The sequence below is a fragment of the Phascolarctos cinereus genome, unplaced genomic scaffold (assembly GCF_003287225.1).
Source record: "Phascolarctos cinereus isolate Bilbo 61053 unplaced genomic scaffold, phaCin_HiC Scaffold_4;HRSCAF=312, whole genome shotgun sequence".
Classification (NCBI taxonomy): domain Eukaryota; kingdom Metazoa; phylum Chordata; class Mammalia; order Diprotodontia; family Phascolarctidae; genus Phascolarctos; species Phascolarctos cinereus.
Window position 1 is genome coordinate 420,191,401 of NW_027555847.1, and position 72,089 is coordinate 420,263,489.

Genomic DNA, 72,089 nt, shown 5'->3' on the forward strand with positions numbered 1-72,089 from the left:
CCCCTTGCTTATACCTCTTGATTCTGTTAATAATTTTTGCTTTCACTAATAGCACAATCACAACCCCTGCTCTTTTGGATATTCCTTATGGGTGGTAAATTTTGTACCAGTTTCCAATTTTAATTCTGTATCTTTTTAGATGTCATATTTTGATCTAATTTATCATTTGTTTTAATTTTTTTAGATTATGTAGTCCATAAACATTTAAATTTGTGATTGTTTGGCTTCTGTCTTCTTCTATTGGTTTCTTTCATATCGATTTTTATCCACTTACTCTTTTAGGTCAGTACTTTCCCCCCTGTGATTAGTTTTGTTTACACTATTTTTATGTAAATTTATTCCCATAAGCTCTCCTTACTACCACCTCCTACTTCCACTTGCTTGCCCTATCCAAAATTATTTAAATGTACTTGAATTGCTTATTTATCTTCCCTTGTTTTTATTCACTTGAATATTTTTGGACCATTTCCTTGGCTAGCTAAGTGTGTGATTCAATGTCTTCCTCCTTCCCTAGAACTCTATGTAAGTAACATCTTTTTCTGTTACTCTTTTTTTAAAAATAATATTTCATTTATCAGGCCTTCCTCATTATTTATATCCTGTTTTAGTCTATTCAATTCAATAAATATTTATCAAATGCTTCCTATTTGCCAGTTACTATGCAAATCACTGGGGACAAAACAAAATAAAGATACTCCATGGTCTCATGGAGCTTATAATATAATGTAGAAGATGACACACAAAAGAATGGGATGCCCATGATGGAGTATTTAAATTCCAGTTTGCTCTGACCTGTAACATTTTTGTTATACTAGCACAGGCCTCTATATTTCAGAGAGCCATAAAAAGAGGGATATGGTGTAGTTTGAGGAAGAGGAGGTATTCAATTACTAGTTATGTAGAGGACAAGAGAGGTCCTAGTCTAACTATCTAGCTTACACCACATTTAGAGTATTTTATTTAGTTTTGGCCATCACACTTTAATAGTATATTGGTGAGCTGCATCTGGATAATGGTAACCATTGAGGATGAAGGTAATTGAAAATGGAACATTGTTGCTTTGAAGGGACTGGGTGGAGCTTTGCCTTTGGGGTACATAAACCTTGGGAAAAATATGGTGGCTATTGATAAATATTTAAAGGATTTCCACTGAAAAACACAAGAAAGCTGATGATTTATGTTTTTAGGGTGAGCATAACTTCTAAAGGGAAACTGATTCATGACAATTGATCATTTATTTTAACTGGTGAAAAAAATGACCCAATAGTATATGGTTGAGCTCAATATTTAAAAAAGAATAATGTAAACAATAGGGAGGACTGCTGTTTTTCCTGAGACAGATATCTGGGATGATAGTGATTGATTACTGGGACTTGCAAGCTATTATTTTAAAAGCAACTTTAAAGACTGATGATTTCATCAAGATAAGTCCTAACCCAACTGACAAAGTTTGTCAATTTGGAAGAGATGGTCTTAATTAATTACTGAATTCTCGTTGACAACAGACAGTATCTATCACCAGATCCATTTTTGAGTCTTATTCACTATTCTGGCTTGTCCTTTGCTATCCTGATCTCACAGAAGTCAAGGTTTTATATGTACATGCCAAGAATCTGAACAACATTTCAGCTGTTAAAAATTTTTGAAAATTACTAGACTTTTCTGATATACCATTAAATACTTTATCATGTAGGGTCCCCCTTTTCCCTTGGGTCAACAAAAATAGGTTTAATTTAATTATATAAATAGAGTTATAGTATATTAGGTGTGGATGAGCATGTAGTTCAAAATCTATATTATATAAAAGAGGAAATTAAGTCCCAAATTGTTTTAAGTAACTTTCTCAATTTCATAGAGTAAAATAAAAAAACTATAATTTTGTTTTGCTTTGTTTTAAGTTGATATGGTAGTGATAGTTTTTGGTAGGAAATGAGTGGTGGTGATGATTAAGGAGCTAGAAATTCTTTTCATTGATTCATTGATTGAAGCCATGTTTAATAGTTCTTAGCTCACATCTTTTTTTTTTAACTCTACAAACACTTGCTTCTAGATAAAAAAAAGTTTATGAGAATAACTAGTTGAAATTCTTTAACAATTTGAGCAAAGCAACGGATGAATTAATAAATCATCTGAAACAGTCTATTCATTTTAATTAAATTTATATGGCTTGAGACATGGTATATTCTCATTGTAGTTGATCTAATTTGAATAAATTATAAAGGTTATTTAAATATGAATAAACATAAATGGTCACTAAGGGCTTTTAAGTAGAAAAGTATGTCCCCATGTGTATTCCCACAAGTCCTACTGCATTAACTTCTAAATGTTTTCAACTCTGAAAATGAAATGAGTATGCAAACATTTGGGTTACATTTTATGTTATTCTAACACATATGAGCAAACATATGATAAAATGATATCATGAAACTAATTTGAAAATATAGAAAGGTTTTAAAAAATATACTCCTCCACATATATTTTCCCTTATGAACAGGTTTTTTACATAAACGAGCTCAATAATTGCCTCAATTTTCTTGTAGTTTTGCTGATCTATTGAATGAACAAGAGAAATGAAGTGATGTTCAGAGACTTCTCCAATATAAATAGTATTTCTACAAAATCAAGACAATTTAGCAATGCTATTTTGTAGGCATGAAAATTCAGATTGTTTCTATAGATTCAACATTGATGGAAGAACTGAATAATCAACCAAATTGTTCCTCTCTGCCACTTCTAAAAATTATTTTTTTCCTACAATTCAATCACTCTGTTTTATCCAGACTGAAACTCTAAGGGCTACTCACAAACCAAATCCCACTCTGACTGGCATATAACTTCTTTCTATTCTGTTTATGAAATGGGCTGATTCAACCCTCCTTATCCTTCCCTGGAGGGATAAGAAAATATCAAGAATAAAATTCTGAAGAAGAAAACGGAAACTATTCCAGTGATAAAGAAAAGAAGAAGCTGTCTAAAGAGATAGATTTGAATATACAGGGAACTCTTTAATCAACTTACATCTTAAAGACAAGAATTAAAATAGAAGGAAAGTAGATAATGAGAGATGCATACAAAAATGTTCCATGGTACTATGAGAATAGTATCAATAATGTTAAATTTCAGAATGAGATGATATTGGCAATGAATCCTAAGGATATATTTTGCGTATTTCACTTTGACATATTGTGAGGGGGTAAAAAATATCAAAAAAATTCTAAGTTATGATGTGTGGGGTTATATTAATGAATGACAAAAGATAGAATAACACAAATATTGTTTTGGTTCTGTTCCCTCTGGCCAGGGTGGTCTTTGATCTATTTTTGTAATGAAGAGCATATCCAGATTATTCCTAATTTCAGGGAGGCGAGGACAAAACCTGAACAGTTGTTAAAACAAATTCCTATTTTGCTTCTTATATTCTGAACAACTGAAACCAAAGGAACTGGCACATTCCTACAAGCCATTCAATGGTCTTTAGTATAATTCTAGCCTTCCAGCTTCCTGAATTATTAATCCCATAAAATTATTTCTATTCTGAAATAAAGCTAAATTAAGATGCATAGTTTTGTTGAATAAGATGATGGATGTAAATGCAAGGAAATTAGAATGTTAGATCTCAAGTGACTGCTTCTGCATATTTCTTCCACACTTGTGCTTTAGTTGTCTGAGAGCAATAAAATATGGCAATGTGAGAATAATCTGCTTTGATGCTGAACCACTGAAATGAACACATGACAGAACATAGTACAAGGGACCAGAAGTGATAGTTCAAGAGGGAAGAAACAATTACATTCATTTGTTTTATATTCTTCTAAATTGGCTATAAAACTAGGAAGTTGTGAGAAGGGTTAGAGGGAAAGTTTTATTTGAATTAATTAAAATTATAGTAGGGGTTTAGAATGAGATTGGTGATGTCTGCCTGAAAAAGAAAGAAGGGAATTATGGTAATTTATATGACTATCTGAAGAGAGTGAAGATGGAATAGTAAAAGAATAAGGAAGGCTGATTTGATCATTCAATTAATCTACTATTGACAAGATCAATCACTATTTCTGAGAGAAGTGTGATATAAGGTAATGCAAGCTATCAACTTTCACTCAGAAAACTAACAAAAGTCTAAACCTATGGTTGTGGAATTGCCTAAATATTGCTTCAATTTTATGAACTTGGGTTCTAGTATAATATGCCAGGAGAGCATAAGTTCTGGAAGACTCTATTAAGCATAATATTTTAGTGGAAACGTGGCATAGAGGATTGAGTGGGGCATAGAGTCAAGGGGGGCAGCTAGGTGGCATAGCAGATAGAACACTGGGCTTTGAATCTGGAACACTCATCTTCATGAATTCAAATCTGGCCTAAGACACTTACTAGTTGTGTGATCCTGGGCAAGTCACTTGACCTTGTTTGCCTCAGTTTCTCATCTATAAAATGAGCTGGAGAAGAAAATGGTGAATCATTCCACTTATCTTTGCAAAAAACACCCCAAATGGGGTCACAAAGAGTTGGACATGACAGAAAAATGAGTGGACAAAAACAAAGTCATAATCAAGTAGAGCTTGTTGTAAATCCCACCTCTAAAGTGAACTAAAGCACTCAGGCTCTCTTAATCTGTTTCTTTTGTTTTGTACATTAAAGATAATGATTTTACTTCCTATTTAAAAGTGTAAGTGAGTGTATGCAAATGACTTTGCAGTCTTTAAAGTGCCTTATAAAGTGCTAATTACATGCATTTACTTGTTTGTCCATTTGTTCATTATGGACCCAGTGATGGAACATATCTAAGGACCAGTGTGTTTAAAATCAGAGATACTTAGAGAAATGCAAATTAAAACAACTCTGAGGTATCACCTCAAACCTATCAAATTGGCTAATATGACAAAAAAGAAATGTGATAAATGTTGGAGAGGTTGTGGGAAAATTGGGACACCAATTCATTGTTGGTGGAGTTATGAACTGATCATACAATTCTGGAAAGCTATTTGGAACTATGCCTAGAGGGCTATAAAACTGGGCATACTCTTTGATCCAACAATACCACTGCTATATCCCAAAGACATCCAAAAGGGGGGGGGGACCTATTTGTACAAAAATATTTATAGCTACTCTTTTTGTAGTGGCTAAGAATTGGGAATTGAAGGAATGCCTGTCAATTGGGAAATGGCTAAATAAGCTGTGGCATATAATTGTGATGGAATATTATTGTACTTGCAGGAGGACATCGTATACAGCAACAGCAATAATTTTTGTTGAAGAATTGTGAATGACTTAGCTATTCTCAGTAATACAATGATCCAAAACAATCCCAAAGTACTAACAATAAAGCATTCTATCCACCTCCAAAGAAAGAACTGCTGCTGTCTGAATACAGACTGAATTATGCTATTTTCACTTTCTTTCTTTCTTTTTTCATACTTTTTTGTTGGAATCTTCTTATGAAAAATGGCTAATATGGAAATGTTTCGCATGATTGCACATGTATAACCTATTTCAGATTGCTTACCATCTCAGGGAGTGTGAAGGGAAAGATAAAAAGGATGGCATTGTCTTTAGTGAATTTTCCAGAGCATCCTAACAATACCTGCTGTTACTTAGAAGGGTCCAGCATATGTAGTTTCCAAAGGGAAAAAAACAAAACAAAACAAAACAGAACAATGAAGAATGATCAATTTCTAGACTATGCAGTTGTATAGAAAGTTCATTTGTACAAATGCCATGGACAGATCACTGGAGTCAAAACCAAAGAGAATTGACAGAATCTTTCTTTGTTGCACTTGAGAACCTGTGCAGTACTTTTAATTAGCCTAATTTTCTCCTTGAAACAAAGGCACATCTATTAAACAGTAATATTCTTCTCATAATGGGATGTGGTTATGAGCTAATGACTACCATAATCTCTGATGAATTGAAGTTTTAGCTCAGACTAAAAGCATTGGAAAGGTACATACTGAGTGTAAATAAAATGCAGCATTTTACCCATCAATAAATGGGATGATGAAGCAACATGAACAATATCACTAGAAAGATGTAAGAGTAGAAAAAGAATGTGGGCCAATCATGTAGTGAGAGTCAGGAATAATCCAATTGATAGTCCAAAACTCCATGTGTATCCATGCAATGTTTAGGTGTCTAGAGAGAGTGTCCAAGCACGTTGGATGGATCCCTTCTGTAAGATTTTTAAGAGGATGACAAGTGATAAGTATAAACTTCTTCTAATGTGCTACTCTAAAACACTATCCTGGTATATAAATGAACTTGAGTTCTTAAACATTATTCTGGGGGAAGTGGGAGAGAGAAAATTCTGAAAGGTGCTACCTAAATGGAAAAAAGTCTTCAAATAATAGCCCAGTCATGAACTAGATTTCTGTTGCCTGAGACAAGGTTCAAAAAGGCATTTATCATATTGACTCTAAAGCAAAGCATGTTTTGTGAGTCATGAACTGCTTGGTCTGGGGGACCTCATCTAAAAAATAATGTTTTTAAATACATAAAATAAATATGATAATATATTACATAGTATATACGTATGGTTAAAGATTAAGTCAATTATATCATTATATCATAACATAATTATCAAAATATTTTTTTAAAGTTTCTACTGCCCTGATATTCTAAAACCATAGGGTAAAATAGAAATTTTAAGAATCCACTGATCACTTCCTGAAAGAGATCAGAAAAGGAAAACTCCTATGAATATTATAGCCAAGTTCCAGAGTTCCCAGGTCAAGGAGAAGATATTGCAAACAGCTAGAAAGAAATAATTCAAGTATTGTGGAAACAAAGTCAGGACAACACAAGATTTTGCAGCTTCTACATTAAGGGATCAGAGGGCTTAGAATATATTCCACAGGTCAAAGTAGTTGAGATCAAAACCAAGAATCACTCATCGAGCAAAACAGTATAATCTATGAGGGGAAAAAATGATATTCAATGTGATAGAGGAATTTAATGTATTCTTGAGAAGCCACAGCTGAATAGAAAAACTGACTTTCAAATACAAGTCTCAAGAGAAACACGAAAAGGTAAACAGGAAAGAGAAATCATAAGGGACTTATTAAAGGTAAATTGTTTACATTTCTATATGGGAAGATGATATTTGCAACTCATGATACTTTTCTCAGTATTAGAGTAGTTGGAGGGAATATATATATAGACAGAGGGCCCAAGATGAGTTGAAAATGAAGGGATGATATCTAAAAAATAAAATTAAAGGGTGAAAGAGGAATGTACTGGGAGAAAGAGAAAGGTAGAGGTAGAATGGAGTAAATTATCTCACATAAAAGAGGCAAGAAAACACTTTTACAGTGAAGGGGAAAAGGGAGGAGAGAGGGAATGAGTGAATCTTACTCTCATCAGATTTGGCTTAAGGAGGGAATAACATACACACTGAATTGGTTATGGAAATCTATATTATCCTACAGGAAAGCAGGGGGGAAGTGGATAAGAGGGAGGTATGATAGAAGGGAGGGGAAATTGAGGTAGGGGGTGAATAGAAACAAACACTTTTGAGGAGGGACAGGGTCAAAGGAGAGAATAGAATAAATGGTGGGGAGGAATAGGATGGAGGGAAATATAGTTATTCTTTCACAACATGACTGTTATGGAAGTTTTTTGTGTGACTGCACACGTATAACCTATATTGAATTGCTTGCCTCATCAATGAGAGTGGGTAAGGAGGGAGGAAGGGAGAGAATTTGAAACTCAAAGTTTTAAAAACAAATGTTAAAAATTGTTTTTACATGCAATTGGGAAATAAGGCAATGGGGTATAGAAATCTATCTTATACTACAGGAATATAGAAGGGGTAGGGCATAAGAGAAGAGGGGATGTGATAGAAAGGAGGGAAGATTGGGGGAAGGGTTAATCAGAATGCATACCATCATGGGGTAGAGGGGGAGGGGAGAGATGTACAAAACTTGGAACTCAAAATCTTGTGGAAGTGAATGTTGAAAACTAAAAATAAATAAATTGAAAAAAAAGAAAAAAGTTTCTAGACCCTAAGCTAAGAAAATATAATCTAAAGTGATACATTTTTCAGCCCTAGAAACCATTGAATTTAAATCAACAATGATTTATTAAGCCTCTATTATACAAGGCACCATCTACTGTGTTATAGAAGGACCCTATGTGGAGGCAAAATGTACACCAATAAATACACAGGTCTTTCATATACTGAAGTGGCCAAAGACAGATGAAGTCTCCATTTGAACAAAGGAGAGAAATTATGTCAACTGTTTCCTTACACAAAAAGAAATTAAAATTCACATAGGCATTTATTTATATTTTAGTTGTAGAAGAAATTCAAGTATATATGCAGGTCTTGTCAATGTAAAATCAATAGTCCACAGCCAAAAGGTAAGTACAATTGAAAACAAAGTTGGACAAAGAGAGAATTTCAGTTTGTGCAAATAGTTCACCATAATTTTGTATTAAGATAACGTTAAGGGCATTATGGGTGAGGTGATGCTGAGCATGGGGCAGGCGATTTATTACTCACAGACATGAAACTTTCCCTTCATAACAATATCAATGGTAGCTCAGGCCTACAGTAGGCTGTGTACCTTGATACATAGCTCATATATCCTAGGTCTCTGGCTTCATATATGATTGTTGCCAGGCAGATTCACAGGGACTGACTGGAGAGAGAGTTAAGTAGCAATCAGCCGACTGTGAATCCCTTTATCAACCACAAAGACACTATGATTAGTAAAGTTTGATAACCATAGACATGACTAGATGGATTATCTAATTGCTAAGTTTGCTGACCTTGAATTTCAAAATATAAATTTAGCTAACTAACCCAGTTGTTGAGTAGACATGAACCTCTCAGTAGATAGGCAGGCCAATCATTGGTGAAACATGAAGTTTCTTTTGTCAGCTAGGGCCTAACAATAGCTCAATCCTCACATGAATTTAAATAGGAATTTCTGTGGCCCCTTAATTCATTACACGTGAAATAAGTTCCATCCATGCTATATCTCTAATGGGTTACTGTAATGGGAGGTTCCCAATGACACTCATATCCCCCTGAATGGAAAGCAAGTGTGATATTAAGGCAGAAAACAATGTGAGAAAAGAAAACTCTTCTAGAGAAGGGGGATTTCTTACAGCCCAGAAAGGCAAGCTACCAGGAGATGACAATGTGCCCCCAGGAAAAGTAACTGGAGCTCCTTACAGTAGAATGCAAGTTGACTGAAGAAAACAACTATCTCATCATTCTTATTTATATTCCCACCTCCAAGCAAAGTAGCTAAAACAATGCTTATTGATTTGTTGATTTTCTGAGAGTGAAGCTCTGAGGTGATCCCTGTCTCTATTGTCAAGAGGAATTACTAGGGAGAGATAAAGTACTCTCTCATATGTAGGAAAGAGAGAATCAAATTATACTGGGTTATTTCAGAGTACAGATCTATCACATTTGTTAGAAGTTACTTGGAGATAGACTGGGGCTCACATTAAAAAAAAAGGCCCTGTAAATTATCAGAGTTATACAAAAATGTAAGTGGACTTGTTAAAAGAATCCCCCATAGTTGAACATTTTCAACAATAGACTTTCTGTCTTTGGACATGGATGTCGGAAAGTATTCATGCATTGGTGAGTAGATTAGAATAAATGATATTGAAAGTCTCTCCAACACTAATATTCACTGAGTTTGTGCTCCTAGAAATTAAAAACTTGGAAGAAAGTTGATACTTTTCTTGATAATTTGTAATAAAAATAATAGCTAGTATTTATAGAATGCTTTAGGTTTTGCTAAGCATGTTTACCTACATTATCTCATTTTATTCTCAAAACAACTCTGGAAGGTAGGTGCTATTATTACTCTCATTTTACAGATGAAACAACTGAGGTAGGCAGAGGTTAAATGACCTTCCCAGGGTCATATAGCTAGTCAGTGTCTGTGGCTAGATTTGAACTCTGGTCTTCTTACTTTGTCCTGTCATATGCTAAAACTACTTAACCTGATCCTGTTCTTATCACACAAAAGCTCATTGAAAGAAACTTTTCAATCTCATGTTAAATGCTAATTTTGCTAGGTTCTTCTTTTAAGGGACTACATATATTCCTCCAAAACTTGTTTTTGGAGATAAAAGTCAGCTTGCCATCCAAAGCGGTTCCATATTTTTACAGTTACCAAATGTCTTGTCTTGTCTAAGCCAAACTGTTCACCAGCTTAGGCTATTCAAACTAGGTAGAAGTAGAAGTGTAAAAACAAAAACAAAAACCATATATAGATAGTGACTACTACATGCCGGACCCCGTGCTCCACTGTTCACAAATACTATCTCACCTGATCTTTACAACAACCTAGAGATGTACCTGCTGTGACTATCCCCATTTTAAAGATAAGGAAATTGAGGCAAACAAATTAAGCGACTTGTCCAGCATCACACAGCTGGTAAATGTCTGTGGCCATATTTGAACTCAGGTCTTCCTGACTCCAGGCCCAGTGCTCTATCAATTGTACTGCCAGCTGTCTCTAGCAAATTGAAAATGAAATGATGAGCTGCCATTGGACTCCTCTCATCTTTTGTGTCAGTGCTTCTTTTTTGGACTCACATTATCATTGAAATCTGTGGCCAATCCACACCTGAAAAGAATTTCTTGTAGCTCACAAGTTGTCAACCACCCTTTTTACTTGAATGTGATGGCTAATTCATGTCAATTATCTATTGCGGCAACCCATTTGACTTTTGGATAACTATAGTTGTTAGGAAGCTGTCATTTTCCTCTGAACCCCTACCCCTTACAAGAATCCTAAATTTGTTTCTTTCAATTCACTGTTTTTAATTCTGTATTCTTGAACACAGTTGTCACCACCTCCCCCTTCATTTCCCTCCTAAGTCTTCCTTTTTCTAGCCTTAGCAATATTTCTAGTCACTCCAAACAATCTTCCCACAGCATGATCTCAAGGCTTTTCAGGCTCCTAAGAGTTTTTCTGGATGTTCTCTGGCATATCAATGTCTTTGCTAAAGTATGACACCTAGAACTGAATACAATGATTGTATTACATTTAAAATATATATATATATATATATATATATAAAATGTGTTTAATACATGTATGTATTATGTAATATGTAATACAATCATTGTGTGTCTGTGTGTGTGTGTGTGTGTGTGTATATATATATTGATTGTATTACATGTATATACATTATAGATGGATGGCTGGGAGGCAGGGAAGAGAATATGTATCCTACATGCCTACATCCTGAATTTCAAAGGATAAAAATTACAACCATATAATTATTGATTCCCTCTACCTAAAAAACAAAACAAAAAGGAACAAAAAACAAATATCATATCTCTCACTAGTTAAAATTAAATAATTTTCCACTACCTTCTTAAAGAAGCTTTTTTGCTCCCAAAAATAATCAGGATTGTTTTTGCTGTGTTAGGTGTTATTTGAACTTACATAAATGACACATCATAGTTGGTGATCAACTCTACTAACTGATATGCTTTTCAGATTTTCTTTAAAATGTTTTCCACATATAAATCCAAGGTTATAAAACAATATTTTAAAAATAATAATACACATGTACAAAATACAATACAGAAAGGACATTTCAAGTCAGTTTTACAAAATATGGAAAAGTAGTAAGAGTAAATTATTAAAAATATGTAATTGCATTTTTTACTGATTTAGACCAACTTCCTCCCTCTCTTTCAAGTCCAGTCTTTCCAAAATAAAGGTAGCTTTGCTTTGAACAACATAAGCATAGCAGTAGACTTATTTTTTTCTCTTGCTGTCTGTAAAACAGATGTCAGTTGAGACATAAAAGGTTTTTAAAGCAGAATTTACTAAGTTGTCAAATGCTAATTCAATTGATGTAAAGTTGTTTTGCACTGGTAGATTGACTTTTAACATGATTACACAATTACAATTCAGAAACAGATTTAATCTGTTAAAATCACATTCCTGGAAATACATCCAATTTAATATTGATTCAAAACAATTCAGATTCATTAATGTACAATGCAAAGTCATTATGCTTGAGATGCTAGCTTAAACTAACAACTTCCTTTTGCAGCTTTGATTAGAAGAGGAAAAGAGAATTTCTTTTACAGCAAACAGCTTAAAATACAATTGCTGATTCCTTGTTATGTTTAAAAGGTGAATGGGATTTATTTTCATTTAATTGCTGAATGACAACTGGTTATTACTGGGTATTACGAAGATAGATATAGAAGGTGTTGCAGAAATAATTGTGACAAGAACTTGATTAATGAAAGTTATTCAAATTTGTATTTTTGATACTCCATAGTTTGGGAGCTTATCTTTACCTGAGATATTTTCAATGATTAAATATTAAAAAACAAAATAATAGTCAAATTTAATCTCAATAAAATATTTTTTGGTGTAACTATGGGAAAGAAAGAGAAAGACAGCAAGAAAAAGACTGACAGAATCAGAGACAGAGGAAGCTTGAAAATTAGATCCTTTAGGGCTTGACACTAAGATTTATGATCATATCATAAAACATAACAATAACATCTAATTGTAATAGTTCAGCATAAAAATTTCAAAGTAGTTATTAGAATGAAGTTTTATAATCATGGGATGTTAGTGATGTAAAGGATCTCATGGTTCACCTACCTTACCCCAACATTTTGCACATGAGGAAATGAATGATTATATGGATAATTGCTTTTCCCATAGTCACATAGTAAGTTTACATCAGAACTTAGACTAAAACACACCTCCTGATTCCCAATCCAATGATCTTTCTACTAAGTCATGATTTGATCTCTGCTTGATTTACTCTCTTTTGTCTTCATGTTTCACCTTGTCTTCTGTTATTGACTTAGGAAACATTTTTACTGTTAACTCTACTTTGTTTTCCATACTAATTTTATGGGAGGTTTAACTAGATTATGAATATCAGTGAGAAGCTCTTGAAGAATTATGGATCAAGAGAATAATAAACTGTAGGTAGTTCCATAGTCATGAAACACGTATATTTTTAAAAATATCTAATACTAAGTAAAAGAGGTGATAAAATCATTTAGCAAATGTTTTTTAATTCAGCATTATAGCAAAAAAGAATGGAAAGGAAAGAGATGAAAAACAACTGACAATATTAAATCAATTAACAGAGGAGAGGGGAGCCCAAGCAATTCAGAATTTTTTTAGGAAAATAACCATAGAATATTTGTGCTTTAGTGGGTTACAATTTTCAAAATTGAAACACCCTACTATTAGTGAATTTATAAATATCAAATATATAAGGTGAATCATTTGTCACATTAATTAAAAATATACAATAGCAAAATCATGGTTTTATTTACCTTGAACTATAACTTCCTAATCAACTCTTTATTCTTTTAAGAACAGAAGCTATTCCAAACTTTCCAATTCCTCCTCAAGTTGTTTTTTCTTCTCTCAGCTGATTATCTTATTTTTCAAATTTCATTTAAAAAGGAGTATTTATTGAGAGCTCCCCTTCTTTCTCATCTAGTCACATGATTCAGTCATCCTTCCTACTATCTCTACCTTTACTTTTGTCTCTGAAAAGAGGTAACTGTTTTCCTTATTAAGATCAATCCCTTTACATACATCCTTGATCCTAACCCAATCCATCTTCTCCAGTAGATTGCTTTTATTGGCATATTCTCTCTCTCTCTCTCTCTCTCTCTCTCTCTCTCTCTCTCTCTCTCTCTCTCTGTCTCTCTCTCATCTTCAATCTTTCCCTATATGCTGGCTACTTCTTACTAGCTAAATGTGTGATCATGTATCTCAAATCATTAAAGACAAAACAATACAAAAAAATCTTACTTTACCTTACCATACCTACTAGTTATTATCATCTTATTTTGCTCCTCCCCTCTGGCTATACTTCTTGAAAATATCTTCTACATTTGTTTCCTCATCTATTCTTCTCCTCTTATAAGCCTCCTCTAGGCTGACTTCATTGTACAACTGAAATTTTTAATCAGTTCTTATCCTTCTCAATATCTCTGCAGCGTTTGATAAAGCTGATAACCCTTTTCTCCAGGATTCTCTCTCCTTTCTAAGTTTTTATAACCAAGACTATCTGTCCCTTGGTTCTTCTATTTCACTGTTGTGTCATGTTATTTCTTAGTCAATATACACTCAATCTCCCTGATACATGAAGAAATACGAAAGCCAAGGTGATCATCAGACAAGGTCATAAAATCTAAAGGATGATGATGTGAGGATTATTTGAAGTAACACCTCATAAAGCAGAAAAGAATGAAGTGCTATGAAGAAATTAACATAAGGCCAGTTCATTAAGCCAGTTCATCCCAAGATTATTTATGAATGAAACTAGAAGAAAGCTAATGAACAAATATGGAAAGGATCTGTGAATATCTCTATTACAAACTACTCTCTCCATCAATGGTATGAGAGTAGAGCTGTCCCATTGAAACTCTACCACAATCCTTAAAATATAAGAAGAAATAGAAATCACTCTAGATGAGAAGAAACAAAGATAGGAACAGACCAGGATTAGACAAGGTATGTATAGAGGAGATGCATACTAATGGTAATATGATTTTTTAAGGTAATTGATAGGTTGATTAAGATATTTAAAAGAAAAGGGGAAAAGCAAAATGATTGGAAAAATCTGCTTCATAACTAGTCAATAGTCAGTAAAAAAGAATCTACTAGAGAGGTTTACCAAAACAAGAGGCAGGTTGGCTACATAATGAGAATAAAAACCTTGGAAATACAGGTATGAGTGTAGCTACAGTTAGTGCTTCTCATTAAAAGATGATCAGCCAATATTTCAGTCAAGCACATGGAAGCTTGGAATAGGCCTGCTTCCAGGTATGCATGATGAGGTTACTGTTTCATCAAAGCACAAAATCCTCACAGTATTTACATTTAAGTGATTGTTGTGAGAATCAAATAAGAAAGCATGCAAAAGGTATTCAAAATTGTACAATACCTAATAAATGTTGTCATTGAAAGTACAAGGGCTAGAGAAAACCTGTTGATAAAATGAAAAAAGAAGGCCTATAAAATGAACATGGATGATTCAAAGTAAACAAAGCATAAATACCTTGTGACACCAGCCAACGAGCCCATAATTCTCTTAAGGTGAATCAGGATGTGGAAGAGGATCAGGTATAGGGATCAGGCAGAAGGATTCACTTTAGCAACAAATAGGGGAAGCACTTCCGTTAATATATGTGGGAAGAAGAAGATATTGAATAAGGATACAGTTACATTTTGAGTAGAGGAAGGAAGATGGGGAAGCTCCTTTCAAAGGGTTTCACCTGTGAGAGTGGAGTCTGGATAGGTCCTTAAGGAGAGAAGAAAAGATTTTGAGTAGGTACAGCTGGGAATGATTTAAGGAATTTTTAAAAAAAGAGGAATAAAGTCCTAAATAGCACTCAGGGCCTGAGTCTAAACTTAAACTCAGAGTTCAACCACTATGTGCAAAAATATTGTGATTGAGATAAACAAATATGAGACTGTTATGTGATTCAGATGAAGAAATATGACAATTCTGTCTCCTAAAGATACCTGTAATTTCACTTGGAACATATGCAGACAAAACAAAATATTTAATTTCAATAAAAATTAGTACAGAAAGTGCCTGAGAAAACATTCTATTGGGGGATTCTTCTTACATAGTGAAAAGAATCTTTCAGGCATGCCATAGTAGAAAGAGCACTGGATTAGAATCAGAAGAAGCCTAAGTTTACATTCTGCTTCTTATACTTGATCACTTGCAAGTCTCTTAACCTCTCTGATCTTCTATTTCTTCATTGGCAAAATAGATGTAATAATACCTGTAGTGCCTACCCCTTGTTAAGAGTTTCAAAATAGATTTTACACATATATATACATACACACACACACACACATATATGTATATATGTGTATATGTATGTGTCTATATGTGTATATATATATGTATGTATATGTGTATATATGCCAATGTGTATGTATATATATATATATGTATGCATATATATGTGTATATATATATATATATATATATATATATACATATATATATGTATATGCACATTGGCATAGTAAATTCCCTTTGTCAATACATATTTACACTTCCTCTGCCACTCCTAGTGGTAAGTCACTCCAGTGACTTGCCTGGGATACTAAGAGATTAAATGACTTGCTGAAAACCACTCAGTCAATAATGGGTTAGAGGGCAGTTCTTTAGTCCAAAGCTGGTTTTCTATTCATTCCATTATGCTCTATAACATGTCAGCTATTATTATATGGTGGTCAAGGGAGGCCGCAAGAACTGGGCTTTACTGGATGCAGATTTCCTTTGCTTTTTCCATCACTACAGACCCTGATACTTTATGTCAGACTTTTCTCTCTCTTCCACAGTCTCTGTTTCTCCAGAAGACTTATTTTATCAGGAAGGTTTTCAGTGCCCATATAGACTAGGGAAGGAGAAAAGTGGAAAAAGGGGAGAGGGAAATTGTGAGAAAAGAAAAATTGCTTCCTTTTTGTTTTTGTTACAGTTCATTCATGTCACACCATTCTACATAACCTAGTCAGAAATGGAAAGAAGGAAAGAGAGGAAAGAATAAAAAGTACCATCTCTATTGCTTGCAGACCCTTGCTAGAACTCTTATGACCTAATCCACTCTATTACTTGTTTCATTTGAAGGAGAACAGTGGAGGTAAATGGGAAACTCAAAGAAGAGACTAAGCAGCAAAGAACTGAGTGGAGTTAGAGGAGATAACAGAGTAGGACAATTAAAGCTTTTATGCCACAGTGTCAAAATGTAGAGGATACTGATTAATTAGTCAAATTAAAGAAGCTACCATGGTAAATTTTTCACCAAGAGGTCACAACCCAGGTAAGATATTTCTTGACTGATTGGGCCCTCTGCTCTCCTTAGGAAAATGTCCTTGGTACAGCAGAAAACGGTAGCTTGCACACAGACTAAGAAGGTGTCCTTTAGAAGAGACAAAGATGAGAAAAATGGGAAATAGTGATGGAAGCCTCTTACCCCTCAACTGAATTTGTATTGAGGGCACATTTCATGTTACTTGCCCTGGGGGCAAGAAAATGAAGTTAAACATTAGCAGTTAGGTGGTTCAATGCTTAGAGTATTGGTCTGGAATCAGGAAGACCTAAGTTCAAATTTGGCTTTGGATACTTACTAGCTGTGTTATCTTGGGAAATCATTCAACATTTCGTTACCTCAGTTTCCTCAGCTCTTAAGTAGGGATAATAACATCACCCACCTTATAAGGCTATTGTGAAGATTCAATATGGTAAGATTTATAAAGCACTTAGCACAGGGCCTGGCACATAGTACGTGCTATATAAGTGCTTATCTTTTCTATTTCCTCCCCATTACTATTCTAATGCATATGGAGAATGAAGGGAACAGATTCAGTTATCCCATTGCTGTGGCTAAGGAAGGGAGAAATATATTTCTGACTTCTCCTTTCAGAACACTGGATACATTGCTCATTAGAGACATTGTTCTATAAATTTATTAAATTGAATCCTATAAATATTGCTATATTCTATTTGAGTATCTAGGTAGCTATCTTAGTTATATATGAAATAATTTACATACTAAATATACATTATACATATATATATACATATATATACACATATAACACATATTATACATTGCATAGTTAAGATCTCAGATGAGCCTTGTGTAGTTCTCTGTGGAATGCTCTGGGTTTGTTATTATCAGGCACAATGTTTCTATGAGAAATCTTGCAAGTTCCAAAACAGTTGATGAATAAATATAAAAGATTTTTTGCTTTTTTTTTCAACTTCTGAACAATTTTATAAATTTAAAATAGTTTATAAAATTCCCTGGAACAATATACAGGACAAAACCGGTGCTGTGTAATCCACTTTCAAATCTGAACAAGAACCATGTAAGAAGCTTGACAAGTGAAAGTGAGATGCTGAATGTTGTCTGATCAATCTTTTTGGATAGTTACATTTGAGTAGTTTTAACTAACTGAGTATTCTGACAAGTCTAAGACATGTCTCTTGGTGAAATTCCTGAGGCCCATCCCCAATGGTACTATGGTTCCTAGGTCCAGCTAATCATCTAATATAATATATAGGTACTTCCACTAATTGATCAGCAGTAATTTACAAAGCTTGAGGACACAAATTCCCTTGTAGCATACATCAAATTCTCATTTTCTTGCCCAAATACAATAAGCTTGGCATACTATCAGGAAATTGAAGATAAGAATATGGCATTTGGGAGAGGGATAAAAACTATACATACAGATTTAAGAGCCAGTGACAAAGAATGAGTTTGAGGGCAGTAGAAGGTCAGAGAATGAGACTTTTGGCATTGAGTTGGGGAGCAGAACTATCTAGAAAATATAGTTGTAGGAAAAAAAGGCAAATGGTCAAAAACTGAAATGATAACAAGAGAGCAATGGACTGATGTTTTTTTCAACATATGATGGAGAGAAGCAGGTTTAAAAAGAAAGGATAAGAACAGTGAAAAGGAAGGTTGAAGATGCTATTGAAGTAGCAAGATACTAGAGGAAAAGGGAATGGATAATGAATTGCATAGGATAATCTGTGGAGAGAAGCATGGGCCTATATTACTCTGAAAATTGAAACAAAATGAAGGGATGGATATAAATACATAGCACTAATGAGAAAGAAATGAGGGAAGATAAGATAGCACAAGCCTCTTTGTCTTCTTGATCTTTTTATTTATGTCAGAGGAGACATGATTTCTTGAATAAGGGATGCATAAATAAACCAAAAATATAACACTTAATATATCCACAGTAGAGTGCCATGGTGTTATCAGGTTCATTTAGTTGTTTGATCACTTGTTCAAAGCAGAGTTTGATGCCCTTAGGTCACTTTTCACATTTACATATTTTTAAATTAATTTATTTTAAACTTAAATACTAAAATTTAAGTAGACAATTATAAAAGAAACATATAAATTTAAATACAAAATAAGAAAAGAAAAAAAAAGCATTGCCATGTGAACATTAGAATATAAGAAAGGATTCAAAATCTACACCAACAAATTTCCATTTCAAGAAAGCCTATATAATAAATACTACACATTTTGTCCCCGGAGGTCCATCTTTTCTTTTCTTCCTTGTAAGTTTTCTTTTGTTCTTTGCTGTGCACTTTTGACTTTGTTCTTTCTACCTCCCCCATTCCTCTCCTCCTTTATAGCAAAGAAGGCTAAAATTAAGCACAGATATATACATAAATACATATACATATGTATGTATACACATATATGCATAAAGATATACACACATATATATATATACACGCATATATATAAATGCATGTATATACACATACATAAATACACTTACATATACATACATATACTTAGATATCTATAATAAAACTCATATATAGACATATGCATTCACATGCATCTATGTAAGAATGTATCACACTTGTTTGTTTTCTGTTTATCTGAGGGTAGATAATGACTTCCTTCATAAGTTCAAGTCTTTCCATATTTTTTTAAGTCCATAAACTTATCATTTCCTATACATACCTCATTTGCATAACACAATTACTTTTTTTACCTTTTCTTAGATGGTTTACTGTTTAGTATAATATCATTTTCAGCTCTACCCCAATCTCTCTCTTTAAAAAAAAATAATTTATTTTGATTTATCAACAATCACTTCCATAAGCTTTTGAGTTTTTCTAAAGTTGTGCTATTTCTTATAGCAAAATAGTATTCTATTACATTCATATACCACAACTTGTTCAGCCATCCTGTAATTGATGGGCATCCTCTCAATTTCCATTTCTTTGCCACCACAAAAAGAGATGCTATAAATATTTTTTGTACATGTGGGTGCTTTTCCCATTTGTATAATCCCTTTGGGATATAGCCCCAGAAGTGCTATTGCTGGGTCAAAGGGTATGAACATTTTTATAGCTTTTTGGATCTTTTGTTATTCCAAATTGAACATTGTTATTATTTTTTCTAGCTCTACAAAATAATTTTTGGTAGTTTGATTGGCACGGCATGGAATAAGTAAATTAGCTTAGGTAGAATTGTTATTGTATTATATTAGCTTGGCCTACCCATGAGCAACTGATGTTTCTTCCGATTATTAAGATCTGACTTCATTTGGGTGAAAAGTGTTTTGTAATTATGTTCATATAGTTCCTGGGTTTGTTTCAGTAGATAGATTCCTAAATACTTTATAATGTCTACAGTAACTTTAAATAGGATTTCTCTATCTCTTGTTGTTAGGCTTTGTTGGTAATATATAGAAATGCCGAATGTTTATGTGGGTTTGTTTGACATCCTGTAACCTTGCCAAAGCTGTTTATTATTTCAAGTCGTTTTTTACCTGATTCTCTAGGATTCTCTAAGTATATCATCATATTATCTGCAAAGAGTAATAGTTCTGTTTCTTCTTTGGCTATTCTAATACCTTCAATTTATTTTTTTCTTCTCTTATTGCTAAGGCTAACGTTCCAGTACCATATTGAAGAACAGTGGTGATAATGGACATCCCTGTTTCGCCCCTAATGTTTTTGGAAATGCTTCTAATGTGTCCTCATTACATATGATGCTTACTGAAGGTTTTAGGTACATGCTACTTATTAAGGAAGACCCCATTTATTCCTATGCTCTGTAGTTTTTTTTGATTAATTTATTTTGATTTATCAATCACTTCCATAAGCTTTTGAGTTTTAAATTTTTCTCCCCCTCCCTCCCCACCTCCCTCCCTAAGACAGTGCAATCTGATATAGGCTATACATAAACATTCATATTAAACATATTTTCACATTAGTGATGTAGTAGGAATTAGAACCAATAGGAGGAACCAACAGAAAGGGGAAACAAAACACAATAGAAGAAAAAAAATAGCAAATAGTATGCTTTGAACTGCATTCAAACCCCATGGTTCTTTCTTTGGATGTGGAGAGCATTTTCCATCATGAGGCCTTTGGAGATGTCTTAGATCCTTTTACTGCTGAGAAGGATTAAGTATATTAATACTAGTCATCGTACAACGTCTCTGTAACTACGTATAATGTTCTCCTGGTTCTGCTCACTTCACTCAGCATCAGTCCATACAAGTCTTTCCAGGTTTTCTGAAGTCTGCTTGTTCATCATTTCTTACAGCACAGTAGTATTCCATTACATTCATATATCACATTCACAGTTATGATTACTATCTGGGTCTTTCTCTCCATCCTTTCCCACCCCCATTTATGCTTTTCTTTCTCCTTTTACCTCCTCACAAGTATTTTGCTTTTAACCACTGCCTCCCTCAGTCCCACCTCCCTTCTATTAGCCCCCTTCCTTTTCTTTCTCTTTACCCTTACTACATCTTCCCTCCCTTTTATCCCACTGCCCTTTTCTTTTCCCTTTTCCCTTCTACTGCCTATAGGGCAAGGTAGATTTCTATATCCAATTGATTATGTTATTCTCTTCTTGAACCAAATCTGATGAAACTAAGGTTCAAACAATGCTCATCTCCCTCCCTTCTTTCCTTATGCTGTAATAGGTTTTTGTGCCTTTTCCTGAGATGTAATTTACCTTTGTCTGTCTCCCGCTTTCCTTTTCTCTCAGTACATTTTCTTATTTAGATCATATTAATCTACTTACTTGGATCCACTTAACCCACTTGATTAAATTTTTTTTAAATCATTACATCAAAGTCAACTTATACCCACCCCCTTTATGTATACCCCTTTAACATGGTGTAATAACAATACAGTTCTCCAGAGTTACAAGTCTCATCTTCCCTTGTAGGGGTGTAAACAGTTTGCCCTTATTAATAACATGTTGTTTCTGTCCTGTTTACCTTTTCATGTCTCTCTTGAGTCTTGTATTTGAAGATCAAATTTTCTATTGCACTCTGGTCTTTTTATCAGGAAATCCCCTTTTTTGTTGAAAATCCACCTCCTCTCCTGAAAGATTATGCTTATTTTTGCTAGGAAGCAGATCCTTGATTGTAAACCTAGCACCTTTACCTTACAGAATATCATGTTCTGCGCCCTGCAGTCTTTTAATGCAGAAGTTGCAAGGTCCTGTGTAATCCTGACTGTGGGTTCTGTGATATTTAAATTGTTTCTTTCTCGCTGCTTGCAGTATTTTCTCTTTGACCTGGTAATTTTGAATTTGGCTACTATATTCCTTAGTGTTTTCAATTTGAGATCTTTTTCAGGAGGTGATCAGTGGATTCTTTTTATGGCTATTTTACTTTCTGCTTCTAAGACCTCAAGGGAGTTTTCCTTTATGATTTCCTGAAAGATATTGTCCAGGTTCTTTTTTTATCATGATTTTCAGGTACAACAATAATTTTTAAATTGTCTCTCCTGTGTCACTTGTTTTTCCAATGAAGAATTTTATGTTGTCATCAAATATTTCATTATTTTGCTTTTCTTTAATTGATTCTTCTTCTCTCATTGAGTCATTAGTTCCCAACCCAGTTAGCCCCAGGGTTTGCTGCTTGTTTTCAGCAAAACTAGCCTGAAGGTATTTGCAATTCATAGGGACCAGACCACAGATATTCTCTGGTTGTCCCTGAAGGACCAGTGTTCTGCCCCAACTCTTGTTTATTTTTACTGCTCTACATTCCTCCTGAGGAGTTGTTTTGTCTTATTTGTGCAGGAAATCTGGAGAGATTAGAATTTTCTGACCTACTCTGCCATTTTCCCAGAATCTTCTCTCCTTTACATTCCCATATGCTAGGTGAGGACCAAGAAGGGAATATTACATTCTCATGGATGGAAGGAATAAATGGCTTATAATGAAGTAGAAAATTATTTCCTTCTCTGGGTTCATATCCCCATCATGTATGCAGCTACCCTAGGCATTCAGTGCAGATTTCTGAAAGCAAGCTTCTCATCTCTCTCTCTTTTTTTAACATTTATTAATTTATTAATTTTTAGTTTTCAACATTCACTTCCATGAGATTTTGAATTTCAAATTTTCTCCCCATCTTGACCCTCCATCCACCCCAAGATGCTGTGCATTCAGAATACCCCTTCCCCTAATCTGTCCTCCCTTCTCTGACTACCCATGTTCTCTTTTCTCCTTCCTTTATATTTTCCTGTAGAGCAGGACAGACTTCTATACCCCAATGCTTGTATATCTTATTTCCCAGTTGCATGTGAAAACAATTTTTAACACTTGTTTTTAAAACTTTGAGTTCCAAATTTTCTCCCTTCCTCCCTCCCCACCCACCCTCATTGAGAAGGCAAGCAACCCCATAAAGGTTATACATGTGTAGTCATGCAAAATACTTCCATAGTAGTCATGTTGTGAAAATCTAACTATATTTACCTTCATCCTAAACTGCCCCCTGTTTATTATATTCTATCTTTTGACCCTGACCCTCCTCAGAAGTGTTTGATTTTGATTACCCACTCCACCAAAATACCCTCCCTTCTATCATCCCCTTGCTCTCTTATCCCCTTCCCCCCTATTTTTCTGTAGGGTAAGATAGATTTACATACCCAATTGATTATGTACATTATTCCCTCCTTAAGCCAAATCTGATGAGAATAAGATTCATTCATTCCATCTCACATCCCCCACTTCCTTTCCATTGTGAAAGCTTTTTCTTGCATGTTTTATATGAGATACTTTACCCCATTCTAGCTCTCCTTTTCTCCTTCTCCTAGTATAATTGTCTCTCACCCCTGAATTTTACTTTTTAGTCATCACCCTTTCATCTTCAACTCCCTCCAACTACCCTGATACTGAAAAAGTACCATCTTTCCATGTAGGAATGTAGATAGTTCAATTTTAGTAAGTCCCTTATGATTTCTCTTTCCTGTTTACATGTTTCTTCTGAGTTTTGTATTTGAAAGTCAAATTTTCTGTTCAGCTCTGGTCTTTTCTTCAAGAATGCTTGAAAGTCCTCTATTTCACTGAATGTCCATTTTCCCCCCTGAAGGATTATATTCAGTTTTTCTGGGGAGATAATTCTTGGTTATAATCCTATCTCCTTTGACCTCCAGAATATCATATTCCAAGCCCTCTCATCCCTTAATGTAGAAGAAGCTAAATCTTGTGTTATCCTGACCTTGTTTCCACAGTACTTGAATTGTTTCTTTCTGGCTGCTTGCAATATTTTCTCCTTAACCTGGGAACTCTGGAATTTGGCTATAATATTCCTAATTTTCCATTGGGCATCTCTTTCAGGAAGTGATTGGTGGATTCTTTCGATTTCTATTTTACCCTATGGTTCTAGAATATTAGGGCAGTTTTCCTTGATAATTTCTAGCTTCGTTTTTTGATCGTGGCTTTCAGATAATACAATAATTATTAAATTGTCTCTCCTGGATCTATTTTCCAGGTCACTTGTTTTTCTAGTGAGATATTTCATATTGTTTTCTATTTTTTCATTGTTTTTGTTTTGTTTTACAATGTCTTGATTTCTCATAAAGTTACTAGCTTTCATTTGCTCCATTCTAATTTTTAGGGAAGTATTTCCTTCAGTGACCTTTTGGATCTCCTTTTCCTTTTGGCCAATTCTGTTTTTGAAGGCATTCTTCTCCTAATTGTCATTTTGGACCTCTTTTGACATTTGGGTTAGGCTATTTTTTTTTTTGGTTAGGCAATGGGGTTAAGTGATTTGCCCAGGGTTACACAGCTAGTAAGTGTTATGTGTCTGAGGCTGGATTTGAACTCAGGTCCTCCTGAATACAGGGCAGTCACTCTATCCACTGTGCCACCTAGTTGCCCCTGGGTTAGGCTATTTTTAGGGTATTATTTTCCTTCAGTATTTTTTGGGTCTCCTTTAGCAAACTGTGGACTGGTTTTTCATGATTTCTTGCATCACTCTCATTTCTCTTCCCAGTTTTTCCCTCTACTTCTCTTACTTGCTTCTTAAAATCATTTCTAAGCTCTTCCATTGCCTGGCACTGATTCATATTTGTCTTGGAGGCTTTGTATGTAGGAGCTTTGATTTTGTTGTCTTCTTCTGGATGTTCTGATCTTCTTTATCACCAAGGAAAGATTCTATGGTCTGATTTTTGTGTGTGTGTGTGCAGTTTGTTCATGTTTCCAGACAATTACTTGAGTTTTAAACTCTTTGTTAAGGTAGGGTTCTGGTTCCGGTATGGAGAATGTATAGTTCCAAGCCTTGGGGCAGGGGGGATGGGGGGTGTCTGTGTTGCTGTTTTCAGAGATACTTTTAGGAACCTATAAATTTTCAGTTCTTCCAAGGTGGTATAATTGAAGGCAAGGTTGTTTATTCCTTTCCTGACCTGTGCTCTGGTCTATGAGTGATCACAAGCAGTCCTTTCTGTCTTGAAACTGTGAAGAAGATTTCTCCTCCACAGCTGCCACTAGCCCCACCATGCCAGTGCTCCTCCTTGTCCCTGGACTGCCACTCAGAACTTCAATCCAGATCCAAGCAGGGGAAAAGGAAGAGAATTCTACCTCAGTGCCAGCAAGTAGATCCCTGGAATCCCCCTGTAATCAGCCACTCCATTCCCCCTCAGTCTGTGGGCCTAGAGCTCTAGAAGGAGCCATTGCCCTTTGAGCTGTGCTCAGACTGGGGCTTTGACAGGCTCCTCTTTCACCAAGGTCCAAGAGAGCTTTCCTACTACTTTCTAAGTTATGTTTTGTGTTTGTGGGTTGAGAAGTCTGGAGATGGCTACAGCTGCTAGTGATTCAATCCCCTGAGGACTTCTTCAGGTTCACTAAGGCCTGGTCTTTGCCTGCATCCTGTGGGCCCACAATGAACTGAGCTCCTCTCCCAGCCTGGTGCAATAGACTTTTCCAATCAACCTTCCAGGTTGTCTTGGGCTGGACATTCATTTCATTCTATCTTTTTGTGGTTCTGCTTCTCTAGAATTTGTTTAGAACAATTTTTTTACAAGTATTTGGAATGGTTTGGGGGAAAGTTCAAACAAGTCACTGCTTTTACTCTTACCATCTTGGCTCTACCCGCTTTCATATCTCTTTGGGGGCAAGAATTTAGCTAGAATTTAAACTTTTTTGGGGGGAAAATCCTTGGCCATGACCCTGAAGTGTTCATTATTTCATAAAGAGAAACTACTCCCTTATAAACAGATGCTTTCTTTGCATTATTCCCTAACCAGCATTTGTTTTGTTTTCTAGGCAATTGGTTTTTGCAATATTATCATTTCTTGCTTTCAAAGAAGAAAAAAAGCTGGAATTATTTTAGTTAACAGTACAGCACAGTTTACTTTTTTCATTACACTTTTTTACCCAGTAGTATCAGGATGTTCAGTCAGCTTTATAACAAAACTCACAATTTTTCTTCTGCATAATTAGCATACTGCCAAAATAGCAGGTTTTCTGATTTTCAATATCACTTTTACTGCCTCTATTACAAAGCATTCAAATATTGATGTATTACAAGGAACTCTTGGGAGCAAACCAATTTGTGGTGAAATTTTGTATAAATTGAAAATACACCATCAACACTAAAATATAGTCAAAAACTTCATCCTTATTTTCACTTTCTTCCAATATATTATTTGGAAAAAAAAATTCAGCTGCAAAACAATTATAGTATTTGTTTTGTAAACTTTATAACCAAATATAGTGACAGTTGGTTATTTCATTTGTTGAAATACATTTTTTAAAATAAGAGACAAATTACTTGTTTGTTTTTTAGCATAGATTTGTGTTTGTGTGAAGTCACACAGTTGAAAGCAGAATATTCAAACAACTGATTTTTATTTTTTTAAGATTCTAAAATTAGAGTGGAAAGAACACTGTACTTGGCATTAAGAAATCTGGATTCAAGTTCTAGCTCTTCTACTTGACCTTTTAAGTGGCCATATAAACTCTCTGAGTCTCCCAGTATTTTCATTTTCAAAAATTGGGAATACCGATTACTAGCTGAACTAAACTCATGAGGTTGTTGTAAAGACAACTTTTTGCAAACTGAAAAGATGAAAGATTATCATTAAAATGTCAAATAAGTGGAATGATTGGATTTCCTCTCCCAACATGTGTGCTGAATCAAGCAATTATTTGACTGAATTGATCCAATTGACCATTTATACAAGTCAAGTCAAGTCAAGTCAAGTCAAGGAGTATTTATTAAGTCCCTGATATGTGAGACTCTCAAAGTCTTAAGAACTTTGGAATCAATTGGGTGACATAGGGGACGCTGTCAAAGGATCACCCAGCATGGCGTGCCTGCATCAAAGAAGGTATTGTGCTGTATGAGTGAAGCCCAATTGCAGTAGCTCAAAAGAAATGTGAGATGCACAAAGTCAGAGACATCTCCACTCCAAATGTTCTGGTGGTCTATTTGCTTCTGACCTGTGGCAGAACCTTCTGAGCTTGTATTGGTCTGATCAGCCACAGTGAGACACATTTTACCTTCACTGTAACACAGTGGTGTTATTTTGATCCTCCTCAAGAATGAAGGATGACAACCAACCGATATGTGTCAGGCACTAAGCTAAGTGCTGGAGATATAAAGAAATGCATACACAGTTTTTACAGACAGCTATTTATAAATAAAATATACATGATAAATTGGAGACTATTTCAAAGGAAAGATGTTAATATTAAGGGAGACTTTTAATGGCTACTTGAGGAAGCTTGAATTTTGGTGATACTTGAAGGAATCCAGGAAAGCCAGGAGGTGGAGATGAGGAGGTAAACAGTGGAGAAAAATGCATGTATTCTAGAGATGGATGGAATGTCTTGTGGGAGACATATCAAGAACACCTATGTCATTGGATTGTAAAGTACATGGAAAGAAGTAAGGTGGAAGAAGACTGGAAAGACAGGAAAGGGCCAAGTTATAGCTTAAAAGTCAAGCACAGGATTTTATATATTATACTTAGGCATCGCTTAATCAAAGGCCCCTCATCAATCTATATTGGAGTGTATCCTGCTTCATCTTCAACTCATTTGATAAACTATATACTTTCTGGCTTATGGGCAAGCCATTAATGCGCACTATAGAACACTGGATTTGGAGAAAGAGGACCTGGGTTCAAATTCTGCCTCTATCACTTAACCTCTCTGAGCTTCATATAACTCATCTGTAAAAACAGAAACTGGGCCAAATGGCTTCTCAGGACATTTCTAACTATAAATCTATAATGGCAAAGCAATAAGCAATTATCCATAGCATTTGATGGGGACATTTACTCTTTCCTCATCAAGTCCTATTCCCATATTTCCATCAGCAAACATAAGACCTAAGGAACATGATAAAAGAAACTTCTTATAAAAAAAACCAATAAGGGTCCCTCATATAGATTTAGAAAATAAGTTAGGCAGACTAATGAAGAACTCATGTTCTGGAAAACTTGTGGGAGAATCTTTATAATTTAGTCGGATGACCTTAGGTTGTGTCCATTTATTTTCGGCTAAAACTGATAGATGTATGGGAAAGGTCCTATATATTTTGTATTTAAACTAAAAAAGAGTTGATAAATAGAAATATATCCCTCTTCCTATTTGTCTCATTAGTAAAAATAAAAGTATTAGACCAGAGGACCTTTAAGGACACATAGATCCTAAGTGCCTGAGAGATATAAATATGATATTCTTTCTTGTCTCAGGTATAAACATTACATTTGACCAGAAATAACCTTTGAGATTATCTCAATCAAGAAGAAAATGGATCTTTCCAATTCTACAATATATTTATTGTTTAAGTAAAACTGATACTTTGATTGCTTTGACAATATTCAGCATGGCACTTTTTATACTTCTCTGAATATGAGAGGAGTTTATATGCACATTTGTTTGTATATATGTATTTCAGCTGGGAATGTTTTGATGTCCTTACATGTGAACAGAGATTTCTGAAAGTTAAAATGGCACTTTATATTTGTTGCAGCTTGTGACTATCTTGAATCCCTTTTTTCTTTCTTTCTTTTTATTTTTTGGATGGCAACTATAGCTATCTTCAATGAAGTCCAATTTAGAGTATGGTGTATGAACAATATGCTGCCTCAGGAAAATAGAGGTGGAAAATGGGGTCCATCTCCTGGAATTTAACATTACCTGAGAAAATGAGAAAAGTTAGTGTAATTTGGAGGAAAGACATTTGGAAGCCTTCAGGGAATACTTTGAAAGTAATACAGGAATTCAGGGAGAGGACGCATGTTAATACCATTTATAAGTTATGCTTCTCGCAGAAATATAGGTACTGGAGTTTTTCAAATGCTTTACTAATATGCACCTTTACCGTTCCAATATGTTGTATTAGGTGAACTCAAGGACAGTGTGATAATAACAATAAATTTTAGCATCTCAAACAGCATTTTGTCCAGCTATTTAACATCAATATGCTTGAGAAGTTTGCTTTATAAGAAAGGCTTACTTTTTTGCAGTTGACATTTTTTCTATGCCAATCAAAGATCTTGTGGCAGATGAAATTTCTGAGCCCTTCTGCAATAATTTAAAAACCTAGTTACTGCTTAAATAAAGTATTAAAAGAACATGGAATATTTGGATCTGGTATTGTGTTACCTTTTCCTGAAGATTTACTTTCACCAATGATGCTTAAAAAGGGTATTTTAGACATTTGAAATTTAAATAGTCCAGTAGAAGGGTAAGACCCACAAATCTTGGTATTTTTTATCCTGAACCTGCCATCTGTACAATTTTAAGTCCCTTAAATTCTTTGGTCCCAAGTTTTCTCATTGGAAAAATGTGGAGGTTAGGTTAATCGATTTCTAGGATGATGATCTCTTCCACTTCTAAATCCTATGAATCAAAGGGAACAGAATTTTGGAATTCCAAAAAAAAAGTTCTATGCTATGTGCTCTGATGCAACAATAAACTTACTCCAGGAAGATTTTTGTACAAAACATGGCAAGACAAAAAAATGACTATATCACAGATTTACATCTGGAGAGATCTTAAAGGTCATTAGTCAAACCACTTCCTTTATAGAGGATGGAATTGAGTACCATGGAGGTTAAGTGACATGGCCCAGGTAACAAGGATAGTAAGTAAGTATAATAACAAATCCTGATAGAAACAGGATTTGAATTCAGATTCTATGATTCCAAATCCAATGTTCCTTTGACAATACCACACTCCCTCCATGCCCAGCTGACTTATTAGACTTCAAGTGAATGTCCCTGAACCTAGCTTTTCTTGGTGCTTTTCCCAATAACCATTGGAATAGCTATTGTGGTGAAATATTCTGGAACACTATTAGCAATTATATGTATCCTTGTTAATATATTTTGAGATGGATATGTTGATGGTAATATTTTAAAGGTCAGAGATAATGAAGAACCTAGCAGATAATATTTCTATCACAGATTTTACTCTAGAAAAGTTTAATTAAAGTCACTATTGCTAGCACATCCTTGCAAATTCTATTGGGAAAAAATATTAAAAATCAATCCTTAGAGAAAATATTCATGGTGAGCAGTCCTAGGAAAATAAATTTAAAAATACATATTAATCTCCATTGGGACTTTGAATAACCCAACTGAATGTTTCCCTAGAATCCTCAAGTGTGTTTAAAAAAATGAAATCCATAGCACCATAGAAGCCAGGCTAATCAAGGAAAGCAATGCTACAGCATATGTTGTTTTCTCTTTAGAAAAATCCAGCAGGGACTTACTGATGAGTGAGGTTGAAATTAATTTTATAGGCATTAGCATTTGTAGGTGTTATGCACATTTAAGAGACAACTTTCCCCTTGATGATAAAAGAGCACATAATCTGGAGGGTCATATTCAAAGTTACAGATAATGCTTTGTCTATTTTACCTTATTTGTTGAAATTTAACCATAATTTGATGATCTTATAACATTTCATCTAATTTCTGATTTCCACAGTGCATTCAACAAAATATTTGTATCATTTCTGTTTGTTTCCAGTTCAAAGAGAAATATGTATAGATTGCTAAAATATGTGTTTCTGAGCAAACTCATTTACTTCTAGGAGCAATTTTTTTCTTATATTAACTTATTACAGGATGAAAATTTTAATATTACTTCATATGTGAACAATGTTTGCATCAGTATATCCAACATACAGGAAAAGCCAAGATGGCAGAGTAAATTCAGGGGCTCATGTTAGCTCTCACAAATTCCTCTCCAAATCAAAGAAAACTGCCTTGATATCCCAGAATCAGAGGGTAACAAAGAAATTGAAAGAATTCATTGATTATTTCCTGCAAGAGATCCCAAAAAGAAAAATCTCATGAATATTATAGCTAAATTCCAGAGCTCCCAAGGCAAGGAGAAGATATTGCAAACAGCTAGAAAGAAACAGTTCTCCAAAGGAGAGATTTTAATAATTTTCAATAAAATTGAATTCAGTAGTTTCAATAAAATTGAAAGTGGGAAAACTATTGAACTAATAAATAAAAGTAGGATCTTTTTTGGGGGAGAAATAGAAAAACAGACAAACTATTGTTGATTTGAATAAAAATAAGAAAGAAGTAAACCAAATTACCAATATTAAAAATGAAAAGGGTGAATTCACCACCAATGAAGATTCAATGAAGACAATTATTAGGAGCTATTTTGCTCAATTATATGCAAATAAATCTAAAAATCTAGGTAAAGTGGATAAATATTTTCAAATATAAATTGCACAGATTAACAAAAGAGGAAATAGAGTACTTAAATAACATTATCTTAGAAAAATGAATTGAACATGCCACATGAGTTCCCTAATGAAAAATTCCAGGAGTTGATGGAATCACAAGTGAATTCTACCAAACATTTAAACAAAAATTAATTTCATTACTGTATAAACTATTTGCAAAAATATCCAGAGAAAGAGTTGTATATAATGAATGGGTAGGACTAGATGACCTCTAAAGTACTTTCCATTTTAGAACTGTGATCACAAGGTCAAGAGATATCTGTAATCCAATTTGCCTTTTACAACACAAATATGGTGTTGATATCTAAACCAGTAAGAGCTAAAGCAAAGAAAGAAACCTACAGATCAATTTCCGTAATGAAAATTTATGCAAAAAAATTAAAATACTAGCAAGGAGATTACAGCAATATACTTTAAAGATCATATGTTATGACCAAGTGGGATTCTTACTAGGAATGCAGAGGTGGTTAAATTGTAGGAAAATTATTATCCTAATTGACCATATAAATCACAAAAACTACAAGTATCATATGATTATCTCAATAGATTCAGAAAAAGCTTTTGACAAAATACAATACTCATTCATATTAAAAACACTAGGGAGCATAATAGTAAATGGAGCTTTCCTTAAAACAAAAAGCAATATCTCTCTGAAACCATCAAGCAAGCATTATCTGTAATCAGGATAATCTAGAAGCTTTGCCGATAATATCAACAAGCAAAGATGCTTACTATAATGAATTATTCTATATTATTATTTTATTATAGTATACTATATTATAGTATATTAATCAATTACTTATTATTATTACTCATACTATTCCAGATATAGCAATAAGAGAAGAAAAAGAAATCAAAGGAATTGGAATAGGCAATGAAGGGGAAAAAAATATCACTCTTTGCAGACAATGTGTGTATACTTAGAGAATCAATGAAAAACACTAGTTGAAACAACTTCACCAAAGCTGTAGGCTATAACCCACATAGATCATCAGTATTTCTATGTATCAGCAACAGAATTCAGCAACAAGAGATAGAAACAAAAATTCCACCTAAAATAACTGTAGACAATATATAAAACTTGGGAGTCTGCCTGCCGAAACAAACCCAGTGACTATATGAGCACAACTACAAAGCACTTTTTATCCAAATAGTCAGATCTAAACAACTGGAGAAATATGAATTAATCATGGGTAGTTTAAGCCATGTTGCAAAAGAAAACACACCAGTGGAAAAAAAAAGAAAAAACAAGTAAAAAAAAACCCATGAGAATAATAAAGATCGATGGTTTGTGTGTATGTATGTGTGTATAAATACATATGTACATATATATGTGTGTATATACATATATGCATGTACACACATATATACATACATGTATGTGTGTGTGTGTGTGTGTATGACCTGCATTCTTCTGCAGGTGGATAATTATTTTCACCTTAAGTCCTTCATGTTATTGTATCGCTTATAATAGCTAAGCCATACACAGTTGATCATTGCAAAATATTGCTGTTATTGTGTACAATGGTCTCCTGGTTATGCTCACTTAACTTTATATTAGTTCATGTAAGCCCAGGTTTTTCTGAAAGACTACTGTTCATTTCTTAAAGCACAGTAGTAAATAGTATTCCATCACAATCACATACCACAATTTATTCAACTTTTCCCCAATTGATGAGCATCCTTTCATTTTCCAGTTTCCACTCTTTGCCACCATAAAAAGAATTGCTATAAACATATTTGTACATAGAGGGGCTTTTCCTTTTCCTGTGATTTCTTTGTGCTACTAGAGAGCAATTTGCAATCATGCCCAAAGGGCTTTAAAACTGGGCATACCTTTTGACCCAGCAACACCAGTACTAGGTCTGTATCCCAAAGAGATTTTTAAAAAAGAAAAAGGAAAAAAAAAGGGGGGGGGAAGTAGGGAGAGAATTTGGAACTCAAAATTTAAAAAAAAGAATGTTAAATTGTTTTTACATGTAATTTTAAAAAATAAACTATGTTTAAAAAATACATATCTAATACAACTATGTCCAAGGAAACAACCAAATTTTCATTCACATTTGTTTCTTTTCTTCTCATTTATCTACGACAAAGAGATAGATTAATTAGAAGCAACAAAAAAATGCTGTAATAGTGGCCACCCTAAATATAGCATTCTATATAGTTGAGTCACTGAGGAACCTTTAAGTCATAGTGTTATTCTCTGACTCCTTCCCTGAATTGTGAAGTCAGCATGTTTACTTAAGTTACAACATTTTCAGCTACAGCAGGATTTGGAAAATCTATCCTACTTTCCAGAAGCCCTGGCAATATGGATAAGATGTTTGCTTTTTATTTTTGTTTTGTTTTTGTTTGTTCTCAAAAGTGGCTAGAAAAGTTAATGGCTGGCCCTAATATTCCTGATAATATATCACATCATACCTCTGAAATAAAGTGGGAACTAGAAGAAAATGCTAACAGAAAATGAGATGAGTGATACTGCTATTCTTATCAGATGTCCTAAAGCTGTAAACAGTATAAGATCTATCTCTACTTATATCCACCACCCTACAATAACTAAAGCTGATCATCCCCATGGTAATACTGAAAGGAAAGAGATAAAGATATCAGGTCCTGTCTCCTTTTCCCTAAAGGTACTACAATTATTACTCTAAACAAAGCAAAAAGAAACAGAAGACATAAAATGCTTCAAACAAGTTATATCCTCTAGCAATCAAGTGGCAAGAATAGATCAAGAAGAGAGAAAATTCTATTAAACTGAGTTGGCTGCCAATATCATGTCTATGTAATACAAAACTGCCTAATAGAGAACACAACAATTCAATCAGTTTGGGAGAGAGGGGGCAATCTATGCAACTTCGGAGAGCCAGACTGATTTTTTTTTTCATTGTATTTTTGATATGTGTTTTTGTGTCAGAAGTATCTTCATTAATTTGAATTAAAATGGTGAATCCCAAAGTCTCTCAGCTGATGTTTTTCTTCCAAAAGACAGTGTTGCCCTTCACTGTTAGTTGAGCTTTATGTAGGGACTCAAATACTGAGGTATTGATCTAAAGTTTCATTCATCTTTAGATGTTTAATAGCACTGATTTGTTCTCCTTTAACCAAAGAAAAGTAAAATGTAATCATTTGATTTGTAGGTACATTTGTAATTCCAAAATATTTTAGCTGGTTACTCCTCAAATAATTATACTTAACCAAACTAAAAAGCAAAAAATCTATTTAACAAAAAACAAACCAATAAAAAACACTAGAACAAACTATGTCCTTAAATGGCCCAGTACAATCACTGTGTTAAGTTCTATTTCCTGGAACCCTATAGTAAATAAAGCCTTTTTAGGAATTCAGGAGAAATATATGCAAATTTTCATATGCCTATCATGATCAGATGGGGCAGTGTGAATATATGTATCAAAAGGACGTTCCAAAGTGGATAACATTCAAAAAAAAAACTCTTATAAGAAGATAAACAGGAACTAAGGCAAAATGATGTCACCCACTCTATCTCATGGTGTTTTTTTTTTAAGATTTTCTCTCCTCTGCTCTTTTCTGAGGATGGGTATTAAAGCAACAGTACTGATATAGCTTCAAGAGATTTTCTTATTCTTGTTGGGCCTGGCTTGAGATTTGATTAAACATGATCTTGCAACATTCAAAGAACGAGCTCTACTCATACTGAAAATGCCCTAAAACAAAAATAATCATTTGACTCTCATGGTCTGTTGAATATGATGTGCATGCTCAGTCAACACAAAGAACCATCAGAGTTTAGGGAGATTATTTTTTTTTTATAGGTTGAGAATCAGCTACTGTATAACCCAGTAACCCAGTAACCAGCACCCAGTAATATAGATTGTGTAATCCTGTGAAAAATAGCTTCCAGGGGCTGAAAAAACTGGAAGGCTGCAAGATAGCACAGTGCCTGGCACATAGTAGGTGCTTAATAAATGTTTATTGATTTAAATAGATAATGTTTTCTTTCATCTATGGGAAGGGTCAGGGAATAAGCATTTATGTAATGACTATTATGTGATGGGCACTGTACATTACGAATAGCATCTCAATTGAACCTCATAACAGATCTCCTAGATGGGTGCTTTTATCCCCATTTTACAATTGAGGAAACTGAGGCAAACATAGCTTAAATGACTTGTTCAGGTTAACAAAGCTAGTAATAACCAAGGTCACATTTGAATGCAGACCTTACTGACTCTAAGCCCTGCACTCTGATCACTTCCCCATCTAACTGCCCCATCTAGAGAGTTTTCTAGTTGGTAGAGGTTGGGCAGAATGAAAGTTTTTTCCATACAAAGAGAAGTACAGAGAATTTTGAGGTAAAAGACTGTGGAGACTATCAGTGATGAAAGAGATTAGAGGGAACAGAACAGAATCCTTTTCCAGGTTGTTATGCTGAAATTTTCCAGATCAGGTCTATGCCATCAGCCAACAGAGCACCAGGAAATGGAGACACTGTTATATAGAGGTTACTTTTCAGAGCCTGTTAGTGACAATCAATACCAATCAAGAGGTAATGAGATGAGATGGACTAGTGAGACTATGTCCCTCCTCCATTCTCCTGGGACCAAAACCCTACTATATTATTTTATGCCTTTATCTATTTCCTCCTTTTACTCAAAATAAAAAAGAATGAAGCAAAGGAGGCAAAAGATGGGTTTATTTCCTTCTCTAGATACAGGCTCTTTAGGCAGTGTTTTGGGCTCTGTGTTATACACCTGAAAGTGTTTTTAAGACCATATAGTTATAAAATCAGTGATCAGAGCTTCTTATTTGTCTGAATGCGGGGTGATTAGAGAGGAGTTGGGGCAGCCCACAAGAAAGAACAACTAGGAATGAAAAGGAAACGAAAAGATCTGGAAACTAAGGAGATGTTCATCAGATGGCATATGACTGAACACAATGAGATATATTAATGTAATTTAATTTAATTGTGATGTAATTTTCATTATATAATTAAAAAAAGTTTTTGCAAAAATAAATTTAAAAAAATGAAGATTAAAGGGGAAACAATTAACTAAGGAAAATCTTTGCAGCAAATTCCTTTGAAGAGGTCTCGTTTCTAAGCTATATAAAAAACCAATTCAAATTTACAAGAAAAAGGGACAGTCCTCATTTGACAAATAGTCTAAGGATATGAATAGCCACCTTTTGAGGGAAGTAATCAGCAGTATTTTTAGTTATATTTAAAAAATGTCCAAATTACTACTAATGAGAGAATTCAAATTCAATCAATTCTGATATTCTACTTCGCATCCACCAGAGTAAATGATACAACAACAGCAACAAAAAGGAAAATAATAAGTGTTGGAAAGACTGTAGGAAAATAAATATTTTGATGCATTGTTGGTGTGTCCATGAATGGGTACAAACATTCAGGAAAGTAATTTGGAATTATATACAAAGTTAATAACAGTGGGTGTTCTTTAACCAAGCTATACCACTGCTAGGTCTTCTTGTTTATGAACAAAAAATATTTAAAGCACCTCCTTTGCGGCAGAAAAAGAAACAAATGGAAGTTAAGGGAATCCTCATTAATTAAGGAACAGCTGAGTAAGTTGTAGTATATGAATGAAATGAAGTGCTGTTGTGTGGTAAAATAATAATAATAATAATAACAATGATGATGATGATGATGATAATGAAAATGATGATTCAAAAAATACCTGGAAAGACACATGGACTAAAACAGAATGAAGTAAGCAGAATCATAATTTATACCATAATGTCAATATTATAAAAATAAACAATTTTGAGGACTTTAATAAACTGATTAGGAATGAAATTAGAACCAGGAAAACAATTTATACAATAACAGCAAAACCAAACAATTTTGAAAACTATCAGGACTACTGTCAATGCCATAACTGAAGGATTAGAATACAGGATGAAACACATGTAGTTTTCTATACAACAATTGAGGGAATTTGTTTTGCTTTATTATGTTTATTTATTATAATTAATATGTTTTTACTTTTCAATGATTTGAGGTTAGGGAAAATGTATTTTTTTAATAAAAAAAAGGAAGTGGGAAGTACTAAAGTTGTGAAATGTTACATGTACTTACAAAGGAGACACCATATAATTGGTTATAATAATATGACTTTTACTTTCTAATAAGAGACCTTACACAAAGGTCTCCTTTGATGATTATATGGGATTTTTCCTGCATATGACCTGTCTGTATGAATATGTTTACATGTTGTCTTCCTCACTAGACTGTGAGCTACTTAAGAGCAAGAATTATTTTACTTTTATTTGTGTCCCCTCCTTTAGCAAAGTGTCCGGTACATTTTAGGCCTGACTGACTGACTTGGTCCACTGACAAAGTGGAAGTAATTTTAAAATGTTTGTTATGTTAAATTGTGTGTGTGTGTGTGTGTATGTGTGTGTATGAAAATTTGCAACAACAAAAAAAGAATGACATGAAAAAAGAATTTCAGGTAAACTAGAAATGATAAACTGTGACAATAAAAAGAGTGGAACTTGGAAAAGAAGATGTACAATAACAACACAACAACTGAAAACAACTTTGAAAGAGCTGAGAACTCTGATCAAAGCAGTGACAAGCCAAATCTCTAGAATATCTACGATGGACCATGTCAACTATCTCCTAAAAGGCATTTGATGAACTCAAGGACTGGAGGGAAAAACCCATTTTGTAAACATAGCTACAGTACAGATTTGTTTTGATTGACAATGTTTATTTGTTATAAAGAATTTTTTTTCCTGTTTTAAATTTTAAGGATAGTGTTGGGTATGTGAAAAGAAAAAGAAAGGAAAAAAAATGAGGTCCACTGAAAGTTTTTTTTGTTCGTTTGTTTTTTATTCTACAAATGGTACAAGCAGAATTTTAAAAGGAAGGACAGACAACAAGGACATTTTTTAAAAATAATGAACATAAAAATATTTATGTGTGCGTTCTGAAAAATATTTGTAAATCATCAAAACTGCTTAATATTGGCTAAGAAATAGTGTGATGGATCAGTGGAATAGATTAGGTACACAAGATACAGTTGTCAATGACTATAGTAATCTATTATTTGATAAACCCAAAGACCCCAGCTTCTGGGATAAGAACTCATTCTTTGACAAAAGCTGCTGGAAGACCTGGAAAAGAGTATGGCAGAAATTAGGCATAGATCAAAATCTCACACCATATACCAAAATAAAGTCAAAATGGGTTCATGATTTAGACATAAAGGCTGATACTGTAAGCAAACTGGGAGAGCAAGGAATAGTTTACTGATCAGATTTATGGGGAACAGAAGAATTCATGACAAAACAGGAGATAGAGAACATTATGAAATGCAAAATGGATACTTTGATTACACTAAATTGAAAAGTTTTGCACAAACAAGCCAATGCAACCAAGATTAGAAGGAAAGAAGAAAATTGGGAAAGAATTTTTACAACCGGTCTGTGTGATAAGGGTCTCATTTCTAAAATACACAGAGAACTAAATCAAATTAAAAAGAATACAAGTCATTCCCCAATTGATAAATGGTCAAAGGATATGAACAGGCAATTCTCAGAAGAAGAAAATAAAGCCATCTATAGTCACAGGAAAAAATGCTCTAAAGCAGTATTGATTACAGAAATACAAATCCAAACACCTCTGAGGTACCATATCACACCTATCAGATTGGCCAACATGACAAAACAGGAAAATGACAGATGTTGGAGAAGATGTGGGAAAATTGGAACACTAATGCATTGTTGGTGGAGTTGTGAAATGATTCAACCATTTTGGAGAGTGATTTGGAACTATGCCCAAAGGGCTACAAAAATGTGCATACTCTTTGATCCAGCAATAGCACTTTTAGGGCTACATCCCAGAGGGATCATACAAATGGGAAAAGAACCCACATGTATGAAAATATTTATAGAAGCTCTTTTTGTGGTGGCAAAGAATTAGAAATTGAGAGGATGCCCATCAATTAGAAGCTGGCTGAAAAAGTTGTGGTATATGAATGTAATGGAATACTATTGTGCTATAAGAAATGATGAACAGGCAGACTTCAGAAAAACCTGGAAAGACTTGTATGATCTGATGCTCAGTGAAGTGAGCAGAACCAGAGGAATGTTATACATAATAACAGCCACATTGTACAATGACTAATATTGATAGACTTAACTCTTCTCAGCAATACAAGGAACTAAGACATCTCCAAAGGACTCATGAGGAAAAATGCTATCCACATCTAAAGAAAGAACTATGTAGTTTGAATGCAGATCGAAGCATACTATTTGGTTTTTTTTCTTCTGTTGTGTTTTATTTCCTCTTTCTGGTGGTTCTTCCCATTGGTTCTAATTCTTACTTACAACATCACTATTGTGAAAATAAATTAATAATAATAAAAAAAAAGAACAACAGTTGTTCTGATGCAGGCAGACTTCAGAAAAACCAGGAAAGACTTATATGAACTTACACTATGTACAGCCACATTGTGTTATGAGTAACTTTCATAGACTTGGCTCTTCTCAGCCATGCAAGGATCTAAGACATCTCTAAAAGTCTCATAATGGAAAATGCTGTCCACATCCAGAGAAAGAACTATGGAGTCTGAATGCAGATCGAAACATACTATTTGCTCTTCTTTGTCATTTTGTTTTGTTTCTTTTTTCTCGGGTTCCTCCCATTGGTTCTAATACTTCTTTACAACATTCCTAGTGTGAAAATATGTTTAATATGAATGTATATGTAGAGCCTATATCAGACTTCCCTCTGTCTTCGGGAAAGGGGAGTGAAAAGAGGGAGTGGGAGAAAATTTAAAACTCAAAAACTTATGGAATTTTGAATGCTGAAAGCTAAAAGCAAATGCATAATTAAAATAAAGAAAGAGGGGTTTGATGGAAGGGTTTTGTCAGAAGCCTGATTGTATAGCATTAAGATGAGAAAGAGAAGTGGAGACACCTATTTTAGATAGCCTTCTCATGGAGTTTAGTCACAGAAGGCAGAAGTGATATATGACAATAGCAGAGATGGAAAGATCAAGTGAAGCATTTTTTAGGATAGCAGAAACATAAGAATGCTTATAAAAGGAGTAGAGAAGCAGCCAGCTGACAGGGAAGGATCAAAGATAATTAAGAGAGTAGGGATGATTGAGGGTGTAATCTGCTAGTGTAGACAGAATGGAACAGGTTCATTTGTGCAGGTAGAGAGGTTTGCCATAGAAAGGAAGAAGGCCACTTCTTCCTTTGAGATAGGAGTGAAGAAAGAAATAGTAGCAAAAAGAATCTGTAAGATTTCAGATGAAGAGGAGGCAAGAGGGAGCTCTTAGCAAATGGCAACAATAATTTTTCAGTAAATTATGAAGTAAGAGTCTCAACTGATAGAGTGGTGAGAGAAAGAGCCATGTGAGACTTGAGGAGAGATGAAAAAATGTGGAAGAGCTACTATTGTGAGTGAGATGGTGATTTGATTAAGCAAGTATAGAAGGACTGTCTACCAGAAGTGAGGATCTAATTGAGGCTATGCAACATAAATGTTTAATTGTCCCAGTCAGAATGGTACATGATTTTCTCTTTGTTCAGCAACACACGTATAAGAGCAATGGCAGTGAATAGTGAAGATCATCCAAGGTTGAAGTTTGGCAGGGGATAATCAGTGATGTGATAAAGGTGCTAGGCTCAAGAGAAGAATATAGTGTAAAGTCAAACTGATTCACCAATGGGCTAAAATGGAAAAGAAGGAAAGTGTAGCTAGTGCAAAAGTGACATCCTGGGAGAAAACTGAGTGGCAATGCATTGGAGATTACAATGTAGATGAAGAGCAGGGTTTGGTATTGGAAGGTAAAAGGAGAGGTAGAAAGCCAATATGTTGTGATCAGATAAGGGAATTTCAGAATTCATGAAAGTAAAGTTAATTGATGATGAGATCAAGTGTATGGTCATCTTTGTGTGTGTGGCTGAGGTGGGGAGCAACTCAGTGGTTAGTGAGAGAGAGTGCTTTTTTTCCTCCTCTCTCTACACACACACACACACACACACACACACACACACACACACACACACACACACACACGTCTGTGGGCAGGAGTTGGGGAAGAGAAGAAAAAAATTCCTCTTTGAGGAATGAAGTGGAGTAGCCTGGAGGTGTAGACAAGTACCTGATCATGAGCCAATTGACCTAGATAAGGAAACAAAATGGAGCAGGTTAAAACTTTGCTGTAAAATTTTCCACTCGTTTTCTGCTTTCCTTCTAATTTTGGTTGCATTGGTTTTGTTTGTGCAACAATATTTTTTAAGCTAAAAATTGGAAAAAAGAGAAAGAATTGATATGAAGATTGTAGAATAATCATGTGTGTGTATGTGTGTGTATAATATTGTCTAATGGCAACTCTCTCTAGTACAGGGTGGGGTGAAGGTAGAAAAAGAGAAAAAGAAAAAACAAATGAAATTAACATAATTTTGTTGCTAAGCTGTTTTTTTGCCATTTTGAAGTGGCTTTTGCCGTTTTGAATTGGTTTGAAATGGTTTGGGCTGGTTTTGACCAGTTTGAACTAGTTTTGGCCAGTTCCAGTTTGGGCCAATTTGAACCAGTTGGAATTGGTTTTAACCAGTTTCAGCCAGTTTCAGCTGGTTTTAACTGATTTTGGACAGTTTGAACAGGTCTGACCAGTTTGAGCCAGTTTGAATATTTTTTGGCCAGTTTGAACTGGTTTTAGCCAGTTCTAACTGGTTTTTGCCTCTTTAAACTGTTAAATTTTTTGTGCTAGTTTGAACTCTTTTTTTGCTGTTTTAAAGTGTTTTTGCCTGTTTTGAACTGGGTGGAACTGGTGTTTGCTGTTTCAAATTATTTTTTCCTGTTTTGAACAGGTTTTTTTGTTGTTTTAATCTCTTTTTTTGGCATTTTGAACTGTTTTAGGGCTTTTGTCATTTTGAATTGGTTTCCCTGATTCAAACTGGTTTTTGTGGTTTTGAAATGGCTTTTGCCTTTTTGAATTTGTTTGAACCGATTTTGGCCAATTTGAACTTATTTCAACCAGTCTGAAGTAGGTTTAGCCAGTTGGAACTGGTTTTGGCCAGTTTGAACTGGTGTGAACCAGTTTTGGCCATTTTGAACCAGTTTTGACTTATGTGAGCCTGTTTGAACTGGTTTCAGCTGGTTTGAACCGGTTGGACCTGGTTTTAACTGGTTTCAACTAGCTTCAGCTAGTTTTAATTGGATTTGGCCAGTCTGAACTGTTTTGGGCAGTTTGAATAGGATTTGGTAGGTTTAAACTGGTTTTGTACAGTTCTAACTGATTTTTGCCTGTTTAAACTGTTAAACTTTCTCAGCTATTTTGAATTGTTTTTTGCTGTTTTAAAGTGTTTTTGCCCATCTTAAACTGGGTTGAACTGGTTTTTGCCTTTTCGAATTAGTTTTTTCTTGTTTTGAACAATTTTTTGTTGTTTTAATCTCTTTTTCTGGCATTTTGAACTGTTTTAGGGCTTTTGCCATTTTGAATCTTTTATTTCCCTCCTTTTTAAACTTGTTTTTGCCATTTTGAAACACATGTATACACACAGACAAGCAGATAGAGACAGGCAGACAGACTCATAGGAATTTAGTCTAGATCCAGAGAGAATCCTTTCACTTTAGAGAATTGCTTTGAGTAGAGAAACCTAAATTTTTTTTTTCTATTAAACTTTCCCCTTCTTTAAAATTACTTGCACAATTCAGAGGCTAAAATTTGATCATTTGGGTGGGTTACTTTGAAGGGAGTAGGCATTTCATTAATTTCTTTTACATGCTTATAATAACACTAAAGATTCAATGATTTCTGAACAACACTTTTATATTGAGTCATAGCAGCAGTATTCCACACATTCTGAAGATAGCACTCATTACTACTCCCTCCACTGATTTAGTACTTTAATGGATCTAAGAGGCCAGTTGTGATCTCTTTAGACTATTTTTATATCTGGGTAATTAACATTTCAACTATCATTACAGGTTCACCTCTGCATGATGCCCTTATTATACTAATAATTTTGTTGATTGTAAGCTTCCTACATCCTGACAGAAGCATTTGAATCTCTGGCACCTTATTAATCTATATACTAGAAATGTGACTGACTAAATCAAGCCTTGAATGCTTAATGGATTTGGAGTCAAAGTATATTGTTTCAGATTCTGGCCCTGCTACTTACTACCAGTGTGATCTTATGAAAGTCACTTAACCTTTGTGAGCCTCTGTTTTTCATCTGTAAAATGAGAGGAAAAGGCTAATGACCTATTTAGTCCTTTTGAGGTCAATGATCCTATGATATTATGAAAAGAGCTATTTATAAATAGAAGGATCATATAGTTTTATATCTGTAAAGCATCTGAAGGGTAAGTACCTGCTATCAAGGAATTTCCTTATCTGTAAAATTGGGGAAAGTGGGGTGAAGGTTGACTACCTAATCTCTGATGTACCATTGATCTTTGGTTACATGGTCCTCTGAACATGAAAACCTGGTCCATGACTTTTTGAAAGTTAAACATTGCCTTCAACCTCCTTTTCTATTTCTTCAATCTTAGTTCATTATTTTTAGGCTAAACTTTTTGCAAATAGCCCAACTGATCTATTTATCTCTTGTTTGTTTTGCCAATTTGTCTTCACATTGATGCCAAGGTAAACTTGATAAGATCTAAATTAAGAAAGCATATAATATGATACTTGGTGAACTCAATGCAATGTTGAGCCTAAGTGAGTTTGATCCAAAAAAAAATGATTTTGGAAAATATAAGTCAGGAATAAAGAAGGAAAATGTCAAAGACTTACAAACAACATAAAAGCTTTATACATCATGAATATTTTACTTTGAAAAAATAGATGTTGTATATTTAAAGCACAAAATGATACCACAGAAGTGAAATTGCTAGTATTTTAACAGACAGGGACTTGTTTCTGATATAGAAGCCAGTCCTGAATCAATTGCCTATGTAGAGTTAGGCCACCAACTTGTTAGAGCAGAGGTCAATGCTATTAATTTAAAAAAATAGAATAAAATATTAAAACAAGAAAAAAAATTGATTTCATAAAAACAAGTTCTGCTTGACCTATTTAAATAAATTACTGATACCTAATATAGAAAATGAATGGAGGTAATAATATTAATGCCAAGTAAAATAATTTCATATGGAAGTTTAACTCATATAAATCAATTCATACAATAAGACCAAAACAAACTAAAAACTAAATCAATCAGCAAAAAATTTGAGCTATATATTAAATGGAGAAATTTGGAAGCCAAAAGAAAACTATTTTGGAGTACAATGTAATTTGTAAATACTTTAGGATATGAGTAGTAAAATATTATTAGCATTAAATAGCAAGAAGAGAAAGAATGAAAATTTGGTTTAAAGAGGGCTTGCTGAGAAACCTGTGTAAGCAAAGATATAATGCCACAATATATGAATGAGGTTGGAAGTAAAACAAAAAAAATATGAAAGATAGAAAATAGATACAGTTGTCTACCAGTTTCTACAGACATTTAACAAATATAAATTGTTTTCACAATGACAAAAAAATAAAAACTGAGTGGGACTGAGACCACCTACCCAAATAAAAATTCAGAGGTTTCTCTAGGTAGAAACAGAAGTTTTATTTAGCAAATCTCACGTGAGAATTGGGCATCAGCGACCCAGGGCAGACTGGTGTAGGGAGGCAGGATACAAGCAGCAAACAAGCAGTTATATACCCCTACACAAACAATTCTAAGAAAACCCCACCATCCCACCTTTTAACCTGAATCTCTTTATCCCCATTGGTTGAGGTGAGAGACCTTACATTCTACCCTGAAACTAAGAGGTACATTTTGCCCAAAACAAGCTTGGAAGCTAGAAGATTGCCTTATTTGGCAAAGATAAGGCTGGGGTGGTGGTTACAAAACAAGGGAGGGAGGAGGCAACAGGTGTGTGACCCGATCACATGATTTACAGGAAAATGAAACTTAGGCCTGGCTAATGCTAAAGGCTTAACTAAGTTTTGAGGCATAGCTTCCATTTCATATGAGAAACTTTCAGTTGTCCCACACAAAACCTATGAAACTACCTCAGAAGGTCAACTCTTGATTTTCTTGTCAAGATGAGAAATATGGAAGCCAATGGCAAGATCACTTTAGAGCATAATAAACTCCTTGGTAGCATCTTAAAAAGAATAGTATTCAAACTTTCCTCAAGGATTTATCATATTCTCTTTTCTACCACTAGCATTTGTGAATGTTTTGTGTTGTTTTTTCCTACTACATAGAAGCTACTTTAAGAAAGAAACTATTTATCTTGGTAGCTCTCTCAACACTACTGAAGTATTAACAATGAATTGAATTTAAAATGAATAGATCACTTTTTGTTAGCAAGGTGATCCATCTAAATGAGAAAATTAATAGCATAATTGTCAAAATTTTCATATTTTAATTGCCTTATAAAAATAATTCTAAAATATTCTTGATCTTCTAAAGAGCCTCCCCTGAGGTCCATAACCTTAACCCTCTATTGTTCCCATCCATTCAAACCCCTCAGCATTCCTTTCCCACATGTCGTCCAAGACTCACATATCCTCATTGCCACTTCTACCTATTAGTTCTCCTATTCCCATCAGTATTTGCTGCTCACTGTTCCTTTGTCCAATTGTAATTGCCATCTCCACTACAGATAGGGATGCAATCTCTACTTTCTTTCTCCTCATTCTGTTCCCTCTTTTCTCTCACTTTTCTCATGTTTATTTTTACTTTAAAAATCTAACATAAACATATATGTGTGTAAATACATGTGGTATTTATACATTATATACACAGGAGTATTTATGTGTATATGTATATATGTATATTATATCAAATCATAAATGTTTATTTTACTATCATAAGTGTTTATCTTTACATATGTGGGCTTATATACATATATACGTATATGTATATACACACATGTATATCTGTATGTAGGTTTATGAAAGTATGTGCGTACATATATGTGTCATCATGTGTATGTACACATATACATACATATGCTTGGTTAATAACCTATGTCTTGATAAATTAATAAGTTACTATGAGTGTGTGTGTATGCACAGATACATACACATACATGTATGGTCTGTCATGATTGACTTTATAAATATACATATACATACACGTTAATGTGTGCATGTGTGTTCTACAATATTCAGATTATTAATTAGTTTTTATTTTTCATTTTTACTGTATATAGAGAACCTAGGAAATAAGAGCGTTATCTGGGACTATTTTCAGAAGATCATAGATGCAGAAATGAAAGCTATTTCTGAGACCATCTTGTCCAAATCCCTTTATTTCATACCTGAGGAAACTGAATCTCAGGGAGAGGAAAGAACTTGCCCAAGGTCACACAGGTAGTAGATATCAGATCTGGGATTTGAACATTTCTCTCCTTGCTCCAGAGTCAATTTTCTTTCTGCTATTTCAATTTTAGTTTCACCTGTGTGTTTGGGGGGTGGGGGAGTGGAAAGAGAAGGGGAGGAACAGTGCATAGAGGGGTATATATTTTAACCTCAATGAAATTTATACTCCTAGATTTTTTTTTTTTATATGCTTACCTTATGAAAAAAACAAACATGTTTTTATCTGCTCATTGTATACAAGTTTAAAAAACTGTCCATATTATTTAAATATTTTGTTTGTTTAGTCATTTTCAGTCTGTCTAACTCTTCATGACCCCATATGGAGTTTTCTTAGCAAAGATACTGGAGTCATTTGCAATTTCCTTGATAGATTATTTTACAGATGGGGATACTGAGGCAAACAGAGTTAAGTGACTTAGCCAGTGACTACACAACTAGTTAAGTGTCTGAGACCAGTTTTGAACCCAGGGCTTCTTGACTTCTGGCACAGCCCAGCACTCTATCCAAGGTGCCAGCTAGCTTCCCTTTAAATGTTTTGTTCGTTTCACTTTGAAAACTAAAATTATCTTTTGAATAAAATTCCCATCAATTCTGTTCATGCCACTTGTATTTTCTTTTATAAATTTTATGCTTTATGATACAGTCACTTGTAGATTTTGGCTTGAGAATTAAAAAGAATATGACTTCCCTTCTAGCAAGTCCATTTCAAAATGGCGTTTTCCATTCTTCCATATCTATACTTGTTTTGTTTGTTAGTAGCAGGGACAGCACTCTTTTGGGGTGTGTGTGTGTGTGTGTGTGTGTGTGTGTGTGTGTGTGTGTGTGTGTGTGTGTGTTTAAGAATGGCAGAAGTAATCTGCTATATGACAGGTTCTGAATGAATAGAAAATGTAGTGGACATCATGATTTATTTGCAGGGATAGAAAATATGACAGTTCTACATTTTAATTAGATCACATGCAAAAGATTTACATTTTAATTTTTACAGACTGAAATGACTAAGCCTGAGGTGCATATATTTAATTTACCAGTTTCTCTCTGCCAGATAAACATCAAAACTATTGCTTCCTGGACACCAGTAGGTCTTCAGGTATTTTGATATTTCCAAGCTGCAGGAGCGTTGGAGATGCTTTTCCTTGTGCCTTCTGCCTGAGGAGGAAAGAACATCTGAGTGGATTTGGCATCCTCTAGAGACGAGCTGACATATAAAGTTAACTGTTAGGTTCCAGCATTTAATTGGGCCTGACTCTTTTTTGTTCAATTGATTCTTATGCCTCTGGCTTTTTCTTAGTTCTTTAAAGGTGGTGGGCATTTATCTATAGGTTATGTTTGTGTTTTAACTTTTACTATGCTCCCCATGTGAGTAAAATTCGCAATATTTTTTTTTCTTTTTAACCAAGAATACTTTGTACTTTAGAATGTAAGACCAGCTTTAGGCAAAAGTGAAATAGGAGACCTTTGCATTTGGCACCCTTCTTTCCTCACTGGACCCTCAGGTTACTCTCCAGTGACCCAATACAACAGTTCCTTCTTCTTAGTAAGCTCTCACTTTTAAAAATATGTGACTTTAATCCCACCTAAGATGTTAGCAGATAACAGTTAAAAGTGTTCACCTTCCTTAGGGTATTTGTATTTTAATGGGGAACTCTAACAGACCTGGAACCTTCAGGATCCACCCTCCCTCCAATAGGCCTCTATTTATAGGCTTTCAGAGGCTGTGGGAGATAATAAAAAGGATATTTGAGGACTGAGAGGCTTCCTACTTAGTCACAAACCCTGCCCACTTATAGAATTAGAGATAGTATAGGAATACTTTAATACAATATCCCTCATCGTACAAACGAAGTGAATGGGTGAATATGACTACTTCATTTCTTAGAGAAAGAATGCGAAGCTGAGAGACTACTTTACTAATCTGTGTTTCTTCAATATTTAAAGAAGGTAAAATGTGGGATTATATGAGTAGGAAGAGGAAGTAGACCTATGATTTCATTGATATAGGAAATGACAGATAAGGAAATTCCTTCTAACAATACACATTAACACACCTTCTCTCCAAAGTATAGTATTAAGAGTTTACTAGGGCACTGAGTTAATGGGACCTTCAGGATCACACATTTACTATTTATCATTGATGACTTGAATCTTGGTTCTCCTGATTCTGAGGCCAGTTTTCTATACTTAGAAGGGATCTCTCTCAATTACAGAACTCATCTAATTAATTAGTCCCAAGTTGTTTTTACAAAGATATTTAACTAGTACAGTGGATAGAGCTCTGAACTTATGAATCGAGAAGACTAGAGTTTGAAGCCTGCCTCAGATATTTATTAGCTATGTGATCCTGGACCAGTAATTCTATCTTTTTTTAGCTACAATTTTCTCACCCACAAAAGGAGATTATAATATAACCTACCTCACAATGTTATTGAGAGGATAATAACAGATACACATGTAAAGCACTTTTCAAAATTTAAAGTACCTTATAAAAGTTGCTTGTATTATAAGATACCAGTGGCTTGATTACACAGACATATATATGTATACACACACATATATGTGTATATAGATATGTAAACACACATTAGAGATATGTATGTATGTGATACATGCAGGTGTGTATATATACCCAGATGTGTGTATGTATATACATATACACATGCGCACACATACATCCATAGTAACTGATTAAAATTTTTCTTAAGGCATATAGCAGTTGTGATCTGTGTTCCTGGGAGGGGATGTCCACAGAGATGATTTCGTTAGTCCTATATTTGTTCAAGTAATTGATACCTCCAAATTTTTGGTTTAGTTACATATACAAATGATTCTTGCCATTTTGTGGGGAGAACATGCCAAAGAAATTGTAGATGGCAAACCCAAGTACAATATTGTTTTCCCTGAAATATTAAAAGAACCACAGTATACCCTCAGTTCTTTAAGAATATCCTCTGTGAAGAATTTATCTAAAGACATTAATATCACATAAAGTAAGAAAACATATATATGTACACACATATATATATAAGCATAAACATATACATATGTGTGTATACATACATATATGTGTTTGTGTGTTGTGTGTGTACATATACACTAATCTCTGAGAGCATCCTCGGGTACAAATGTGAGAGTTTGTTTTTTTAATGATTTTTTTTTATTCTTCTTTAGAGTACATAGCCAATCAGTAACATTTTAGAGCATTTTAGGTTAGACAAATAACCTCTTTCACAGGGGATAAGGGAATAGAGAAAAAGGAAATCAGCCAAAGGAAAAAGGAGGTAAGTTCTAAGGGAATACTTGGCTTTCAACTGGCAGTGTTTATAATCAGAATGAGAAAACCTTCCTTGCTTTAGGGTAGGAAAGAAGAGGACAAGACCAAATAATTTTACAATTGCCAAAGAAGTCCATCTGATCTAAAAGATCTGGACTGAGTTAACTCTTTAAACAAAGCTGCAAGTGGCTCTTAACTAAGGACAAAAATACTTTTTAAAGCAGTAGATGAGATAATATTTTACTTTGTCCCTCACATAGTTATGTCTTATTTTTTTGTCAGATGCATATACTTATTCCCCCTTTTTTCAATTCCTCTTCTTTTGTACCTTTTTCCTGTTCCCTTTCCACTCTGCTCCCTTTGCTATAACAGGTAAGGGCCTAGACTTAGAAATATTATTAGTGACTGCTAATATCTCAGAAAGGCTAGCACATTTTTGCATCATTAGTCATTAACATCAATTCCATGTAACAGCTACAAGAGACAGTATGGGATTCAGGAAAGGTAATTTGTATTTGTTCAAGCAGGGCATATTGGAGAAAAAAATACATTAGAACTCTGAGTATCTAAAGGTGCAGGGAGAATGCAGGAGGGGTGAAGTAGAGGAGGGTGATTAGCTAGAGGACTGAAAAAAAGAGTTTGAAGAAGACTAAAAACAGAATCACAAATGTGACAACTAAAAGAGACCTGAGAAACCATTTAGTACCACCCCTTCATTTTACAGGTGAGTAATTTGAGTCTCAGAGAAATGACCCAACTGGCCCAGATTATTAACAAAACCAGAGATTGGCAGAGCCAGAACTAGAACTCAAGTCTCTTGATTCCCAGATTAAAGCTTTGCCCACTTCATTGCATTTGTCACATATTGCATGTCACGTGTTTTGACAATAGTTGGCCCTATTCCCAGAATCTCCTTTCTCTTCCTAGATGAATTTCATTAATATAAGCCTCCATGGGCCTTATTAAATCCATTTCCTCCTTGTCAAATTCTCTTATGTCAAATTCTATGAAATGAATTCCTGTGTCATGGAGATACCCCTGAAACTAAGAGACAACTATAGATTTATACAACTATTTTTCATTTCCTTTATTTGGGTATAATTTTATCTTATTTATGTAAAAGTCTTAATTCCTCTCCCTCATTAGAAGTTAAACTACTTGAGCACATGGATAATACCTTCTGAGTTTTCTTCCTATCCTCATAGCAACTACTGAGGCATATAATGCTAAATGACACATTTTTATTACTATAAATTATGGGAATGGAGTATCATCCTTACAGCAAGCTAGTGGCTTCTCCTAAGCTCATGTAACATTTAAGCTGAGCAGTTTAAAGTCTCTATTAAACCCTATACACCAGACATAGATTGTATAGAATTCTTACATTTACTGACCCAAGGAATAATAGTAACATTTAGATGAAATATAAGGTCCAGGAGATTGTGTGACTTGTTCAGTCATATGGCAAGTAGGTACTGTACTGAAGCTAGCATAGAAATTCAATTCTCCTGATACTAAATTCAACAGTTTTTCAATTATACCATACTGGGAGTGTCTAGGAAATTCAGGAAAGAGAATAATCCCTAGGTCAGTCTTACCTTAATGAACACAATGTAAAAGAAAGCTAATAATTTCTTATTATCAATGAATATATGAATTTTATTCCTTTACTTATACTATGAAGAATGCATATTCTTCATTATTATTCACATTCACTAACTTGATTATTAAATATCAATTGATAATATTTTTGAAATGAAGAGTGAGAGCAAATCCCTTCCAAATAATTGAAAGTGTATTGTTTTTGTTTATTCAGACTTGCAGCTATTTTGCATAGGATATCAATTAAAACCTCTTTGATGTTTTATCATTATTTCCATTTTTTGGTTAATTATGTAGAAAAGGATAACAACTGAATTTCATAGACCTAGGAGGTAACTTGAAAGATAATTCTAAATTTTATGACTTTGAAAACTTACATGCTCAGTTATTAGATCAAAAATTATAATTGGAGGCAAGGGCCCTTGAATTTGTAGGCATTCATGAGATGCTGTTCAAATTTAATCCGTGTTTTCCTTAAAATTTCCTTAAAAAACAGAAATTTTTCACTGTAGGGCAGGCAAACTCCTTCAAAAGCTAAATTTGATGCAATAAATCTCTATAGATTGAAAAATGATAACTTTCAGTTTTATTTTGAAAATTTATTCATAAACTTTAACAAATGTCTAAATACAAATTGAATTAGATGGAGGACTTTATTCCTCTCTTTTCCCCCCTCCCTCTATTACTTGACCACTGTTTAATGCCTGAAATTCCACCACTGGAATTCCATTCCATCTAGTTCACGTTGAAATTAAAAAAAAAAAAACAAAATACTACGAGATGTGGGTAACCATTTGAAGTATTATTTGATACTTCAAATAAATCATACCTTTTTAACTGTAGGTGTTCCTCAAACAGATGGGATTGCATAGACCTAGTTGTGTGCTCACTCTGTGCTATTCCCTTCCCCAAATACTTCATTGATTATTTACTCAGCAGACTTTCCTTTTATTTTTTTTTAATTTTAATTTAGTTAGAGTTAGAGGTGGTAGCCAGGACACTTGAGATAATTTAATCTTATCCCTTCGTTTTACTGAGGAGGAAAACAAGTTTCAGAAAAAGGAAGAGGTTCATTGAATGGCCATCATAGGTAAGAGGAGTGAGATCGATTCTTCTTAGTTTCAGAAAGCAGAATGAGAAGCATTGGATGAAGGTTACTAGAAAACACACTCTATCTGAAATAAAGAAAAGTATCCTAACTATTGGACATATAAAAAAGTAGACTAACCTTCTTCAGAAAGTAATAGGTTCAAGCAAATTATGGATCACCACTTCTTGGTTATGTTATAGGGTTAGAAAGGCATCATGGTCCATTACGTTGATCTACAAAGTTCCTACAAAGTTTCCTGGGCTCCCTTTGGGCCTACATCAAATCAATTGCTAGGTGAGAAAACAGGTTGTACTCCATCCCCTCTCAAAAAACAAAACAAAACAAAACGATGGCCTGGCTTGTCACCCCAGAAGACCATCACACTGCTCCCCTCCCTCAGCTTTGTAAGCTCCCACCTTCCATCATTCTAAGTCATCTTAAGTTATTTAAGAAAGTTGTTACCTAATTGCTCTGCCAGCATCCATGGTAGTAGTATGCAGATTACCAGTGAAAAATATTATATTCCCCTCAGAACACCCAGCCTCTCCCCTCATATCACTTCATGGCAGGAAGTACCCCTCAGAGGTCAGTAAGTGGTGAATAAAAGTCCCATTCCTCCACTTTTCATTTTGGATACAGTAGATTTAATCACACAGGATGAGGAAGCAAAACTGGGATTTGAACTGATCACAGATCTTATTATAGTGTCACAATCAGTCCTTCCAAAACCACGCATCTTTATAATTTCCTACTACTTTTGAAGCTACCCTCATCCTTCCATTTGCTAAGATTCTCTTTCTGCTTCCCCCCTTCCACCTCTTCTCCTTTTTCTTTTCTTCCTCTCCTTCCTCTTTTTTCTTTCATTTCACTTTCTTTTGTTTTATTTTCTATTCCTTTTTAAAAATAAAATTGCCTTTTCAACAATTTATAAATTTGTAATAATGCCTTCTTTCATTGAAATAACTTAAGGAAGTGTTCTAAAACACCAGACAGTTTTTCTTGAAGGATTTATAGGAAAGCATGGAAAGAAGAGGATAACATGAGATGATGTAAAGGCATTGTGACTTGTATTATGAAGTTAGCACCCAGACAAATGAATTCAAAGATCTTTCAACCTCTAAAAAAATATTGAAACGTATACTTAAAAACTTTGTCATTTCCAATATACTCAGAGAAAAAGATCTCATAGGTGGGAAGAGAAAGAGGGGATAAACCATAAAGGGCGCTCTGTAGGATGGAAAGGTAGGAAAGGAACAGCATGTAAAACCCATTTCAGGAAAATAATTTGAACTCATTTTTATAGGACTCTTTAAGATTGCAGTTCATTTTCTTCTCAATAATTCTCTAACTTTTCTCTTCTAAACCTGGCATGTATAGCAGGCAATATTTCAGACTCTATAATGCTAGTTTTGTGTTGATTCAGACTGTTTCTTGTAGAATCTGTTTTGATTGATGTGTTAGTCTTTCTTTCCCAAATTCTATCGTGAAAAATGTTTTTTCCCCCAATATCAAACTCTTCTTTCACTATTGAAAGGAACTTCAAGAGATGTCCAATCAGTTTTGTTCTGTTCAATCGTATCACAATCAAGATCACCTTTGTGAACATCTTCAACAGATAGGGAAACTAAGACTTGGGGAGGCTAAATGATTTGGCCAGAGTAACATAGCTAGTTAGTTTCATGTCTGGGATTCCCATCTAGCTTTTCTTTGTTTAAGTCTACCTTTTTTGCATTAAAATATACTTGCTTTATCTGTATCTGGATTGGATCAGGGATATATCATAGTTAGTTCAACCTTCTCTTTTATCAAGAGGCTTGTTCTAAGACAGAGATATGGCATACATTGAAAGAGGAATTTCCTCCCTCATCTTTAAGCTTGGGCATGTGATGACTGAATGTTTAGAGTTACTGTAAGGACATGTGAATGGAAGTCATAATGTGGCTCAGATTTTGCTACCCTGATTTTATGATTATATGAATATTCTCTCTCTCTCTCTCTGTCTGTCTGTCTCTCTCTCTCTCTCTCTCCCTCTCTGTCTCTCTCACCATATATATGTGTAAATTTGTATGCAGCTCCTTATTTACATATCTTTTTACATACATATGGAAAATGAGAATCATTTAATAATACATTCTGGTCAGTTCTAAAGAACACTGACTGAAGGGTCAGGAAACAAATGCTCTGCTACCATCCGTGCCACTGACTAGTTGACTGACTGTTGGCAAGTAACTAATCTTTTGAATCTGTTTTCTTATCTGGACAATGAAAGCCATTTACATGCTAAAAAATCTCAAAGATCCCTTCCAACTATAAGATTATCTAAATTGATTTTGCCTTAGAGAAAAAGTACTGAAATATTACAGAAATAAGAGTGACTACTAAATATTTTCGATCGTATATAAATTATGTTTTCCATTTCAAAGCAATAGGAAAAAATGAACATTCCGCATAGACTTCAGCCATCTAGATGCAGAAGTAAAATGAGTGTGTGAAATGCAGAGGTCACATGACACATGACACTTCACAGGATATTTTCTTTAAAAAAAGTAGGGCTCTAATTTTCATACATATTATCCAATCTAAATAGATGTGTGTGTGTGTGTGTGTGAGTGAGTATATACAATTCACCTGTGATGGAATAAAGATGCATTTGATAAATCTTTTTTGTTTGTTTGTTTCATTTTACCACAATCAGTATATCTTAGTTGTGATGTGACTGAATGTAAGGAAGCAGCATGAATCTCTGTAAAAGTCCTTTTCTTCAATAATAACAAATTTTCTTTGAGAAGGAAAAAGAAAGCTTTGTTTCAGGAAAACAAAGCAAATAAACAAAATAAAACAAAACAAAACACTGGAAAATTAGTTAAAACTGGAAGATTATTCACAAAATAATTTGGACTGATGCAAAGGCAGCACTGAGAGGAATAGACTTTGGCATGTTACAATGACCAAGGTCCTAAAATAAAAGACCACCAGATCTCACTGTAGCAGAGCAATAAATGGGAATGTATATGCTTGGGATAAAGATCATGATCTGTTCCTTGGGAAGCTGACACAAAACAATTGGGAAAGGAAAGCAGACTACAACTGATGAAGGTGAAAGACCTACTGATAATAGTTCAAGGCTGGGGAAGAAAGGGTAGAAACTTACCTCAGAATGCCATCTCATAGCTTCCTATTTTAAATAATTACTCTTGATAGCTAGCTGTTGTTTCTATGCTGCTGAAAGACTATAAACGCTGTCACTACCCTTGTAATCTGGCACCCTAGGGAAAAGCTCTGGTCTCCCTCTCTAAGTTACAGCTTTGGTGACAGAAGCAGGTTGATCATCTATAAATTATTAAATTAATATGAAAAGCATTTCAAACTGTGACTCCTTTTCCATGTAAGATGAGGCATGTAATTGAAAGAGCAGGGAAAAATCTCTACTACAGCCTTGGTTTGCTAACAGAGAACATTAGAATCTATTGTAAGATGTTTATGTTCCATAACACACATATCACATTCTTGCTCTTAACTTAATTAAACTAATTTTGTTGTAAAGGATAATGTTACTTCCTAGCAGATTCCAGGAGATTTCTCTAAGCATACACTATTCATCTAGTTTATTATACTTGCTATAAAACCGAAGCCATTCCATTCAGTCAGGTAGTCATTTATTCACACATGACATGGCACAGTGAAAAGGGCGTTAAACGGGGAGTCAGAGAAGTTGGATTGTAATCATGTGATTTCAGATTTCTGTGTGAAAGTGGAAAATAATCTCATCTCTCTGGACCGCCATTTCCTCCTTTGTGAAATGAAAGGGTACTTAAGTCAAGAAGCATTAATGAAACATTAATAATGTGCTAGGCACTGCACTAGTTGGTGGGGACCCAAAGGGGGATAATAAAAGAAACAATTCCTAATTGATCATGCTCAAGGAGCTTATATTATCCTTTTGCACTAGGTAGCCTCTAAGCTTCCTTCACACTTTAAATTCAGGATCCTAGTAACTGTATATTGCATACCTACTTTATAATGAATACCTACATGAATAGACAGTGTTGGTAACACAAATGAAACATGGTCCCTTCGCTTCAATAGCTTATATCTAATTGAGGAATAAGAAACAGAAGTAACTGTGGTACTACTATAAGATGTGTCATATAAGAGGTTCAGAGAGTAAATACTACAGTAGCAAATTCAATGAATTTCAGTGACAGAACTGATTCAACAATATTGGATGGGCAAGTAAGCACATCCCTGCTGGGATGAAGAGTGGAAGTCTGGACAAACTCTTACACCCATAAATAAACATCTTTGCTAACTAAACCATAGGTTCTTAACCTAGAGGTCTATTAGCTTTTTAAAAAAGCATCTTGATAACTTTACTGCAATTCAATTGGTTTCCTTAGTAATTCTGTGCATTTTATTTTATGAACTTAAAACACAGAAGGGTTCTAAAAGCTTCACTAGACTGACAGGATTCTGTGACATACACAGAAAGGTTAAGAACCCCTCTTCTAAGGAATCTGTTTCAGTGAATTAAGTAGAAGTTCAAATGATGAATTAGATCACATTGTATAACTATGAAAAACAAACTTGGCCTTAGAGAAGAGAACTTTGTACCTTCCTTCCTTCTTTGCAGTGGTGGGATGGCCATTGGTATGGAACGTTGCATATGCTGTCAGACTTAGTTGAAATGCTAATTAGTTATGCTAAACTTTTTTTTTTCTTTCTCTTTTTAAGATAGTTACAAGAGATAGCTCACTGAGTATGGGAGGGATGTATTCAGAAGCAGTGATGATGTAAAAACAAAAATATAAATAAAATAAGATATTGTTTTTAAGTTATCAAAACCTTTGTCTTTATACAGTCTTTATACATTTTCCTTTTTATTGTGAACACAATAAATGGAAACATTCAATTATACAATGAACAAAAATGTGGATGACATATGACACCATGAACTTCTGTTAATGCACAGTTTTATTTAAAAGAGTTCATGTTAAATTCATTTCATGTTAAATATAGTAATGTAACGAAATTGTACAATTTGTTTCTCTGTCCTTATCTGACCTTTATGTTTCTTTCTGTCCACTTTTGTGATTATTTTTTTTTCATTTTCAAGTCATAAGTATTTTTAAATTTAATTTGTTCCTCCCAGCACCATTGACCATATTAAACAACAACAAAATCCCCCAATATATCTGGCAGCTAAGTGGCACAGTGCATAGAGCACTTGGCTTGGAGTCAGGGAGACTGAATTCATATCTGGCTTCATACACTTACTAGCTGTGTGTCCCTTAGGCAAATCACTCAACTCTTTGCCTCAGTTTCCTCATCTATAAAAATGTGTTGGAGAAGGAAATGGCAAACCCTTCTAGAATCTTTGCCAAGAAAACCTGAAATTGGGTCAGGAAGAATTTGCCATGACTAAAATGACCGAACAAGAACAACAGAATACATCTATCTTTTTAGGCCAAAGTATCTCATTAGCCATATATGAAAATGTATGTATCTTTCTGCATTTTTGTTCATAATTTCTATCAGAAGGTGAAATGTGTATTTCATCTTCATTCTTTGGACACATGGCTTTTCATTGTTTGATTAGAGTTCTAAAATCTTTCAAAACTGCTTTTCCTATACTTTTATTTAATATTTTTTCTAGTTCTGTTCATTTCACTATGTATTAATTTATAAAGATCTTTTCAGTTGTCTTTGAAATTGTTCATTTCATCATAGCTTATAGCTCATTAATATTACATTAAAATATTCACAATTTATTTAGCCATTTTCTAATAAGAGAATAAGTTTTAGTTTGCAGTTTGCAGATGGGATAAAATATTTTTACACATTGGCATACTTTCCTCTTATTTCTTTGGGGTATGACTAGTAGCAACACAGTAAGGTCAAAAAGTATTTTCAGATTGTTAACTTTCTATGTATAATTCCAAATTGCTTTCTGGAATGACTGCAAAAAGCTTCACCTTCACCAACTGTGAATCAGTGTACCTGTTTTCCCACAACTTCTCTGACATTTGGCAGTTTTCTCTTTTGATATCTTTGCCAATTTGATAGGTCAAATTTGAGGTAGGACCTGAGAGGGGCTTTAATTTAAATTTATCTAATTGTTAGTGATTTAGAGCATGTTAAAATGTATTGTTATAGTTTAGAATTTTTTGTTTTAAAACTACCTGTTCATTCCCTTCTACTATTTACCTACTGGACAAAGGCTCTTAGCCTTATAAATATGATACTCTTAGTCTTATAAATATATACATATATCATATATATCTTTACATAGGTATATATGTATGTGTGTGTTTATATATACCTATTAGATAAATTTGTTGCGACTTTTTTTCAAGTTACCTCTTTTCTTTCTAAAGTTATTATATTTGTTTTATATATATAGATATATAATAGAAATTATCAATTTCTCTATTTTTATATATAAAAATCTATATAAAATATAAACTATAAATATATTTATAAATACATTTATATAAAATATTAAAAAATTATCTGTCTTTATCTATTATCAATTTTAACTTCTATGGTGCCATTGTTTAGTCATGAACTCTTCTCCTAGCCATAGATCCAAAAGATAACTTCTTCCTAGTTTACCTATTTTTTATGAAGTCATGTTTGCATTTGGGGGTTAGCATTGTATATGACATGGGAGACGATGTTACTGAAAGCATTTTCTGCCAGACTACTATCTAGTATTCCCATCAGTTTTTTTTTCCCCAAACAGTGAGTCCATACTCCAGCAACTAGGGTCTTGTATTTTATCAAACACATGGATGATAAATACGATGCTAAGGTAAAGATGTGTACACATTTATATGCACAAAGGTACAATATATAGTATATATACACATATATGTGCATATACAAATTATCTTTTTATATACATATGTGTATAACAATACAAATATAGCTATCTAGAGTATACCCCATATCTCTGTATGGAGATAGAGACAGCAACAAGAGACATAGATGATAGAAATCACCTAAACCCTGGTAAAGACATGGAGACAGCCTGTAAAGTGGAACACATAAACTTTTGGAATAGCAGTATATAACTCTCCTTCTAGAAGCAAGTCCTGGAAAGAATGTACCTTTAGGTGCTACACTTACATTTTTAGAAGATCCTCCAAAAGAAAGTTTTTTGCACCAACATTCCCACTATAGTCAAATGGTTCAGAATCAGCCACTCATATGGCTTTTTTCAGTTGAAGTGACATTAATGAAAAGGAATTGCCATTGTTACTGTGCCCTAAGGATTATGGTCCCTATCTAGCTCACTTGCAGTTAAAACCATCCATATGTTTTGTTTTGTTTTGTTTTGTTTTTATTTGATTGTTCTTTCCCTCATTGAGAGCTCCCCAATCAAGCTCTAATGACCTCAAGGAGTTTAGTGTAATATAAGCTTCTTGAGAGGAGGAACAGTCTTACTTTTCTGTTTGTATCCTCAACATTTAGCACATTGCTTTGCACATAGTGCTCAATGTTTATGTGTCATATGTTATGTGTGTGTGTGTGTGTGTGTGTGTGTGTGTGTGTGTGCGGGCACATATGCAAATACCTTGTAGACATAGAAATAGATAGATATAGATATAGATATAGATATAGATATAGATATAGATATAGATATAGATATAGATATAGATATAGATGTAGATGTAGATGTAGATATAGATATAGATATAGATATAGATATAGATATAGATAGATATAGATATAGATATAGATATAGATATAGATATAGATATAGATATAGATATAGATATAGATATAGATATAGATATAGATATAGAATAGATACATACAGATACAGATAAGATAGATACAGATATAGATATAGATATAGATATAGATATAGATATAGATATAGATATAGATGATAGATATAGATAAGATATAGATATAGATATAGATATAGATATAGATATAGATATAGATATAGATATAGATATAGATATAGATATAGATACAGATAGATATAGATATAGATATGGATATAGATATAGATATAGATATAGATATATAGATATAGATATAGATATGATATGATATAGATATAGATATAGATATAGATATAGATATAGATATAGATACAGATACAGATACAGATACAGATATAGATATAGATATAGATATAGATAGATAGAGATAGAGATAGAGATATAGATATGGATATAGATATATATGATATAGATATAAATACAGATACAGATACAGATATAGATATAGATATAGATATAGATATAGATATAGATATAGATATAGATATAGATGATATAGATACAGATAGATATAGATATAGATATAGATATAGATATAGATATAGATACAGATACAGATACAGATACACATACAGATACAGATACAGATACAGATACAGATACAGATATAGATATAGATATAGATATAGATATAGATATAGATATAGATATAGATTCAGATGATATAGATATAGATACAGATAGATATAGATATAGATATAGATATAGATATAGATATAGATATAGATATAGATATAGATATAGACATAGACATAGACATAGACATAGACATAGACATAGACATAGACATAGATAGACATAGACATAGATATAGATATAGATATAGATATAGATATAGATATAGATATAGATATAGATATAGATATAGATATGCATATGTATATATATAGAATTTGGCAGAAAGATGTTGACTCAGTTGCTTTTGGTAGTAGCTACATTACGGCTATGATGCACAGTAAATCAAGGGTCAAGCCTAGAGTCAGCAAGACATAAGTTCAGATCTGACCACAGGCTCTAGCTATGTGACCGTGGGCAAATCACTTAACCCAGTCTGCTTCAATTTCTTCATGTATAAAATGAGCTGGAGAAAGGAATGACAAACTACTCCAGTATCTTTGCCAAGAAAATCTCAATTGGGCTCATGAAGAGTCAGATGTGACTGAAAAGACTGAACAACAACCTTACATGTTCTGTGGATTTTTTTTCAGATTTTTTACATTGTTTAAATGTGTCTCATTGTATCATTGAATGTTTGCGCCATTCCATTTTTCAGGATGTCCACTACTTGGATGAGGTTTTGTATTTTCTATTTAGTCAAGTTTCTTTATTTTCGTATTTCATTTCTTTTTTTCAACTCTTCCTTCATAGCTTTCATGAACTCTCAGAGCTGGCCAATCCAGTCTCTATTTTCTAGCATGCTTTTTTTTCTCAGGCTTTGATCTTACACACACACACACACACACACACACACACACACACACACATACACACTGCATTGTATTTCAACAGTAATTTAAAATGCAAAATTATTTCATTATAGCATGTGGAGCACTCAGTACACAAATTAAATAGATGGAGTATGTTATAGACATATAATCTCTTGTACAATTTAAGTATTAGTTTAATTCATTTAATCAGCTTCTTAATACACTATTGTTTTGGGTTATACTCCTCTAATAGCACATTCCTTTAGCCTTAATTGTTTGAATAGTGATTTCTTACTGACCCTCAGAGAGAAGATTCATTTCATTTAAATGTGAAATTTTTGCCTTCATAGGAAACCAGATCCTGGCACTTTTCTCCTGTTCTTGAGGAAAGGAGCTTATCATCATCATCATTTTTATCATCATTATCATTAATAATAATTATTATTATTAATCATTTTTCTTCATAGTTGTTGGTGCTAACTCTTAAGGTTAGGCCAGCTAAGCTCTCAAAATCCCTGATATCCTGAGTAATAGATTCGCCAGACCCCAATTCCACAAATCTCCCTTAATTGACTTCTCTGTTTTCTATAATCCAGGGAGAGATAGGGATTTCAAGAGAGAGTGTTCTTTGCTCTCACATACAATACTTTCTCATCTTCTGCACTGAAGCTTATCTTCCCAAACATACTTTCTTTTTCTGCTTATATTATTTTTCTCTTTCTCTTTGGTGCAGTATATAGAGACCTTGCCTGGAAGTCAAGAAGACCTGGGTTCAAGTCCTATCTCTGATATAAAATGACTATCTGATCCTCTGCAAAACACTTAGTATCTCAGAGCTCTATGCAACTCTTTAAAGATTATAAATTGCAGAGAAAATACTGGTCTACACTGGTAGAGTTTCTTCACCCAATAGTTTCATATAATAGTAAAATAACAATTCCTATCTTACCCTCTATCTACCCATCTATCTATCTATCTGTCTATCTATCTATCTATCTATCTATCTATCTATCTATCTAAAAAAATTTGAAACGTGTGTCTGGAACTGTGACATGTTGGAGTAGCTAGGTAACATCGGAATCAGGAAGATCTGAGTTTAAATCTAGCCTCAGAAATTTACTAGCTATATAAGCACAGGAAAATCATGTGACCTCTGTTTGCTTCAGTTTCCTTATTTGTGGCATGGAGATAATAATAATACCTCCCTCACATCACAGGATTGTTGTGAGGATAAAATGGGATATTTATTAAATGTTTAGCATGATACCTGGCAAATAGTATGTACTCTACAAATGTTATTTATTATTGTTATTATTGTTATTATTATCATTATCATCATCATTTTAATTATTATTATTGCAGTCCATAATTGGGATGCAAGAGAGAATATTAACATTCCACTCTGTAACTTTCAAGGTGTGTGGATGAACAGAAATAAATAAGAAGACCAGCATATATCAGTTGAGAATAACATTTTCTCTAGAATCATGGGACTTGGATTTAAATCTCACCTGATATTTGCTAACTCTTGGCCTTGGATAAATTACTTAAGTTTCATGAGACTTCAGTTGTTGGTTTTTTTTCTGCTGTAAAAAGTTGATGCTGGAATAGTTGGAATAGTTACATTAATTCTAACCCTAGAATGATATTCATATGAGGGAATTATGGTCCATACAAATTAAATCACCCCATGCTCTCTAGGTATTAATCATTTGATTTAAACAAAAGGAAACTTCGTCTCTAAGACATTAATTGACTCAACCATTGTTATATAGCTAGCAAATTCCAGAGCTAGGATTTAAAACTCCAAATCCAACATTTCACTCTGCTGTACTGAGTATTCTTGGATTTGGAAAATCATCTTCATTATTCAAGATGGAGAATGTATGATTAGACATCAACATATCTGAAAAAAACATCTTAGGGTTTATTACACTGCATCCTGCATTTGTGTCACAAATATTTTGCACAGACTAAGAAAACAAGTAGTATCACTGGCTGCATTAAGAGAAGTTGAGTGTCCAGGCTTAGGAAATAAATAATCTCACTGTTCTATGGTTTGATCAGGCCACATATGGGACGTGTGTTTATTTGTGATTGTGGCACTTTATTTTGGCATTACAGACCCATGCTGACATACATGATAAAGACTGGCACATCGGTTGTGTGGCTATAGAATACTGACTTCGCCTTCTCAGGTTAAATTTTGTCCTGGTTCTAATTCATTTTCAGCTAAGCCAGAGAGGATCTTTGGGACATATCAGTGGTTAATTTGTATGCTAGGTCATTCTGTACAATAGAAGGCTTTGACCTGTGGTTTACACTTAAGAGTCTGTAAGGATTCTTCATGGTGAGAAGTGTTGCTTTCATTTTATTACCTGGATATGGTAACTATGACTAAAGAGCTATCTACCTGATCTTACCACAGACAGCTTCTGGCTAGCAGAATATAAAGGTGTTGACTTCAATAATTCTTAAGAGATGAGCCCAGAAGATAATAGCAGAGAGTAATGCCATATCAGAGACACATAGACTAGTAGAGCAGCTAGGTGGCATAGCTGGGTGGTATAGTGGGTAAGAGTGCTAGCTATGGATTCAGGGAAATGAGCTTTCAAATTTTACCTCATTCACTTACTAACTGTGTGACCCTAGGCTAGTCCTATAAGCTGTCTGCCTCAGTTTACTTATCTGTAAAACGTAGATTATAATATTACACACTTACTAGCTATCCTGGCCCCCAATGCCTAAAGGACAGGTATGTTAGATTTCACTGCTCTCCCCAGGGCTTTCTGGTAACTTTAAGGGGATTTAAGAAGTGTCTAGGCTCTATGGAAATGATTCCAGCCCCACTGATGTTGTTTCCTCCATTGTGTGGGTGTATTCCTTGCACACAAGTTCCATTTAGCCATGGGCAGTCAGATTTCTTGTTTTCAAAGAGGTATTTTTTTTCAAAAACATAATCACACTTATATTAACTTATTCTATCAACACATGGGAGGCATTGGGAGGCATAATGCTCTCCCCTTGCACCATTTAAGTTTCTGGGGAGGAAAGGAAGTAGATTAGGTCACAGTTTAGCTCAGTTCCCTAACAGCACAGGCCCACCCTTCTCCCACCTTGGGCTCAAGTCCAAGGCACCCTGTCTTTTCTGGGATCAGCTATTTGGCACAGTAGATAGAATGCCAGGACTGGACTCAAGAAGACTGAATTCAAATGCAGCTTAATCACTTATTAGCCGTGTGACCCTGGGCAACTCACTTAACATATGTTGTTTTCTCAGCTATGAATAGGGATAATAATAGTACCTGCCTTCCAAAGTTATGGTGAGGTTCAAATGACACTATAATTCTAAAGTGCCTGACACATATAGTAGATACTACATAAATAATGTTATTTTATTAATAATAATAATAATTGTTATGCCAACAAATGTACTTATGTGCTTGTAATAATGATAATTAATAATAATAATCTATTATTATTCCATGCTGATCTGGGTGGCAGCATCTTTCATTCTGAAATCCTGGCTTCAAAGTAATAGCTCAAACTCCTGTATCCCATGGAGATCACCTCTAGCAACCAAAACTAGGGACAAAAGACACAGAACAGAAATGAACACCCCCAGGCCTATTTATCAGAACCAGGGTAAATGAGGGAGTAGGGCAAAGTCCTTCCCCTTTCACTGGTCAATTAATGGTTCTCACACTCACTGAATTAGGAGCTTCATCCTCCGGACAAAGTAGTGATGAGTGGCAGAAAATAGTTGTGGGGGGAAAAAAGATTGTCTAGCCTCACTAGTTTCAAAGATGCAGGAAGCTGACCAAAGGAAGCTATCCTGGCAGAAGTTGTAGAGGGTGAAGAGGCTTCCATGTTTGGCAAGCTGGATATGGTCCAATTATCCCTGAAGGGTACCTTTTTATTAAGTAACCTTGGTATGTTTGGCACATATATACAGTGCTTTACAAGACATAAAGAACTATATAAATATAGCAAACAACAAAAAACAACAATAAATATCCTGTAAGCTAGATAATGAAGAAAGTCACACAAAGAAATATAGCGGTAAGTAACCCAGAGAGGAGAGTAGATTCAACATGGCAGTGCCCATAGTACAGCAATCACACCATCCACCAATACTTTGGTGCCCTAGCATGTAAGTTTGTCTAAGCCTTGTGACTTGAATTCACTAAGGACACACAAGCTATCCTCTTCCTCCTTCCTCACTTCTCATTGGTTTTAATACCTGACACCATTTTTGTTCTATATTTCCCTCTCTGGAGATCATTCTCCATAAGAAAAGAAAACAGAAGCAAAATTAAAGTTGAGTAGTTTGGCCTTCGCACTGTCTGCTCTCATCATGACATCTATGAGCACTGATTTCTTCCTTGCTTTCCTGATTGTTTCTGCACATTTTGATTCTCAAATACTACCTACTACTCTATTACTCCTAAAATATTAGTATTCTAACCATCCTTTCTATGAAGGTTTAGATTGACACTCTTACAAACCTCAGGTATACCACAGATTTCCTCTTCTAATGAAATCTGTAACAGAAAGACCACTTGCTCATAAACATTCCATCATTTATGCTTCATCAATCAGCTCCTTTTTATTTATTTAGATCATAATATCTCTTATCCTTCTCTCTTTCTCTATCCTTTCCAAGATGAAATCTTCATTAAGTTGAGCCAGAAATTCATTGGCTGTTCTGCATTTGACAGAGGGAGCACTCTAGATGGTGATAGAGTATCTGATGTTACCCTCTCACTACAATATTATGCTTCCATGCTAGGTCAATCAGTGTGTTTCCCAAAGATCTTGGCTATGTCTTTCTTAATTCTACATTGTCCATGACGTACTCTGATAACAACATTATTTCTTTTTGTCTTATAATTGATAAAATGGTCTCTTCACTATTACCTTTACCATTGAAAGTCATGGAGTTTTCTCACATGCATATATCTTAATGTACAATGCCACTCCACACAGAAAAAAAAAATGATAGTGCAAGAGAAATTGAGGAGGTGGAGTGCACATGGTCAGCCAATAAATATTTATTAAGTAACTACTGTGTGACAGGTGAGAAGGGGATTGATAAGGTCAGACATATGCTTTATTTTGGTAACTGAGTAGACAGTGGGTTTTATAGAGGAGAATCCAGAAGTGAAGAGGACAATTCAGAGGCTATTAAATTAGTGTAGGAAAGACGTGATGAGGGATTGAACAACAGTGGTGGTCCTGTTAGAGGGAAGAAGTAGGTGAACAGGATAGTTGTGGATATACTTCCCATGTGAAGAGTAGTTTGCCTCTGTTTTGTCTTTCTTTTGTCTTAGTAGAATTTACTGTCTTTTTTCTCCTTAACATTTGTATGCAAATGAATTGTTGTCCCACTTCTTTCCCCCACCTAACCTCTCACTGGACATTGGGCTCCTCTTTGATACTTGGATCCTTTCTCTTTGTCTGACTGATGCCACCTTTATCTTTTGTTTCTATATGCTCTATACCATATAGACTCGTTCTTTTAATTCCTCTTTCATTTTTCTACCACCTTTGCTTTAATTCTTCTGGTCCTAACTTGCTAAATTTACTCTTTAATCTATGACTCTACCTACTTTATTTAGTTTGGGGTTTAATTTCTGGAGTTGGTTTTAGTTTTCTTCTTAATCCAGGGTCTAACAGTACATAACAATCATAATAATAAATGACATTTCTGTAGTGCTGTAAGACTTACAAAGCACTTTCCTTACAACCCTATTAGGTAGTATATGCAAGTACTATGACCTACCTTTTCTACAAATGAGAAAACCAGAGGCTCAGAGAGGTAGCATAATTTACCCAAGGTAACAGAGCTAATATAAGGTAGATACGGATTTTCTGTCCCCATGATCAGTGTCATTTTAACTATACTAGTCAGTATGTCGCAGAACAGTAAAAGGCCATGGCAGTTAGTCACGAAGTTGCTGGATTGGTTTCCTATCCTGCAGTAACCAACTTTCCGTGGATTTTATTACAGGCATCAATTAGAAAGGCAAAATATCATGTGAACCTTAAAGGGTTGAGCAGAGATAAAATAAATAATGAATTCACATTCATTGTTCTCAGACAGAAGTTGTTTAAAATGAGTGGACTCTGAAAGGCTATCTGATAATTTTCCATTAAATTTTGAAATGAGTTTCACATCTTCTAAGCAACCAAATTAAGTGGCATTGTCGTTTATCACTGAGCTGATTAGGCAGCTTCTAATATGTTTGTAATGAGAAAAATTAGAGAGAAGGAAGATTTTCTTGTTAAATTGTGTTGATCCTTGTATCTTCTTATTGGAAACATGTGCAATAGTGACCTTAATTAGAACACCAATAGCAAGAGAATAAAGAGCTTCTAGATGAGTTTGCTGAAATATAGCATTTATTCTAAGACTTGATGATGGGAGTGATATTGGAGATGAGGAGTAGGGTTCAGAACCTAACACTACAATGTCATTTCATTTGACTCTAATTCCCACTCCTCTGTGGGTGCAACCTGTTTCAGTATATTAACAGTATGAGTCACTATCTAGTACAGGAAAGTACTACACAGAGATAGATTTCTCATTAATTAATTAATTAATCTCTCCATCATTCTATTTTTTCTAATACATCGTAATGAAAGTGATGAAAAAATGCAAAAGCAAGCAAATAAAATACAACATAGATAATGTTACAAAGGAGTTAGAGAAAACCAGCCCTGAAAAAAGAAAAAAAAAGTGAGAAACCAGGACAAATATTGGCTCATCTAACCAGTATGACATGAGACTTTAAAAGAGGAATTGTTACAGTTTTTCATAGGTTTTGAGTCATTCAAAACTGTGAAGTTGTACTTGCTTTTATATGCCCTGTATCATTGACTTTAATGATATGCTTACTGTCTGGCCAAGTGAAAAGCTGCATTAGCGAAAAAGCAAAGTTTCCCTCCCTCTGCCTGTCCCTTTTGCTCTCTTGACCCCAAGGAACTTTCGTTATATTAGGCATGGAAAGGAAATCATACATATATATATATATATATATATATATATATATATATATATATATATATAAAGTAGATACAAAGCAAGGATGGGAGAAGAGGGTGGTAAAGGAGGAGATTTGCTCTAACAAATCTCTACATTGTTGAACATTGTGTGACAATTATGAAGAAAGTTCATTCCTACGCACTTAAAGCCTAAACAAAGATATGATTGGTGCATTACTGAAACATACTCTAAGTTATTTAATACGCAAAGTGCTATAAACTGCCTTCATATCTAATAATGCTCTGCCTTATGACTGAGCAATTCTGACAACAAAGGTAAAGGATGGCAATAGTTTTTCTTTAACAGATGTGTGGCACTGAGTTAGATCTCTCTCTCTCTCTCTCACTCACTTGCCCTGTCTTTCTCAACTATGTGATTAAACTTATCATTGTAAAAGTTCTCCAGGGGCAGCTAGGTGGCGCAGTGGATAGAGTACTGGCCCTGAAGTCAGGAGTACCTGAGTTCAAATGTGGCCTCAGACCAAACACTTGACACTTGCTAGCTGTATGACCCTGGGCAAGTCACTTAACCCCAATTGCCTAAAAAAAAAAAACAGTTCTCCAAAAGACACTTTCAAAATTGCCATTCTCTATGTAATGCTTTAGAAAACAAATTAGATCATCAGTGAATTTGGAAGGTGGATTTGGAATTTTACAAAATGAAATTATATTAGGAGACTAGCTATTGACATCTTACAACATAAGAGCAGATTTCAGTGTCTTTCTTCAGAGAGTTCACTCCTGATCAGTCTAGGCCTGAACGAGAATTCACAGCTTCTTATGGAATCCTATTTCTCTGAATTAGAAACATTCTTGTGTTGGTAATTATTAAGTTCATAATAAAAAAGAAAATAGAAAAGAAAGAATCTATTGCAATAATGATGAAAGCAGTGTATTACACTTGTTATCTTCTACTTTAGCAAGAATACAATTAGCCAAGCTCCTCTAAATATATTCAGAATGCAGATCAATTGACTATTTTTGTCTGTATCAAAATTGTAGTTGCTAAAAATTTGTGTTTTTTGGGAACATCAGATTCTAGTACTTTCAAAGGCCCTCATTTTTACTCTTTCCTTATAGAATCCAAGATGATGAATTTATTGTTCAGTTGTGTCTGACTCTTCGTGACCCTGTGGACTATAGCACACAGATATTCTCCTTGGGTTTTTCTTTCTTTCTTTCTTTTTGCAATTGGGGTTAAATGACTTGCTGAGGGTCACACAGCTAATAAGTGTCAAGTGTTTGGTCTGAGCTCTGATTTGAACTCAGGTACTCCTGACTTCAGGGCCAGTGCTCTATCCACTGCACCACCTAGCTGCCCCTTCCTTGCGGTTTTCTTGGCAAAGATACTATGGTGATTGGACATTGCCTTCTCTAGTGGATAAAGGCAAACAGAGGTTAAGTGACTTGCTCAGGGTCCCAATGTGTCTGAGGCTGGATTTGAACTTAGGCCTTCCTAACTCCAGGCCCAGTATTTTATCCACAGGACCAGTTAACTGTCTCAAGATGACAAATAGAGATTCAGACATTTTGTCTCTTTCTCTAAACCAACCTGATTCTCTATTTCTCTACCCTTGTTGAACAGTACATCAGAAACATAGTACTTCAGAACATGAGGCTAGCACTGACATTCTATTACGAGTCATTTCGCAAAGTTTAACTTGAGGAACCAGGGTTAGTGTTTGAGAGCATTTGTAGTCCATTTTGACCCTAATGTTTCTTCACTGCAAACTAGGGTTTTAATCAGAATTTGACATATTATTATAGAAGAGACAGATGATTTATTGTACAGATAAATAGACAAGGTGTTCTATTTTATAATAACATTAAGCTACAATGTTTAATGCTGCTTATATCTGGGAGAACATGTACACGGATAAAGTTATACAATGAAAGAAACAAAATAATGTCAGGAGAGAGGGCACTAACAACTGGTGAGATTGAGAAGATTCTTTTAAAGGAAATGATATCTGAGTGGAGATTGAAGGAACTCAATAAATTAAAGAGGCTGAGGTAAAGAGGAAGTTCATTCTTTTAAGGGATGAACAGATGGATAAGGAAATAGTGGAGGAGATGGAAGGCATCCTTTATATTACCTCGATTTTTTTGGCATAGTAGGTCCTTAAATGCTCATTGAAATGAACTTCATGGAAGAAAAGGGGGGCCTTTGTGCTTTCACTAAGGGAATAGGTAGGTAGCTTTGACTGGAACAAACAGCTAAGGAGCACAATATATAGTAACACTGGAAAGGGAAATGTGGAGGGCTTTAAGAGAAATTAGGGCTGTATGATAAGAGGAACGATATAGTATAAAATTTCCTTTGGAAAAATACCATAAAACTTGAAGCCCTGAGATCAATTCTGACCTAACTGGGTAACCTCAGCCAGTCCCCAGTAGTTTGATATCGCTGAGATAATTAAATACAAAAATGCAGTGAATATCTGGAACATGCTGAGACCAACCAAGATGCTTCTCTTTCCGCATGTCACTACTTCTGGGATGGTCATTATAACATGTACAAAAAGTTACATAGAGAGATAGACAGTGCAGTATGTGGAGACATTCCAGGCCTGGTTTCTGTTGACTAACCATATGTCAAAACTGGGAAATAAGGGCTCCTTGAATGGCTGCTAAGGCACTTTCAGGCACTTTTTTTTTTTTAGAAATGCTTAGCAACAGTGAAAGGAGAAACGTCTACAACCTTGTGAGTTCAAAATATTCAGAGGCCATGGCAGAGCCAAGATGGCAGAGTAAAAGCAGTGACTTGCTTGAGCTCTCCCCCAAACCCTCCAAACACCTATAAAAATGGCTCTAAGCAAATTCTAAAGCAGCAGATCCCACAAAAAGACAGAGGGAAACAAATTTCCAGCCTAAGACAGCCTGGATGGTTGATTGGAAAGGTCTATTGTGCCAGGAGCACAGTTCAGTATTGTTGCAAAGGCAAAGACCAAGCCTCTTTGAACCTGGAGCAGGTCTCA